Here is a 72,089-nt window from a genome sequence, read left to right on the forward strand (position 1 = left end):
AGAGTGGTTGGGGCAACCCAGTCAGATGGGTGGCTTGTTGTTGTTGTTGTTGTTGTTGTTGTTGTTGTTGTTGTTGTTGTTGTTGTTACCCACCGCTCTGGGAATTGTAGCACTATGAGGGGCATGGAGCGTCCTATCAAGTCTCTGCACCCTTAACAAACTACATTCCCCATAATTCTTTGGGGGACGCTGTGACGCGGGTGGTGCTGTGGGTTAAACCACAGAGCCTAGGGCTTGCTGATCAGAAGGTCGGCGGTTTGAATCCCCATGCCAGGGTGAGCTCCTGTTGCTCGGTCCCTGCTCCTGCCAACCTAGCAGTTCGAAAGCATGTCAAAGTGCAAGTAGATAAATAGGTACCGCTTCAGCGGGAAGGTAAACGGCATTTCCATGTGCTGCTCTGGCTCGCCAGAAGCGGCTTAGTCATGCTGGCCACATGACCCGGAAGCTGTGCTCCGGCTCCCTCAGCTAGTAAAGCGAGATGAGCGCCGCAACCCCAGAATCGGTCACGACTGGACCTAATGGTCAGGGGTCCCTTTGCCTTTACTTAATGACTGTTCAAAGTGCTATCATAGTCCTTTAAATGCATAGTGTGAATGGAGCCATGGAGGTTCGCATTAGATACTGAGGCCTGAGGTGCCCCACCCTTAAATTGAACGGAGCACTCGCAGTCAGGCTAAGCAAGACAAGAAAAGTGGATTCAGCCATAGACTCTCAGAAGAGTCCCTCGCTGTGTCTGCTCTTAAGACATTTAAAGCGAACGAATGTAAAATTGTAGCACAGCTTTTCTGCCTGGCTGGATCTCTTGTCTTAATCAGCAGTGTCACCTCTGCCATCTGTGGGGAATGTGCAGAAAGAAATCCATTCTGTCCTGATCACAGTCACTTGTGCCCAATAAAATTACTTACATTATAAAAATGCCCATAATGATGACTAACTTTACTCAATTTCACATTCCACTGGGATGCAATGGCAAGTGTGTGAGAGATGACACTGTCTCTCTCTGGAGCTGCAGAACCAGCAGGAAAACCTATCTTTATCTTGCTTCTCCTGAAGCTTGCTTGCATGGGATTCGAAACACAACAGAGGGGGTCAGGTACACTCCCTCTCCCCTTCCTAAAGGGTAGGAATAACCCGCCACCCAATGTGCCCTTCCGAAATGATGAAACAGACTTCCAGTTAGGTGGTGGTCAGTTTTGCACTGCCTACAAAGAGGAAACATATCACCAAAAAGGAGAGGAGACTGATTCTCATACAATGTATGTGCGGTTATTGACAGAACCAATGGTAACACTCTGTGACTTGTTTGCAAAGCGTTTTGAGGATAAAATTGCTTGCATCTTCCAGAACCTTGACTCCTTTCGAATAAAGGGCACTTTCTAACAGAGGACAGTCCTCTGTAACATGGCTCACCTCCTTCCCATGTCACCTTTGGCAAATTAAATCATTCTCTTCCTCACATCTAGTACCCTAATAATTCCTTTGAGACAAAGACACCAGATTTGGACAAAAAAGAAAACCCACTTTCTCTTTTACTGAGCTCTTGACTGACCAAAATCATCAAGAGGCTGGAGCAACTCTAGCTATGAGGAAACGTGACAGCATTTGAGATATTTTAGTTGTGGGGTGGGACAGTGGAGATAAGTAAGCTGTATAAAATTGTGGTTGATGTTATGTACTGAAGTTCTCACCCTGGGCCAGCAGGGGGATACTGTAGATAGTTTTCACTCAGGTCCGCATATGCAAATAAGGAATTGAAAGTGACGTTCAGTGATTGGATAGTTACAGAAAGTTGTTACTGTTGCTTTGTAGTTGAGCTCTATATAAGCAGACTGACTGAGCTCTTCAGTTCAGTTCTGTTCTGGCCTGTGAATAAACAAGAGCTGTCTGAAGAATCGCTGTGTCGTCTGATATGTTCACCCACAACTTAACAGTTGAGGTGTATAAAATTATGCATGATATTTAGAAAGTGACCAGAGAGACATTTTCCTCCCTCTCTCGTAATACTACAGCCTGGGGACATCCAATGAAGTTGGCAGATTCAGGGGAGATGAAAGGAAGCATGTTTCTTTTCAAACAGGGCAGTTATACTCTGGAAGAAGCAGCAGTGCCCACCAACTTGGACAACGTTAAATTCGAGCTCTGTGAGGGAATCAACCAACAGCTCTCAGCATACTTAAACTACGGTTCCCAGGGTTGCCAGCTTCCGGGGGCCACACAGAGAAGGGTGGGAGAGAGGGGAATGGACAGAGTACACATGTGCATTCAACTGCCTAGTGGCATCCACATCACCCAGGAAATCACAGCCACAGAGATGAGAAAAGAAGAGTCATTCTGGAGTGTCTGAAGAGGTCACTCCCTGGTTCGCATGGAGAAGGCATTTTTAACAGAGCTCAGCAACGGAAGTGTGCAGCTGTATTGAGGCAGCGCTGGGTGCTGACATTTTGTGCCCCCTAACAAAGTTGTGCCCAGGGCAACCACCCCTGTGACCCCCCAAACACTACGCCACTGGGGGAAGCTATGATGACTGTTAAAAGCAGTGTGAAGAGCACTTCAAATGTACAATGTGGCAGATGTGGCCCACTGTGGTGCAGCCCACTCAGATCCACCCTCCCATCTCCACAGCAGCTGTGGAGAATCCTGGGCTGCACATGGGAAAGGCAGTCAACACATGAGGCAGCGCATTGTAAGAATGAGCAATCCCTGCCCCCTGCGGGATTGCATCTTGACTCCCTTTCCGCAGCCGTGCCTCCTACGCTGCCAGTTATGTGTATGAATGAGGCCACAGGAATCTTCTTCTGTTCATGCACCCTTGGAGCCTGGCCAGCTACTATTCATAGGAATTTTCTTGGAAAACTCTCTGGTTAAGGTTAAGGCGCCCAACAAAGCAAAATGCAAGCCTTTATTTAGCAGCTGCGTTATCTGAGGCCATCAGAAATCGGCAGCCGGTTCAAGTTGTTGTTCAAAACTCATCAGGCTCACCAGCAACCTTCGCATGAGGACTGTTTGTCCTGTGTGGAGCAACATGAAAACGAAACTCATGCATGTCTAAGAACATAAACACATGTAAATGATTTTGACGCATGAAGCGCAGCTTTTATTCCTGCAGTGTCTTTAATTACGGATCTGTGAGAGACCTGCCCAAATGTCGCGCTGAGGCAGATGAAGAGCTACATTCCTTGGCAAATACACCCAATTAAGAAGAGGGAGATGAGTCACTGTCAAGTTTGACTCCCAAATGAGGACACAATGGTTGTATTGTTCACTGGCCGGAGGCTCGCTAATTGCTACAAGAAAGAAGCCCCACAAACTTTTATTCACTCTATGGAGTCAGAGGACCACCCTGAATTACACAGGGTAGGAAAGGAGGAATGAGCATGAGCTCCTTCTGTAAATGGCTTAATATGGCTCCTTCTGCCGTATTAACCAGTTGGTCCCTTACCTTTCTTGCCCTGATCTGGCCACAGTGATCCATGCAACGGTCACCTCCAGACTTGATTATTGTAACTCGCTCTATGTGGGGCTGCCCTTGAAGCTGACCCAGAAACTCCAGCGGGTGCAGAATGCCGCGGCGAGGCTCCTTACAGGGTCCTTGCTGTGAGATCACATTCATCCAGTGCTTTACCAACTCCACTGGCTCCCGGTGGAGTACAGGGTCAGGTTTAAGGTGCTGGTTTTGACCTTTAAAGCCCTATGCGGCCTAGGACCCACGTACCTATGGGAACGCCTCTCCTGGTATGCCCCGCGTAGGACCTTAAGGTCCACAAATGACAACATTTTGGAGGTCCCAAGTCGCAAGGTGGTTAGATTAGTCTCAACTAGGGCCAGGGCCTTTTCAGTACTGGCCCCGACTTGGTGGAACGCTCTGTCACAAGAGACTAGGGCCCTGCGGGACTTGACATCTTTCTGCAGGGCCTGCAAGACAGAGCTGTTTCGCCTGGTCTTTGGTTTGGACTCAGTCTGTTTCCCTCCCCTTATGGTTTTGATCTATGGGCTACTTTTAAAATGAGGCTGCATTTTAAATTGCATTTTAACCTGTATTTTAAATTGTTTTTTCCCCCTGTTATGTTTTTACTGTAATTTTACTGGTGTTAGCCGCCCTGAGCCCAGCTCTGGCCAGGGAGGGCGGGGTATAAATAAAATGTATTATTATTATTAAACTGTATTAGGCTATTCACCACCACCAACCTGGGGAACCTGAGGGCATGAGTGAAACATGAGATCAACCATCGCACCAACCACTGTCCCAATAGGTTATGTACTTTAAGTAAGGTCACTTCCAGATGACCTGTTTATAAAGTATTCATCCTGATTTGTTTGCACAATTTTTGCAGGGCGGTTAGATAGCATCAGTCAGGGATTGGGGTAGCGTGCAACATTACGATCATTATTACCGAGGAACAAAACAAATAATTACACATGCTTGAGATGAATCGCAACTTACAAACAGTTTTTGGAGATTGCAACCAAGCACAGATTTGGCTGGTTGAGATATTTTTTTTATTTATCTGATCTCAAAGCATCTGACAAAAGACATAAGGCACGTTCGAGACATACTCAAAACACAACAGCACCAAATTAAAACCACAATTAAAGAGAGAGAGAAAATCAATGCACCACTTTAAAAATAAAACACCAGCTGGGGTTACAAGAAGCCACATCTTTTCCATGACTGGGAATAGGTTCAACACATACAAAGCAGGAAAATGAGATTTATGCTTTCACGAAACCGATCCTTCGTTTTGGCAGGCAAATGCAGAAGGTGGGGAGGGAATCAGCATTCTCCTGCCAACTGAACGGGGGTTTTCATCCATACCCAACTTTCTAGGATCTAGCTATATAAAATTAAGATTCCTCTAATTAATCATAACAGCTGAAACACGCCAACGGGCATCCAAAGTCCATTTTCCCTGCATCAATCTCCGAGGAGGCAGCCAGTACCATAAGATGTTTCCAAGGCCCTGCCTACCACCTAGGGTTTCATAGGCCCCATTGGTTCCCATGGCAACGTATCGCTGGTCTTTGCCTAAGAAAGAAATGGAACAGGCCAGACTAGGTTAGTCATGTATCTTACTTTACAGTCTTCTGTTTGAAGGGTTGCCAGTTCTCCATTTGAAGGGCTGGTGGGTCCAAGCCCCGTTTAAAGATGAAGAATAGTGCAAAGGGAGAGGAGAGGCCTTTAAGCTTCACATCAACTATTACCACAACTGGACACCAGCTGAGCAGCCACACAGCTCACCAGGTAGCAGCTTCCTCCACTCTAACGGCATGTAATATTACAATACAAGGTTGCATGTGGACATATAACTCAGCATGCGCAACTGTTATGTAACCAATGTCCCCTTGTCTTTTTTTCAGTGATGCATTTCCACTTTATTGGCAATGTGTCAGTGGCTACCTTAGACCATACTTGTCCAGATTGTCTTCCCTTTGCCCAGCTCAAACTCTTACAAGAATAGATATACAGAGTTGTGTGGGATCTTGAGGTCATAAGAGTCATAAGGGTTGCCACCCGAAATATATATAAAAAATAAAAATTAATTGTCCAGTAGCACCTTAGAGACCAACTAAGTTTGTTCTTGGTATGAGCTTGCACACTCAAGCTCATACCAAGAACAAACTCAGTTGGTCTCTAAGGTGCTACTGCACAATTTTTTAATATTTTTAATATATTTCTACTGCGTCAGACCAACACAGCTACCTACCTGAATCTAGGGTTGCCACCCGTCCCTAGAAAAATGGGATTGCCCCGTTTTGGGACAAAAGTGTTCCCGGTCCCATTTAGACTTCAAATGGGATGCCTTTCCTCCCATATTCAAGCTCAGCCAGCCCAAAATGGCTGTAAATAAAATAATAATAATAATAATAATAATAATAATAATAATAATAATAATAGTAAAAGTAAAAATAAAAATAAAAATAAAAAAATTATAATATTATTTATACCCCACCCATCTGGTTGAGTTTCCCCAGTCACTTTGGGTGGCTCCCGATAGAATATTGAAAACACGATAAATACATCAAACATTAAAAACTTCCCTTCAGATGTTTTCTAAAAGTCAGGTGGTTGTTTATTTCCTTGACATCTGATGGGAGGGCGTTCCACAGGGCGGGTGCCACTACCAACAAGGCCCTATGCCGGGTTATTTGCTGTTGGTGCGGTTGATGAGGAGCCTGGACCAGCGTGAGTGACAATAGAGACCTCCTCTCCCTCTTTCCTTCCCTCTCACTGGTGCTCCTCCGCAGCTGCTACCTGCCAGGCTAGGATGGTGCAGGGCCAGCGCCGCTTTGCCCCCTCCGCTGCCCCAACCTGACCTCTCCTCCTCCCTCTTCTTTGTCCATGCTCAAGTCTCTTTCACCGCCAGCATGGGCAAGAGGCTGGAGCAGCAGCTCAAGTCACCCATGAGAGCTGGTTGTCTACCCCTGGCCCCTGCCCATCTATGTGAGTCAAGGGGGAAAGTGGGGCTGGGGTGGCGAGAGGCTGAATGTGGGGAACCCCCCTCCCATGGTGTCATGGGAGTGTGTGTGTCCTCCAGTCCCCACCCTGCCAACCTGTCTTTTAATTTGCCTGACCAAAGGTGGCAGCCCCAGCTAGTCACAAACCCCACCCCAACTCACAACAAGAATGTGAAAAAGAATTGTGATGATTTCACAAGGTCACTTGACATTGCAGGCCACAGTCCGGAGAAAAATAAGCCACACTTAAGTTCCAGAGGGCCAGTTGGTTGTAACCAATTTTGGAGTGACTTTAGCACAGGCATCCCCAAACTCGGCCCTCCAGATGTTTTGGGACTCCAATTCCCATTATCCCTGACCACTGGTCCTGTTAGCTAGGGATGATGGGAGCTGTAGACCCAAAACATCCGGAGGGCTGAGTTTGGGGATGTCTGCTTTAGCATAACTAACTTTCTTTCGACTTTGGGCCATAAATTTCAAGCAGCGCTGCATCTAGACTGAGATGTCGGAGAGGTAGGTCATATATTTAGCAGGACACAAATTAAATCAGGGGTTGGGGACCTGTGGACTACAATCCCCATCGCCTCCAGCCAACATGGTCAGGGATGGTGGGAGTTATAACCCAAGCATGTCTAGATGCCTGATGTCTTCATAGGGCAGTTGGGTACCATCTCAGTAACCTGCCAGCACCTGGTGAAACAAATATAGTTTCACCTTATTCCTATTACCTTTTGGGATACAAGCTAAGAAACTTACAGAGCACGCCTGTCTGGAAAGCTCAAAGGCAGGGGTCAGCAAACTTTTTCTCCAGGGAGCCGGTCCACTGTCCCTCAGACCATGTGGGGGGGGGGCAGACTATATTTTGAAAAAAAGGAACAAATTCCTATGCCCCACAAATAACCCAGAGATGCATTTTAAATAAAAGGACACATTCTACTCATGTAAAAACACGCTGATTCCCAGACCGTCTGCAGGCTGAATTTAGAAGGCGATTGGGCCGGATCCAGCCCCCGGGCCTTAGTTTGCCTACCCGTGCTCAAAGGGCTTTTGCAGTGGAGGTGGAAAATTCTGAGAGTGGAATCATCCAGCGCTTTCAGTGATGAAACAAAATACCGCGCCACCAGTGATTGGAAAGGAAATGACTCTTCCTCTTTGTTGAGTCTGCCAGTCAAGTAGAGAGGAAATTAGGTCAGACCAAGAAGGAAAAGAGGCAAGTATTTGGAGATCTCTTGACCTTTAAAGAAACACACCAGCGGCATGAAAAGCTCACTCTGTTGTAGGAACAAGAGTTATTTTAACTTCTAGCGCAGAAGGGACATTCAGAATTGCTGCTTGAATTGAAGTAACCTTCCTGGTGGCTGTTTAGAAGATGTGTTCACTGTGTCCTTTTTAGATTTAATTTCTGGGTTTCAGGGTGCTGTATGGAAAGAGCAGACCCACTTACTGTCTGAACCAAAGTTTGGTTTCAGGAAGATGTCCCTATAAGATCAATACAAGCTTCCTATAGGGTTCTTATGTTCTTATATGGACATCCAGGGTGCTTTCCAGACAACCTGTTTCTCGATCCATTTGCAGGGAGATTAGACGGTGTTGGCTATTTAATTGTAATTTATTCTGATTTGCTTTTGGGGAGGTTAGATGACACTGTGTCAAACCCCAAGTGTTATCCCACAGTTTCCACTGCATATTCCTGTCACTTTCCAGGTCACGAAATGTCTGATATTTTGGGGAAACAGGAGTAGTGCAAGACCACCCAACTGACTATAACTGCACAACCTGAATTTTCAGGTATGTGAGTAAATCCCACCTGAAAATAACTTGATTATTGGGCCTTTAGGAGCAGCTTGATCATCAGATGCTAGCAAGTCATAACACTTATCTCTGCAGCTTGGAAAGCTCCATGTCCTGGTTTCAGGTCACCAGGTTGCTATAAAATAAATAGGAGTGGGACAAGTTTTACATTTAGGTTTCATAGCCACAGGAGTATAACTGTTGCACTTCTCTCGCAGAGCAAAAGGCTCAGAACTGCTATCGAAACTCTTTCCAGCAGCATCAGTCTGCAGATGTAGCCCAACATGTCTTCTGAAATGCATCATGATTCATTCACTTTGGCGCAGGTGGACAAGTGTGTCGTGGAGCAGATGGGGTTTTGGCAATTAAAGAGACAGGAGCCCTGTTAAAATTATTCACATCATCCTGGAGATATACTTAAAAGCAGACTAGTGATCGAAACCATGATTCCATTTGTCTAAAAACATAAAACACACACACGTGGCTATTAAATGTAAATTAATTTTGTTGCAAGGCTATGGCATATAAGGTAATCATTAAAAGTTATATTAGTCAATATACAGTATGATCCTATGCATATTTACTCAGAAGCAAGTGTCGTGGAATTTAGTGAGACTTAGTGGGAATAAGTGTGCAGTCTTAAAGAAGTTTTAACTGATTAAAATAGTACACCAATTTAATTAGGGCAGCAGATTTCACATTAAAAATTGTTTTTAATGCAGCTGCTTATAAAAAACTACAGATGGTAATGACCATATTAAAAAGGAATTACCCCTTCTCTCATATAGCAGAGAATGCCTCTTCTAAGTTGGCTGTTATAACACATACATGTATTATAAATTTTTTAAAAATTATGTTTCATGCTTTGCTCATTTGCCTGTGTGCAAATTTAAAATAGATTAATCAACGAAAAACTTGTGCAGTTAATCAACTCCAATTTCTTTGTGTGGATAATGACATTATATAGTTTAGTCACTAGGTGGCACTGGACTTAGCTGCATTGGGTGGAGTCAGGAATTTCCTGTTGCTGCTTTTTTGCAGCTGGGGCAGATGAAGGCATCTGGTTGTGGCTGCGCTTGATGCACCATGGTGTTTTTGCCTCTGCGCTCCTCGCAGCCATCATTCCTCCTCTGACCAAGGCAGCGTAGATGTTGCTGAGACAGGAGTGTGAGGAATTAGGGCTTGGGAAAGCACATCTTTATTTGAGACTCTACCTTGCCATGTGATGCCCCCAACAATACATCTCTCCTTATTGAGGAAGACTGTGAGCTGTCACTGACCTGTCCACCTGCTCAGTCTGCTCCCTAGGTGCTACGTGCTGATGGGCAATTTCTAAGCCCTTCTCCTTTCTTATAGTCCTTTATCTATGGAGAGCTCTTCAAACAAGAGGACACCCTCAAAGTAAAGACAGCCCTTCAAAGTACAGTCATACCTCGGGTTACAGACGCTTCAGGTTGCATTTCTTCGTGTTGCGGACTGCCGAAACCCGGAAGTACCAGAACGGGTTACTTCCAGATTTCGGCGGTCGCGCATGCGCAGAAGCGCTAAATCGTGCTTTGCACATGAGCAGAAGTGCCGAATCACAACCTGCGCGTGCAGGTTGCAAACACTGCGGGTTGCGAACGTGCATTCCGCACGGATCACATTCGCCACCCGAGCATTCACTATAGAGGATGGTAAAGGCAAAGGCAAGATAAAAGACCCCTGGACGGTTAAGTCCAGTCAAAGGCGACTATGGGGTTGCGGTGCTCATCTCGCTTTCAGGCCGAGGGAGCCGGCGTTTGTCCACAGACAGTTTTCCGGGTCATGTGGCCAGCAGGACTAAACCGCTTCTGGCACAACAGGACACAGTGACGCAAACCAGAGCGCACAGAAACGCTGTTTACCTTCCCGCTGCAGCGGTACCTCTTTATCTACTTGCACTGGTGTGCTTTTGAACTGCTAGGTTGGCAGGAACTGGGATGGAGCAATGGGCGCTCACTCCGTCATGGGGATTCGAACCACCGACCTTCTGATTGGCAAGTCCAAGAGGCTCAGTGGTTTAGACCACAGCGCCACCCTACTGCATCTTCCACTTGTTTTACTCTGCTCATTTCTTCACCAACAGCAGGGAATGTCGGCTTCCAAGTTCCTGTATTGTGCACAGCAACAAGGACAATGATCTTCTAGCCATCAATCCTTCCATGGGGGGGGGGGGGGGAGCCAGCCGTGTGTGTAGTCCATTAAAACAGTCCTGCTTGGCGGGTTTAATTCCAAGAAAATTTGGGCTTCAGGAAGACAACTCACTGTTTTCTCATAAATAAGCCACGTCGCTTTTGTGCCAAGGCCTTCGGTCATCCACCCCCTCCAATCTGTGTCCATTTTTTCACTCCTCTGGGGCAGATTGAAATGAAAAGAGGGAGGAAAAAAGGCTTAAATTTAGATTCAGGCTTCTGCTGCCCATCACCCGAAAGGAGGCCTTGTTCAGAGACAGTTTAGATGATGTGCATTCTTATCAGATGACAATCCCTCTATTGTCTTTCTGTTCAGAAAATAGAAGGCATATCTTTTCCAAGTTTATCTGAAGGGCAGCCAGATGAGACTTTTTGGGTTTGAGCCCCATGTTGGGCCAAAGATTCCAGCATTGCAGTGTATGTGTGTGTGTGTTATTATTATATTATAACTTGTTTTTATTATTGCTTGTAAGCCGCTCTGAGCCCGGCCTTGGCTGGGGAGGGCGGGGTATAAATTATTATTATTATTATTATTATTATTATTATTATTATTATTATTATTATTATACCCTTGGGGTCCCAACTCTACAATTATATGGTTCTAGGCCAAATTCAGCCATGAAGTATACTGGGTGACCTCAGGCTGTCTCTCAGCCCAACCTACCTTACCTACAGGGCTGTTGTGAGGATAAAAAGGAGAACAGGTAGAATCATGGATGCCACTTGGAGCAACTTGGAGGAAAATGTAATAAATAAAGGGATAGTTTTAAGGGGGGGGAGAGAACTTCAAGAAGACCTGATAAGAGGTTTATAAAATTATTCACTGTAGGGAAGACACATTTTGCTTAGGGTATTAAAAAGCCTTCCGATATCTGGAAATGTTTAAATGTGTGGCATGACTTTATTACAGTGGTACCTCGAGTTACAGACACTTCAGGTTACAGATGCTTCAGGTTACAGACTCCGCTAACCCAGAAATAGTACCTCGGGTTAAGAACTTTGCTACAGGATGAGAACAGAAATCGTGCGGTGGCAGCAGGAGGCCCCATTAGCTAAAGTGGTACCTCAGGTTAAGAACAGTTTCAGGTTAAGAACGGACCTCCAGAATGAATTAAGTTCTTAACCCGAGGTACCACTGTACTTGCATCAATAAAAGAAAAAGAAAATAATAGAAACCCATTCCCATCAAATTAAGCAAGGATTTGAAATGAATAATAATTCCAGTGATTCTGATTCTGATTACATATGGTTTAATAGTGACTTTCCTTTTAGGAGGCTACTGGATTTATGTATCACTATGTGGGTGGCGCTGTGGGTTAAACCACAGAGCCTAGGACTTGCCGATCAGAAGGTCGGCGGTTCGAATCCCCGTGATGGGGTGAGCTCCCGTTGCTCGGTCCCTGCTCCTGCCAACCTAGCAGTTTGAAAGCACGTCAAAGTGCAAGTAGATAAATAGGTACCACTCTGGCAGGAAGGTAAATGGCGTTTCCGTGCGCTGCTCTGGTTCGCCAGAAGCGGCTTAGTCATGCTGGCCACATGACCCGGAAGCTGTACGCCGGCTCCCTCAGCCTATAAAGCGAGATGAGCGCCGCAACCCCAGAGTCGGTCACGACTGGACCTAATGGTCAGGGGTCCCTTTACCTTTACCTTACTAACACCAGCACTGCTTGTCTCTCTAAGCTGTATGGGATGTGGTTTCCATTTTTTATTTCACAAAGCTTTTCTTTTTTTCATAGGGAGTTGTTTGTTTTCTCTGTTTTTTAATACACATCTTCTTGGATATACAAAGCAAAGTGCAAATCAATAAAGATTTTTTTTAAAAAAAGTCTATTAGGACTGTCTTTTTCCAAGATTGTTATTTCCTATTTTAAAAAAAAACAAATCGTGAAAAAACAGATGGGTCATCAGATCTACTGCAAGAGAGCCACTGCTAGTCAAGTGTAGGCAATCCTGGAAGGACCAATGGTCTGACTCAGTGTAAGGCTGTTTCCTGTGCTTTTCTTCTTATACCTGATGAAGCAGACTGTTAAGTTGTGGGTGAACATATCAGACGACACAGCGATTCTTCAAACAGCTCTTGTTTACAGGCCAGAACAGAACTGAGCTGAAGGGTTCAGTCAGCCTGCTTATACAGTGGTGCCCCGCAAGACGAATGCCTCGCAAGACGGAAAACCTGCTAGACGAGAGGGTTTTCCGTTTTGGAGGTGCTTCGCAAAACGAATTTCCTATGGAACTCGTCTTGCGAGTTCCTGCAGGGTTTTTTTCCTTTGCCCCCCCCCTTTTCCCCAAGCCGCTAAGCCGCTTATCAGCTGATCCACTAAGCCGCTTAACAGCTGATCCACTAAGCCACTTAACAGCTGATTGCTAAGCCGCTTAACAGCTGATCCACTAAGCCACTTAACAGCTGATTGCTAAGCCGCTTATCAGCTGATCCGCTAAGCCGCTTAACAGCTGATCGCTAAGCCGCTTAACAGCTGATCGCTAAGCCGCTTATCAGCTGATCCGCTAAGCCCGCTAATAGCACTAATCCGCTAAGCCGCTAATGGGCTTGCTTCGCAAGACGAAAAAACCGCAAGACGAAGAGGCTCGCGGAACGGATTCTTTTCATCTTGCGAGGCACCACTGTAACTGTACAATTTTCTAAAACTATCCAATCACTGAACGTCACTTTCGATCCCTTATTTGCATAACTATCTACAGTATCCCCCTGCTGGCCCAGGGTGAGAACTTCAGTACATAACACGGACTTACGGAGGGAACCTGAACAGTGAGCATGAAACCAAGATGGTGGCTGGGTAGCTGTGGGAACTTTCACGGTCTTGCTGAGAACTAAGTGCATCGGGCTCACATGTTGTTTGTTGGCTTGTTGTGCAGCCTGGTCTCCACACTGCAACAGCAGAGAAGATATAGAAGACCCACCCAATCTGTAAGAAGAGGAAACGGGCACTTAACATAAGGTTACCAAACTTTTTTCAATGAATCTGGGGACACTCTTCAACTGATTTTGTATGTGGACTGATTTGTAAATCCGGGGACTGTCCCCGGGAAACGGGGACGTCTGGTAACCTTAACAGGAGGAGGGATGAGACCTGCTCATTGGGTAGAAACAAGCTGCCTCTCCAAGACTAGCTTGTTCAAACAGTAAAGAGTATGTTTAGTGAAGTGTGTCTGCAAAATATTTATACCAAAACAGAAAAAGTGAGTTTGCAAAATAAATAGGAAAGCCAAGTCACCTGTCGTCGAAAGCCCATCCTGCAGTTTATCAGAGGATGCAGACGCACTACCAAAAGTCTTTTGCAGGGAGATCTGATGTTCCAATGGAGCAGGTTGCGGGGGGGGGGGGGCACTTTGGACCTCCCCTTGTTGCTGAACTACAACTCCCATCAGCCCTAGCAAGCATCTCGTTCCCTCCCTTAGTTCTTTGTGGGCAATCTGTTTGAAACATAGGCATAAGGGGAGGTGGACCCTGGATGAGAAACCTGCCAAACTTCGGACAAATAGGCCAGCAGCTATTGTGCCAGGTGACCTTAACCCTGGTTAGTACAAAACTGGCGAAGTCACATGTGAACCCATGGGAAGAACAACTTGGGTTTGCTCATTTCAACATCCCTACCCCTAACTGCAGCAACTGGAGTGGTATCGGAAAGTAATTTGCAGCGATTAAGGAAGTTAGACCTTGCTCTAACTATGCAAGATCCCTCCCGCCTCTCTGACCTCTAAGCGTTTCCTCGGCCAGTTGTGGTTTTGCTTCTTAAAGGGTCGACAGCCATGCATTTTTGAATAAACCTAAAGCCACAGAGCCACTCCAAAGTGCAGAAGTCCCTGATCTGCCTCGAGATGCCTTGCTAATGGCAAGATCTGGATTAGAAAAACAAGAACCTTCTCTGAATCACCCCAATTAGCTCTTGTAATTTTGGGTGCGCACAGAGCTGCTAGCACAGCCTCAGCTAATCCCAGATGCTCTGAGCTGCCTGTTACCTTTTGCAGCAAAGACAGCACCTCACACTCCTCCCCACCGCAGGAGGTTGGGCTAAAATGATTCTTGGGAACCCTTCCATCTCTACAATTCTACGAATTAAGATATTTGGTGCTTTTGTTACAGCAGGTTGCTCAGGTGTTCCAAAAGGAGCAACTGCAATTCAAGAGTTCAGATCATCAGTGCCGTTGATTTAAATGCTACCGACAAATCAAGAGACACATGCTGGACAAAGATAGCAGCGACTGTCTCCAGTAAACGGCAAGATGAGATATAAACCACACAAAAATCTAGGGGAAATCAGCCAAATAAATAAAATTAAAATTAAAATACATGAGGCAATCATGTACTCCATTTTTATTTCCTCTGAGTACTTCATAATCTTTTTTTTATAGCTTTGTCAAACAACCAAGTTTCCAATGGATTTTTACCACCTCCAAAGTACTGTGGTGGCTCCAAATTGAATTCTTCTTGGAAACCCAGAGATTAAGATGAATCCAAAATACATCCATGGACAAATTTATGGTGAAACTGAACTGTTTTATTTCACATTTGAACCAGGCGAACCACAGGTGGGTTCCTACAGCATATAAAATCTTTTGGCTGCTTTGATTTCTGACACTGTGTTGTTATTTTTATTTTCTTGTGTTGGATCATCAGGATTCTCCCTTTTCTCTGATGTGCTGTATAACGGCTGCATTTCGTGGTGTGTCACAGTTACGAAGAGGGAGCGTTTCTTTGGTTCCATATTAGTTGTTCAACTTTTAAGAAGAAAAGCCATAAAAACAGTGCTTTTTCTGGGGGGATGCATACCCCGAAACCAGTGGCGTAGCGTGGGGGGTGCAGGGGGGGCGGCCGCACCGGGCGCAACATCTGGGGGTTAGGGTTAGGGGGCGCAAATCCACGGGTTAGGGGGCGCAAATTACTTGCCTTGCCCCGGGTGCTGACAACCCACGCTACACCACTGCCCGAAACATTTTGTGAATCTTTGTACTTTTGTCCATTTACTGTATTTATTTCCCCCGATTTGAACTATAAAATGGTGGTTTTCTTGAGACAAAATGAGAGTACCCACTAAACATTTTTAAAGAAAAAAAGCACTGCATAAAAATATATTTAGTTTTGAATAAAACAAAGTAATGTGCTAGGGTAAAAGGTTGTTTATTCCCATGTTCACTTCTACACTTGATGGAAATGTGGACTTCTGTGGTGTTATGTCACTCTGAGCATGGAGCCTTTATAGCTTGTAGCTGCTGAAAGCCTTATCCCCCAGCAGGCCTACTGGTTCAACCAGTTTTGTAAATCCCACCATTGCAATCAAAGAATCAGATGGTTGTAGGGACTCTGAAGGGACACGGGTGGTGCTGTGGGTTAAACCACAGAGCTTAGGGCTTGCTGATCAGATCGGCGGTTCGAATCCCCGCGACGGGGTGAGCTCACGTTGCTCAGTCCCAGCTCCTGCCAACCTAGCAGTTTGAAAGCACGTCAAAGTGCAAGTAGATAAATAGGTACCGCTCCAGCGGGAAGGTAAAGCATTTCCGTGCGCTGCTCTGGTTCACCAGAAGCGGCTTAGTCATGGTGGCCACATGACCCGGAAGCTGCATGCTGGCTCCCTCGGCCAATAAAGCGAGATGAGCGCCACAATCCCAGAGTCGGCCACGACTGGACCTAATGGTCAGGGGTCCCTTTACCTTTAGGGACTCTGAAAGCTCATCCAGCCCAATCTCCCCTGCCCACCACAGCTGAACTCACAAAAAGACATCAGTGAGCCCCTTTGTTTCTTCTACTGCAACAGACCGACATGCCTAGCCTTCTGGAAATTAATCCAAAGCAAAAACAGGAGAGTTGTCGGGTGTGGAAGAACAGCTCGACCCATTCCTCTGCCTTTCACAGCTCGTCAAGAGGTCTGCAAAACTGGCACAGGAAGTTTCCCAACAGCGCACAGATAAGCTGTAACTTTTGCAAACGACTGCAAATCCCAGCGCGGCTAAAGGCAAATAAATGGAGAAAGAGTAGGGCGAGGGGGGACAGAGATTAGCAACACACTGTGCCTGCCCAGCTTGCTTTCTTGGCCCAATATTCTACAGAAGGTCTGATGGTGCATTTCCCACCAGTTGCCACTTCTGAATAGTTTCCCAAAGCAGCTCCATATACCCCCCCCCCCATTAAAAGTAGCCGGAGCCTTATTTTAAAATGTAAATAGTCTCCAAGAAATGCTGGCACCTCCCTCGTGATCTTACCCTTTACCAAGCCCCTTGAACCTAATACAATCTGACCGGCTCTTTCAGACCCTCCAGACTTCAGTGTGGGCCTTTGTCATTCTTGCAAAAGAACCGGTTCTCCATCCCATGGGCTTACTTGCTTCATCTCTGCTGCCTGAACACAGTGACCTGGCAGAGACTTTCATAATTTGCCTCCCAGGGTTCCTGAGCAACACTTTGCTAAATGAGAGTGCAGAAGCCTTATGGTCTTCAAATAAAAACATATTGGAGGTCCCGGGCCACAGGGAGGTTAGGCTGGCCTCAACCAGAGCCAGGGCTTTTTCGGCTGTGGCTCCGATCTGGTGGAACACAAGGGACCAGGGCCCTGTGGGACTTGACATCTTTCCGCAGAGCCTACAAGACAGAGCTGTTCCACCAGGCCTTTGGCCAAGGCACAGTCTGACCCCCTCCTTTGGTAATCCTCACAGAACTCTAGCTCAATGGTTGCCATTAATTTGATTTGAACTGATTTTAAAATGAATTGATTTTAGAATGCTGCATTATTTTACTGTTGTTAGCCGCTCTGAGCCCGGCTTTGGCTGGGGAGGGCGGGATATAAATTATTATTATTATTATTGTTGTTGTTGTTGTTGTTGTTGTTGTGGGGAGTCTCAGCCATCTAGGGAAAAGCTTGCCAAGTTCCTTGGAAAATGGTGTCAAGTGGAAGGAGAGGCTAAAAGCTGACAACCTGCACATTGTCCACTCACTTATGGGACGTGTCAGGATTTGAACTCGGGTCATCCAGCTGCAAGCCTGCTGGGATGAAACTAGTCTCTTGTAATCAGCACCCTATTTGGTTCAACTCAAATGCCTGTTTCTGCACTGTGCAAATGTTATGCGGTGTCAGTGACCAGGGCAGAAACTGACCACTAAGGCACAAAAAATCACCGTGCATCCTAAAGGCCAAAGTTTACTTTCTGATGATAAACATATCTCTCAGGCCGGCTTAAAACAGCACATTATTTGCTTTCTATAAGGACAAGAATAAAGTTATTGCCAGACATTCAGTTTTAATCAACGGCGGGTTATTAGTCTCCCGAGGAAGTAGCTTGGAGTGGTTTGGCTTTCAAGGCAGACTTTGTACCCACCTCCCTAGAAAGCTCCTGGCTTGCAGCTCTGCTCAAGGAGGCTAACTGGAAATCTCAGTTTATTAGTTTGCATTTTAAGCACCAAGCACATTTTCAATGTTGACTCTCTGGAATAAGGCTTTCTTTTTTTTTTTTAACTGCAGTTAAGTGTTTCCAGATGTAGATTCATGTTCAGACTTTGAAGGAACACTGCAATCTTTGTCTAAGGCTGGGTTAGGGTGCGGGGGAGAGACCAAAGATGAAAGCTTCTTCTTTCTGAAATGAAGCATACTGAAAAACCAAACTACGTAGAGGCTACAAAAGCATGTGCAGCTTCGGCAGATGATCTTGTATGAAATGTGTAGATATTCTGGACTTCAGGGATGGGGAACCCCGAGGCTGCAGACTTCTCTGTCTGGCCCTCAGAATTATCTCCATGAAACATCTCCTTCCCAAGGCCACAACGTCACTGGTGCCTGCTTCAACCCCCGTGTTTTTGCCTTGCTGGAATGTGCTCTTTGTAGGAATGGATTTAGGCACAAGGAGAGGTTATACTGTTGTTATTTATCCCTTGTGAGTGAGATCGGCAGAATACCATACTTTGCAGCTTTAAACTTGGAAACTAAGACAAGGTTGGGTTAACCTTCTAGAAACAATAAACCAGGATGCTTTAAGGCAGACTGAATTTTCCCTGGCATTACCCCCCCTTAAAAATAACAATCACAAACACATTGTTTTGTGAAGAAGTAAAATTAATGCTTACTTACATAATCTAGGACGTGAAGCAGCCATTAGCAAAATGAGTTTATAACTACTATCTAAATGACAAAAGCCCAAAATCGAAGTTCAAATGGTTTTGCACGAGAAAGCTAAAAGATCCAAGCCCGCATCTCCTTGCTTCTGCAAAGTGCATAATTCATACCTCTCCCTAAATCGAGTCGACGCTTCAGGCCACAGAAAGCAGAAGTGACAGATTTGTGCCAGAGTGAATGTGCTGCAAAGGAGTATATTCCAAAATTAAGGCTAACCCACCCACTGATTGCTAACTAATCTTGACCTTGGGCTAAAATATGTATTCCTTTCCCAAATATGATGAACAGTGAGGAATTATTATTTTTTTAAGCAGCAGATCCTGGGGGAGAAAAATGAGGGTGGAATATACACCATTGCAAGAAAGACAGGAGGTATGTTGCAAACTATGATAGGTGTGTGTGTGTTGCTGTTGTTGTTTAGTCATTTACTTGTGTCTGACTCTTCATGACCCCATGGACCAGGCACTCCTGTCTTCTACTGCCTCCCGCAGTTTGGTCAAACTCATGCTGGTAGCTTCGAGAACACTGTCCAACCATCTCGTCCTCTGTCGTCCCCTTCTCCTTGTGCCCTCCATCTTTCCCAACATCAGGGTCTTTTCCAGGGAGTCTTCTCTTCTTATGAGGTGGCCAAAATATTGGAGCCTCAGCTTCAGGATCTGTCCTTCCAGTGAGCACTCAGGGCTGATTTCCTTCAGAATGGATAGGTTTGATCTCCTTGCAGTCCATGGGACTCTCAAGAGTCTCCTCCAGCACCATAATTCAAAAGCATCAATTATTCGGCAATCAGCCTTCTTTATGGTCCAGCTCTCACTATATACGATATTAAACTGAAGCACTTGCAGATAAACCAATCAGGAAGTGCACTAGAGAAGCTGATTGACCATCGTTATTGATGATGGCATAGGCTTTTCTCTGCCTCCAACAAATAGAAAACCAGCCAATAATCAGGGAAACACAGTGGTCTCAAGTTCCTACTATCTTGTATACCTGCCCACCTCCACTTGCAGGTGCATTTATGCTAAGGCTGAAGCATGGCATGGGGAAGAATAGATAGAAAGTTTTTCTACCTCCCTCATTAATATGAGAATTCAGGGCCATGCAGCAAAGCTGACTGTTGGGAGATTGGGGAGAAGTATTTTTTTTTTTACACAGCTCAAGGAAATGGCTTCCACAAGATGTAATGGTTGCTCCCAACTTGAGAATTAAGAGAAATTAATGGCTACACGCCACAACGCTTTGTGTTCCGTCTCAAGGGTCTGAGGCCACTTGCCCTCCTAGTACCAATTGGCAGCTGCTGCTGCTGCCATGAACACAACAGCACTCTCCTAGAAACTGGCATTCATGGCTAGCCAAGATCGATAGCCACATTTTCCTCCATAAATATGCTCAGTCCCTTTTAAAGCCATCCCAGTCGGGTTGTGGCAAAGTTCAGTTGGCTTTGAAGCGGGGATTAGAGGAATTCATGGAAGAGGAATGGTGGGAGGATGTTATGTATTTTGTGGGTTTGTTTTCTGTTTTTACTGTAAAGCGCCCTGTGATCTTGAAATGTAAATTTAATAAATAATACCAGTTGCTGGAGGGATGGGGGTGGCGCTGTGGGTTAAACCACAGAGCCTAGGACTTGCCAATCAGAAGGTCGGCGGTTCGAATCCCCGTGACGGGGTGAGCTCCCGTTGCTCGGTCCCTGCTCCTGCCAACCTAGCAGTTCGAAAGCACACCAGTGCAAGTAGATAAATAGGTACCGCTCCAGCGGGAAGGTAAACGGTGCTTCCGTGCGCTGCTCTGGTTCGCCAGAAGCGGCTTAGTTATGCTGGCCACATGACCCGGAAGCTGTACGCCGGCTCCGTTGGCCAATAAAGCGAGATGAGCGCCGCAACCCCAGAGTCGGTCACGACTGGACCCAATGGTCAGGGTTCCCTTTACCTTTACCAGTTGCTGGAAACTGCAGGGAGCACCATTGCCCTTGAGTCATGCTTGTAGGCTTTTCCAGAGGGATCTATGGTTGGCCACTGTGAGAACAGAAAAGCCTTTGGCCTGATCTTGCAGCGCTATTCTTATGTTCATTTCCCAGCATCTTTTAAATTGGCTCTACCAACTTGGCAGCCATGTACACCAGTCACCAGCTCTTCCGTCATCTCGTACTGAGCAAAGCAGTTAATGCATCTGCTGCTCCATAGTTTATTTTTATGAGTAGGGCTCATAATCGGTTGTTAATGATAAAGCAGGGTATTATTTTTTCCTAGATCACTTTGGCAATCAAAGTAGGCCAGCTACTAAAGTTAATTCTTCCAAACAGAAATAGAGGGCTCAAACAGTGCATCACCTCACACTTCTTTTGCAATGAAATCCTTTGTATGTTCATTGCAAAATAGTTTTATTGGGTTCGGTGGGGCTTTTTCATGATGAGGATTGCAGGCTCAGCTTAATTTAAAAGGAACAGCACTGCTCTACCGTTCAGAAAACCTGTTAGTAATAACTTTATTAATTTTCAGGAAATACGGCATTTTACGATCAGATCCCAAATTTTTAAGGGCTAGAGATCACTTTGTTTTAAAACTTGTTATGCACCTTAATACATCCAGGCAACAAAAGCTGATTAAACGAGCTTGTTAAAAACGACATGAAATAAACAGAAAGATGCTGAACGAAAGGACCAGTTCCTTATTGCCAAGAAGTTCCTGCGTCCAGATGGAATCACTAAGTATCATCTACCAATTGTAAACTTTAGCTGCTGCCGATGGTAGCGGTAGCAGAGCAAAATGCCCTCTCTACCCACAACCATGCGATTATCCAACTTTTAATTACGCTATTAAGTAATACCGTGAACTCTCAAGCCACTTTGCTACTGTGTTAAGGTCTTCACACCAATGTAATCTTGGACAATTACTACAACGCGGTAAGAATTCTCTCTCCAAAGTTGTGTTTTGATATTTTTATTGTTTATACCGTACACAATAAAGTGGCTCCCTCTCTACCAATGTCATTTTGGCATAAAACACTGCCAGAAAGGAACGACTGAGAATGTGAGCCAAAAAGGCCTTAGCTTGCAGCTCACCTCAGTCACCAAATCATTAGGTGGCCTTGCCCACAATTCTACTATTCATGGAATGGAAATCTCCTCCCGCAAAATACTTCCCCATCCTAGAGCCTAGTTTCCATACTGTGCTAGTACTGTATACTGTCTCAGAGAGTGATGAACTAGGAATTCAGTTTGGAATCCATCTAACATCATGAACTCGGTAGTCTTTGGAAATCCCTCCATGCCATCCTTTCCCAAATCTGCGCTATGGAAATAACACAATGCATGTGTGGTTTGAATAGACTTTTAAAAATGTGCTAGATGGAACTATGTATTCAAAAAGAAAGAGCAATGCCATCTATGATATTGCTTGGAGGCCAATGCCATGTCTGGCAAAAGTTTAGACTTAATACAAGCTGTAGCTATGAAATGGAGAAAGAGGAAAATGTCCCCACTCAAAACTTACCTTTGGCCAAAAGAAAGAAAGAAAGAAAGAAAGAAAGAAAAATAAATAAATAAATAAATAAATAAATAAATAAATAAATAAATAAATAAATACAGGAGCAATATAAAAACCACAATTACTGCATCTACCTGTACACTTGAATAAAGCATACTGATAGTAAAATTGTCGTTGTAATAGAGGTTCAAACAACTTTAATTATTTTCATTTATGTTTATTAGGAAATGAGTTTCAATGCATAAGTAGCTTATCAGAGCTGATGATTTCATAATGACGTTATTGCCAGAACTTCACAATAGAACTGCATAGTCTGAGTGGATGAGTGAGTGTATGTTCTGAAGTTTTGCTTTTATAGATAGAAAAAAATATGCACTGTCCTTTAGCAATTATGCTTTCATAAGGCTAGCATTCCAATGCAACAGTGTAAAATCTCCTTTTCTGACATCATGTACAATAAAGATCACAGTTCTTCCACAATAATGCACATCTTACACACCTCTAAACCAGCCTGAGATTGCAATTCCCATGTGGTAAAACTGTACCAATCTAGTTCAAACACCAGGCACAATGCTGTTAAAAACCCATCATGTTATAAACAGAGTTAAACTTGAATAAGCAGACTGGCAGAACTTCCTCCCTCCCTCTGATGGCAGCACCCCCCCAAGCTCCCCAAAATTATTGATGGGGGGGGGGGACTACCAACAGGAAGAAGTGGGGCAGGGAAGTCATCTTTTGCCAGCCATATTAGGCATGCTTAACTTATCTGAAGGAATAATGATTCCACACCACTAGAGCAACATAACCTTATAGGGGAAGGAATCAGATCTCTGCAGAAATGAAGGGGTTTCTATTAATCTGAGCCCAAATTCTTACCTGCAGCAAGAAGCCAAAGTAGGTCTGCATTTTTTTAAAAAAACAACAACCCCACCATTGTGCATATTGTACATATTTATCAAAAAGAATCAACAGAGTGTGACATTAGCCTCAAATTGTGTTTTTGTTTTTTTAAAATAAAGTATTTGCAGTTCAGTGAGACAGCCTACTTTATGGTATTCTTAAAGACTTCTCAGAAGTTAGGTCACACTTGTTTCTACCTCTTTCTGACATGGCACACAGAGAGGGAGCAGCAAACCTCCTTCCAAAAATCCGAGGAAAAGTTTTGCTAATGGTTTATTGTTCCAGAAGGAACACATTCACCCTGGCCCCTAATTTACTGGAGACTAAATAGTAATGTCCGATTTGTCCTGATTAACAAGGTGAGGTGTGATCTGCTTCAAGACCACAGAAGAAAACATTAACTACTTGCAGAAAAAAAAGTGCACATAGCAGACCAAAACCAATTTTGAAGCACTGCATGTACAGAAGAGGCCTCGACTTTATAGATTCCTTCTCACAAGATGGACAGCCTTCTGAGCACTGCCTTAATTGTTTTATTCCAAATTTACAGTGTAGCACCAGAAATAAAGTCAATCAAAATGCAACTGGGCTTGTATACAGCTAAGCCAGTGTTTCTCAAACTTTCTCTACACGGGGCCCCCCTTCTAAATCCCGACCTTTGAGTGCACACACACATCCCACAGCTAAGCAAATGCTGTCTTTGCATACAGCTGCAACTGCTGAGCTCTCCTCCTTTCCCCTACTAATGTCTGATTTCATGCGTCAGTCAGATTTCTCTCTCCAGAAAAATCTGTCAGGTACCCACACAACTGATGTTCAGGTGCTTGTTAAAACTCTTTTGATTCACCAGGACTTTTGGCACCATTTGAGATGTTTGGTGACATTATTTATTAATTTTATTGGCTGTTTGGACTTTTTAGCTTTATATTCACCGTTTTATGTTAATTAAAGGTAAAGGGACCCCTGACCGTTAAGTCCAGTCGCAGACGACTCTGGGGTTGCGACGCTCATCTCGCTTTATTGGCCGAGGGAGCCAGCGTTTGTCTGCAGACAGCTTCCGGGTCATGTGGCCAGCATGACTAAGCTGCTTCTAGTGAACCAGAGCAGCACACGGAAACACCGTTTACCTTTCCGCCTGAGCAGTACCTATTTATCTACTTGCACTTGATGTGCTTTCAAACTGCTAGCTTGGCAGGAGCAGGGACCGAGCAGCAGGAGCTCACCCCGTCGTGGGGATTCAAACTGCCGACCTTCTGATCAGCAAGCCCTAGGCTCTGTGGTTTAGACCACAGCACCACCCACATCCATTTTGTTTATTATGACAGCTGTTTTTAAGTGTGACTGAAAGCTACCTGGGGGGCTGGGGAGAGTTGGAGATAGCAGAGAGGTGGTGCATGAGTATTTTTAATAAAATAAAAAGGATTTTTGGTCGGGGCATTGGTCCATTATTAGAGAACTAAACAAGGCATCTCAAGACTCACACATAAAAGTTAGCCAGCCAGGAAAGGAGGCAGAGTAGTTGCTATGGTCAGAAGCATTCCTATGTTTCCAATCTCTCTGTAGCTTCCAGAGTTTGCATGACAGTTTTGGCAGCAGCTGAGATGCCAAAACCTGTTGCCTGGAAGATGACGTCTGTCTATCAATCTGCATTCTGCAAGATCCTCCCCCCTCCATGAATTCTGCCCTCCCACCACCAGGGGGCCCTCTCCCCACAGTTTGTGAGCCACTGGGCTAAGCACAAGAAGGGTACTGCAGCAAGTAAAATAGCAACAAATTCCTACAAAAATTAAGTGCAATTATTTCCACTGAATGTGAATGACACTTTTAACATGTTTCTTGTAGTACAAAAACCAAGTTCCTGATTTGAATCGTTTTGAAGGAATTCACACTAAACACACATTCACCAACAGGGGAAAAAACCCAACCATTGTAGACTTTAACATAAACTGACGGAGCGTGAAAAAGCAGGGAAAGTACACTTGGGCACAATTTCATGCTGGTTACTTTTTTCCATTTTAATGTAAGCAGCTAGTTTTAGAGCAGTTCATAAACCAAAAGTTTGCATATTCAGTAATACAGACCCACACACAAACCCAACAGTTATAACATGCTTACATTTAACATTAGTGAAAAGTACTTACATGTTCAGAGCAAAAAGAAAATCCACATTGGAAATCTGACATTTGAAAGCACATTTGATACAATTAATGCAAAGTTGGATAATCCTAAATGCCCGGAAACCTCAAATTTGATGCTGGCTCCTATATATTTTTGTGTTCTCCTCAGCCCTAGCCCAATGAGAGTTTTCCAAACTAACCCTTTTAAAGTGCTCTCTGGGAGTCTAAATAAACTCCTTTCAATAGCTTTCTGGTGTATATAGATCTTCTGGTGTTGAAGTAGACAGACTTTGGACAATTCTGTATATTGAGACTACACTGCATTAAAAAAATTATGAGTAACTGCTGCTAAATTATATACATTTTCATGATCTCTGGCATTGCATATTATACCCAAATAGCTTATGCTGAAGATACTTTGGTTCAATTGTTTTAGTTTGGATTATAAGCAGCAACATGTTCCTTCAACCTCTTTGGTAAAAAGAATCTGGGCAGGTTCAGACACTTGCAAGCAGCAATCCTTGTGAGCTACACAAGTTTCGCCATCCCAATACCTAAAATACAGTGGGCACTCGTCATACGAATCTTATTTATGCAGCGGCCTGATGCACACTTTCTTTCCTCTCTGTTCTTCTCTGAAAGAAAAATTACACAAAATAGGGTACCAGGCAAATGTTTCTATATGGATTACTTGTCTCGCAGGTGGACAATACTGAAATATTAACTCAATTTACTGTGCGATCCTATATATGATCCCTCAAAAGTAAAACTCACCAAGTTCTGTTGAACTCCCAGGAAGGACATTAGAGGATTGTAGCCTAGCCATCTACCATAAAAGATGTCTGGAACAGCATTTCAAAACCTTTTTTTAACCTCTGATTCTGTAGCATCTATTCAATCCATTCCTTGCAAACTCATTAGTGCAAAAATAAAAATGCAATTGTTTTGCCAGTAGCTGAGGAAGGGTATAAATAATGCCCTTTACCACCACCACACATGGCAAATAGCTAACCAATTATATCCAGAAACATCACCTGATCTTAGGTCCACTTCAAAAATGACAAGCTATTATGTCAAACTTCAAATATAATGCACAATAACTTATGACTCTTTTATATAATAAAAGAAAGCAAAAATAAAAAATGAATTGCATTTCATTCCAAGGTGCCAAAAAGCCTTTGAACGAATGCATCTTGTGAAGAATCTATATTTAGCTTAAGAAATGTATGGACAAACACAAGTGTACCAGGCAAACCTGTGTTTGTGTACAAGAGATGATGTACACATAGTGTTTATACTTCTTACCTAGAAGGGTTTTCCATATATAATTGCCTTTTTGAAGTGGCCAGATACTGCAGACCTACTATTCTATGGTTTTGCAATGAAAACCAACGGCCACTTCAAGCATCACATGGTTGTTTTTAAGACACACACCTTCGACAGAAGCACACATCGAAAAATGAAATGTGTGGGTGTAAAAAGCACAACCCATTCAGATCCACACTAGAGAGCTGGGATTTGCACCAGTTGTCAAGCGTATCCCATGGAAAACCCACAGTTGCCTCCATGCAATGTGTGAAATGGCCCCAAATGCTTGGAAACATCTGTATTTGGGTGTTCTAGAGAATTTCATTTATGCTTAAATTTGGTGACATGTCAAGTAATCATTCAATTGCACATTTGTGCAAGCTAAACTAAACATAAGATAAAGCTTTTTTTTTAAAAAAAGGTTAACTGCTACACGAGAAGCTCTGCAAATATAAAAGAGCAAATATACAAGTATAACACTGAAAATACTGTACTTTATTAGCACAAAAAAGCTGTAACAAGGCACAGCAAGCGGAGGAAAAACACACATTGATAAACTGGTTAGTGTTGGCATACAAGTGTAACTCTTCTTGTATACGCAGCTTTGAAGTTTTCCTACCTCACAGTCACTGTCAACTGGGAGCACTAGTCATTGGTACAAGATACACAAGCAAAAAACAAGGGACTCTGTACTCCAACACAAATTTTAGTGCAAACACAACTAGGACAAAACAGGTTATGTTCTGTCCACAAAGGGGTGGGGGAGAGAGAGAACCAGAAGCAAAAGAGCAATTGCAAAAGTTTTTTGCTCAAGGAGAACACAATCTACAACTTACCAAAAGAAGGTGCTACACCATTCACAAATACAACAGTACCTATATGAAGCCTGAAACTTTACGTATGATGCGTTGAGTAGGGTGGAGGGAAAGAAGCAGAACAGAACATTATCTTTTCTGGATCAGCTTTTAAGTCATAACTAAGCTAGATGGCCATTAGTTTTTAGCAGACAGTTAAAAATACTGTTTTGAACCCTTCAAAAATCAGTTAATGCAAAGCTCCAATCACTACTTGTCAGGTTTCTTTATAGTTGAGTCAAGTTCATCATCACGACTTACCAGCAGCGGTTGACTTAAATTGCAATCCTATGTACGCTTATCTAGGAGTTTAGTCCCACTGAATTTAATGAATCTTACTTCTGTGAAGGCTTGCAGTGTTAGACAGAAGTTACTGAAACGCTGTGTATACTAAACTTTACTTTTTTTAAACTAGGGCTGCAATGCTTAAGACAACTGACTACAATCCATCTGATTAAGGTGACCCCAATTAACTGTATAGCAGATTTTTAGAAAATGTGCAAGTTTTAAGCACTTCCACAAACTGTGCAACATCTTAGAAGAGGAACTCATCCTTCTGAGTCATGTTGTAGGATTTTGGGGAGAGGGGTGTTGCCAACTGGGTGCCTGAGACAGCCTTCACTGGTGCCTCCAGGCTGCCCCTACCCACAACTCTTTTTCTTTCTTTCTTTCACAGGACTCTAGCCATCCTAGAAAAGATGTTATGAAGCAGAAGGTGCAGGTGCTCTTCTAAGCAACCAACGTGAAATGAACCAGCCTGGCTGCTCCCACTGCCAGTGTTTTTAGTCAATGAGTGTAGTCAGAGCTGTGCCTGATAAATTGTTTGGACAGCAGGCAAAGGGTCCCAAAGAGGTGCCGTTTCCTGCTTCCTGCACTTTTCCTGTTACTGTCTTGTTTCCTAGTCCTTGGAAGGTTTGCAGCTACATTTATTTTGCTGCCTGCCAGCCACATAGAGCAGTTGACAGGCTGCTACTTGAGAGGCTTTTAAAAATACGTTTGGAGTAGGGGAAGCAGCCCAGGAATGAATAGTTTTGGTGCCTGCTGGCCACGTGAAACAGTCTGCGGATAGTTGCTTAAGAAACTTTTTGAAAATGTGGGGTGGGGGAAGCAAGATGGCAAGCCTCCCATTGTTGCAATACGTGTTTGCTGCCTGCCGGCATGTGGACCACACAGCTGCTTGAGAGAAGCCTCTGTTGAACTCAGGGAGGGGGTAAGGATATGGGAACCCTTTTTCTCCCTGCTACATGCCCTACAGCAAGGATTGTCCAAAGTTGTTTGAAGGGGGGAGCCCAGTACAGAGACATCATAATGGTGGTGGTAATAATAATGATGCTAAGAATTTTCCTGGTTGTTTCCAAGTTGTTACATTCTTGAGGGGTGGGGTAATGCAGAGGCATCATTATTATCAACATCAACATCAACATCCTCACCACATTATTCCTGATTGTTTCCAAGTTGTTGTTTTTTTTTTGGGGGGGGAGGGAGTCATTTCAGAGGAATCAGTGTTATCACTTTTCCCTCCTGCCTGGCCCACAGGGATTGCTCCCAGGTTGTCTGGAGAGATGAGGGCTTAGTGCAAAGGCAGAAAAATCATTATCCTCGTATCCTCATACATCCCTAGTTTTGAGATGCTTGTAGATGAGTCAGCCTTAAAATCACACTACTCTGCAACAGTATTGTTCAACTACTTCTCTGGTGAGTCCTTTCTGTATTTTCAGTGTTTTTCTATTATATTCTTCTCCATAAAGATAGGGAAAAATACTTGTTTGTCAGCATTATGTCTTTTTATCTCTGATTACGCACATATATATATATTTTAAAAACCTGAACGGATTTTCCCATATTTGAACTATTTTATGTTCCTGTTTCTTTTCTTTTTCTTCTCTTTTGAAGGTGGCAGCCATTATGTGTTAGGCTACACCCCTGGTGGCAGCCATTTCCTAACTGGTACCCTTGGTATCTTCTCAAAATTCAGAATGTGCCCCCAGATCCAAAAAGGTTGGTGACCACTGCCATAAGAGATGCCCCTTTCAAGGTATCACAGCAGGCACATGTAAGCATCATTATAAAATAAAGTATGTGTTTACTTTTTCTTGCATATGATTACTATTTTAGTGATATGCAAATTTATGCAAACTTAGTTGGCTGATTAATCTATTAGCACTCAAACAATCATACACTAAAGTATACTTAATTAGGATACAGCCCTTTTAAAAACCAGAGTTTGGTGCCGAGTGGATGCATGTAAGTGCTCATTAATGTACGTGATCAATTCTTAGAAGTGCTAGGTGACAGCAGTTTCCCTAGTTGCTCATGATTTTCCATTTTAGAATAGCTTTAATGTGAAAATTGTCATGGGGAAAAACTGAACTTTAAAATGTACTAAGAAAGCAACTACACTGGAATACAACTGCTGGTGTTCAAATGTTCAAAAATGAAAAAAAGTCAGCAACTCACTTTGTTCTGACTCCTGAAATTGAATGGAACTTAGAAAATACTCAATGGCTGCTTTGCATAATAACTAGAGGAATTGCGGAAAGAAAATAGTGTATTTCAGAACCAGACAATTATAATCTGCAAGCCCGCATTTAAAAATGTGTGAATTTGTGTTCAACATATTGTTTCAAGAGATATTCACAACTAAGCTTGATTAATAGCAGGCAGCATCTGAACACACTCAGAACATATTAAGCTTAAAGTACCATATTGCAAAAGAAGATGAAGAAGCAGCAGCTGAACACTGATGTGCTAACCACAGTTATACTGTATTTGCACAAAAAAAGCACATATTTCTAGTGAGCTTACTGGGGACTCTGAACTCTGTTCACTTTGCCTTTATTGGTTCCCGCTCCAACCATCGCACTCGGACCTTTTGCTTATAGTGATATTCCTTTAGAAAGTCCTGCAACATTGATGGCAAAGGGAGACAATCAATCCCATCATATGAAGTGTACCTACAGATTACTGCCCGGCAGATATATTGCAAGCTGAAAGGGAAAGTTCTGTTTAGGGAGACTGTAAGCAAAGGTTCAAAAAACATGCAAGAACTAGGATCTTTGTAGTGTTCTAGAAGCCCTGTAACAGTGGAGGAGTGAAACACACAGGGGTCATGAGCATCAAAACTAAAGTTGTGGTTCCATTGTTCAATGCGCGCATGCAGAGACCGGTTGTAACGGCGGAAGCTCACAGAGAAGAGGTAGTCTTCTTGAGCAGAATCCCTGAGCAAAAAAGTGCCTTCGGGTTTTCCTTCCAGAAGTGCTTCTGCTTCGTAACGGTCCATCACTCCCCAGTAACAAGGATTGCCAGTAATTTGCAGTAAGTCTGGGACAAGGCAGTGTATATAATCAATCTGAGTATGTACTTTCCAAGCTCCTTGTCTGCTGGTGTGGCTATGGCTCTCTCCAGATACCTGGCGCTGCTTTTGCCTACGCGACTGCAAGCAGAGAGTAGTCGTGTCTTCCTCCAGGTCGCAACTGCCCTGTGGCGTTGAACTCCCGTCTCCAGTCAGCTCAGACATGCCAGGGGCCAACTTTGGTCCCAGTTTATATAGCGGGTTAACTTGTGCAGTAGCTTCAAAGGTATGTATCTGAGCATTGGGAGGAGGGTCAACCCCTTCTTCAATACTGAGCCTTCGTCTTTCTCTGAGCCTGTCCTCTTCATCTTCTGTAGAAGCCACGGAAGGATCAAATGCATCAAAGAGAGTTGAGTGGGGGCTCACTGGGGCTGTGTGCTGCTTAATTAGATGCCATTTTTGAGCCAGATCTGACCCAGGAGGGAAAGGACATTTCTCTAGCATTAGTTCAGAGAGATGGATCTTTCTTTTGTTAGAGAAGAGAGGTTTGGATGGTTTGCAGTACGTTCGCATGGGAAAACACAAGCCAACAGTATCCTGAAGTCTTTGTCGCAGAGAGCGACTCCCAATGGTCCTGCTTGAGATACTGTCCGTGTCATGAACAGAGCTCACGCCGTATCTTCGCTCCCTCCTTTGCAAGCGAGAACGGCCAAATCTTTTATCACTGTCCAAAGAGCTCTGGGTTTTTGTCGAGCAGGAATGTTTCTTTTTCCCACCCCATGGTGCATGCCTTGAGTAGGAATCTCTTCGTGCAAGTCTAGCTCCTGTGCCAACACCCAAGTCACTCTCTCTCTCAAGGCTTATTTCCACAATTTGCGGGATCTCTGCGGCACAGTTTTGATTTTTCCTTGCAGAGCTTTTTGAAGGGTTTAGACTCAGTTGTAAAGAAACATCTCTTAAAGGGCTGCTGGGTCGTTGCGCAGCTGGATCAGGAACAAACACACTTTTATCTCTAACGGAAGAACAATTAGAGTTTACATCTACATTTTCACTTCTGTTTCCACCTTCAGAGTTGAAGAGATTCTGGCACCTGTACTTGAAGTTGTTCCACATCTTCCCAACTTTACCCATGGATTAGGTCACCTAAATTTCAAACACAGGAAGACAATACTTTAGTCAAGTCACCTGCTGAATAGAGACTCAAAATGAGTTTCTGAACACTTGTTAAGACAACTCATTAACAAAATGAGAAGCTAAGGGGGAACGTTTATATTTTTATCGCTCCCCCTTATATACCCCAATGGAGCCCTCATGGTAGCTTACAATAAAACAAATAGTTTAAATACTCTACACCCAAAATATTTAGGATTTTCTATTTATAATGAACACTTCAGTTTTTATGATATTCTATGCAATGGAGTGCAGAGGTTTCAGTTATAACTTTAGAAATAGGATAGGCTTTGGACAGGTGTATGTATAAGGTTGAAACTGAGGAAGAAACATTAGTGTCACCCTTTCCTTATTAAAATATTCATTTCATAGGCCTTCTTTTCTGCAAACAGAAATACTACAAAATGTAGGATAACATGCATGCTCATATAACCTCCATGGTGATGTTATTCAGCTACTGTTCCCAATTAAACTGAGCGTTCATATTCATTTATATTTCCCATCTTTAGTAAAGGATAAAGTTATAGAACAAGAGGAAGATTTTGGATCATCTGTGACTAGTACTTTTTAAAATTCAGCTTACTAGCTTTTTAGGTGTTCACTAACAGAAAGTTTCACACTAATGTACCACAAAAAATTATGTTTTAAAAAATGATAGTCTTTCTGCAACACTGGACTTTTGAGTAGAAAATATCAAAGCTAGGAGAATGCGATGGCAGAGCTAAAAACAACAGGATCCATAATATTCTTGAAAGTATTAGCAAACTCTGCGAAAAGATTCCTGTCAATCTGTAAGTACATTGAAGCAACAATTCTGAACGATGACCCACAAAGCAGTTGGTGATCTGAGTTGGCTGATCATTTGAGCCGGCTGCCTGCTTCTCCCCCAGCTGCTGCTCAACATCAAAATACTACTAAATATACATCCCTTTTCTAAGATTAGTTTTCCAGGTAAGCAATTTTTGTAGTTGCCATTAAAATGATATAACATTGTAATACAGTCGATTTTGTTCTCAACCCAGGTTGTCCCACGCTTAACACTGTTATTTGACAGATGCTCATCTAGTATCTGTTTATAGTCACTTTAGGCATTAGAGCAGTAGCGGGGAGCCTTCAGCCCAATTAGGCCCAGCAGGCATCCTAATTTGGGCCACAAATCCTATTTTCCCCAAGTCACATCCATCAACCCCACATGACATCATATGTAAAGATAAAGACACGGGTGGCGCAAAGGAACCACGGGGAGCCTGAAAATGTGCTCCCAATTGCTCCTTGGCAAGCAAGTCTTGTATTTGGTACTTTTTAGATCTGCCACCAAATGCAAAACCCTTTTGGGTGGCACTGGTTCCACTCGGAAGCCCCCAATTAGAGCCATGTTGAAAGCGGGACTTGAAGTCAGTACTAATCGCAGGCTGATCACCAGTCACTTCATGTCCCACTGGGATTGGCTACACTCCAGGGTTCCCAATCAGAAACTCTTGAGTGCAGCCAAGCCCCTGCCAAAAATGGAGCTTGAAGGACAGTGCTGATCAGCTGTAACTTCCAAGCACCACTTCTATTGGCTGGGACCTTCCTTTGCAAAGCTGCTTGAATGCAACCTGCACTGCAAAGGTAAAATTGATCACCTGGTGCCTTGCCAGTCCTGGGATTCCTGCTCCCTGCCTTGCTGGACTTCTCCCACCCAGCCTGAGGGGGCGGGGCCCTGACTGACTCCAGTCACAAAAGCTGAGGCTGCTGAACAAACTCTTGGTTTGGGGTATTGCTTGGGGACTTGTGTCACTGTTATGGGTATTAATTCTTTGTATCTTTATTTTCAGATCTTTTATGATTTATGTGAAAATTGCCTGGTTGTGTACTTTTTGATGTGTTTTATTTATAAATGACTTTTGTTGTGTTTGTGATAATGTAAATCTTTTCATGCTGTAAGCAGCCTTGAGCATTGTTATAGCTATGGAAAGGCAGCATGCACAAAATGATGGTGGCAGTGATGGTGATGTCAGGGAATTCACAGGTAGGCAGCCCTGCCAACATGTCAAAGTTGCTTACAGAAGGTGGAGGAGCACAGTGTGTCAGCCAGATATCTGCACCAGTGTATCATGCATGCCATTTGTGTGTGGTTGGGGCCTACGAAGCACAAATTAACTGGAGAGCCACATTGGATGGGCAGATGGCACGAACTTGCTGTTGCTTTGACAGGGTTTTCTATCTACCCCAATACTTGCTCTTAAAATGAAAACTAGAGCTGAATGTTTCTAGTTTCTGCAACTGTAAATTGTGATCAACCTTCCATTAAGGTATTGGCTGAGCAGGCAGCTTCCCCCTAGCAACAGGGCCATTTCAAAGACAAACTCTTTATTGAGTCAGTCTAATCAATACCATTGTGTGATTCACCATTCATCCTCCCTCCCCAGCACTTAGTCAGTTTTTCCTTGTTACTTGTGAGTAGTGCATACATTGTGATTTATTAGATGCCTGTTCCCTAAAAGGTCTCCAAGCAACTTAAATTTAAAACAATAATTATAAATACATTAAACTATTTAAAAAGTATATAATAGATTAATATTATCATACAAACACCTAGAATACATACACAGACGTACAAAAATGGTTCCCCACTACAACCACATTAGACAGCACACTAAGAGTAGTTATTTGATGACTGAGATAATGATGGCTGCAAAGTGAACATAGATTTCCCAATTTCACAGAATTCAGGCCCAATAGGAAAACACAGGAAGAAAATTGATACTATGGGTTCAGCTTAGAAGCAATGAATTTGAAATAAATGTGAAACTGTAAAGGCGTAATATACTTTGACAGAGCATGGCTTGAAGAGAGACATTGGTGCCCAATATGCTATGTCAACTGGCAGGGGTCCACAATTCACAGGGGCCACCGGCCACCAACCACAAACGTAAGCCCTAGTCTTCCACCTAACGTTGGAGCTAGGGGTTATTCACATAATGTACTGTGCATTGGAAGCACAGCACAGTCATTATGGGGCCAATCTGTCTTACTCCAAAGTTAAAAAGAAAGGTCCTACAGGACCCTGGAATTTCTTTTTCTGTTTCTCTAAGAGCTCTAAGAGTCTATGAAGCAAAGCACAGAAACAAGCCACTACCCATAACCAAGCTTTCTTTCCACTATGAATGAATTTACCCCATAATCTCTGCCAAACTTGTTAAAGCATTATACTTACTAAGGTGAAAGATAAAGGACCCCTGGACGGTTAAGTCCAGTCTAAGGCGACTATTGGGATGAGGCATTCATCTCGTTTTTAGGCCGAGGGAGCCGGCGTTTATCCACAAACAGCTTTCCGGGTCATGTGGCCAGCATGTCTAAACCGCTTCTGGTGTAATGGGACACCGTGACAAGTGCCAGAGCTCACAGAAACACCATTTACCTTCCCGCCGCAACGGTACCTATTTATCTACTTGCACTGGCGTGCTTTTGAACTGCTAGATTGGCAAAAGCTGGGACAGAGCAGTGGAAGCTCACCCCATTGTGCAGATCTGAGCTGCTGACCTTCCGATCAGCAAGCCCAAAAGGCTCAGTGGTTTAGACCACAGCGCCACCCACGTTCCTATTATAGTTATTTGCAGGACCTGAAATAGTGAAACGTGGGAGGATTAAAATCTTCACAGCCACAATGTCGCCCAACCAAGAAAGGTTTAGACCCTCCCAGGATTTCAGTTCCTTGCCTAACAAGGGCTCAAAATTTGCTTTACTTAAAGAGTACAAGTTTTCTGTTATGAATATTCCCAGGTATTTCAGCTTTTGAGCTCCCACAATGCTTTGTATGAAAACTTGAGACCGTGTGAGGACCCCAATATACATAATTTCATATCTGGTTTCATTATGTGTAGGCCTGCCACTGTCAAAATTATTCAATTCTTAGATAATTTCAAGTAATGCCAATTCTGGTTTTGATAACATGAGAGCTATGTCACTGGCAAAAAAAGGATAATAGTATGCATTTTACTTTTATTTTTTCTACACTTTCTACATTCACATTGTTTCTAATTACTATTACCAATGGTTCAATAGACAAGGCAAATGAAAGTGGGGACAAAGGGCATCCTTGTTTTATTCCTCTTTTTATAGGGGTTTCTGAGTCGAGAAAAATTACACTGACAGTAGCATAAGAACTTCAAAAAATGTATACTTCAAAAATTGAATAAATCACTCTCCCATGTTAAGTCTATGTATCAGTGCTTTTAAAAATGTCGAACTCAGCCTTTCCAAAGGCCTTGTAAACAGCTAATGAGGTTACTGCAAGCGTGTTACCTTTCTTTTTACTATAATGAATGACATTCAATAGGTGTCACATTGGAACCACTATCTGCCAGCAAGGCATAAAGCTCATCTGGTCTGGGGAGATATAACCTGTAATAAACGTATTTAACCAGTTTGTTAAAATGCCTGTACAGTGGTACCTCAGGTTACATACGCTTCAGGTTACAGACTCTGCTAACCCAGAAATAGTACCTCGGGTTAAGAACTTTGCTTCAGGATGAGAACAGAAATCGTGCTCCAGCGGTGCGGCGGCAGCAGGAGGCCCCATTAGCTAAAGTGGTGCTTCAGGTTAAGAACAGTTTCAGGTTAAGAACGGATCTCCGGAACGAATTAAGTACTTAACCTGAGGTACCACTGTATATAGCTTAGCATCCTGGTTTAACAGGATAATTGGACAATATGATTCCACTAGGTCAAGGTTTTTCTTCAACTTTTTTTCAGTAGTACTGTTATTTTAGACTGATGCCTGGAAGTTCCCCTGAAAGAACTTCATTCAACAACTGGCTAGATGGGGATATAATTCATTGTAAAAATGTTTAAAGAATGCTCCTGTAAAACCGTCACCTCCCAGTACTTTGTATCCTTTTAGTTTTTTTAAATAGTCATTTGCACTTCCTCCAGTTCAATTGATTTATTCAAAGACTGCATTTCTAACTGTAGTAAACAGAGTTTATTTTAATATTCATTGATAGCAAACAAAGACGTTGACAGTGAACTGTATAAGTCCAAATAAGATGTCTTAAATAATTCACATTTGTCTTTTTCTTTGTATTGAAAAATGCCAAAATATTTGTGTTGCACTCTTCTATGGGCAACCTTTTTAAAAATTCGATTGGCTTGCATTTTAAGAGTTTTTGTTTCCAAAGTCACAGTATTTTTGGTTTAGATATAAAATGTTAACCTCTATCCTAAAGGACTCTAGAGCAGACAATTTGGATTTCACCTTTTTTCCACTTAGCTCCCAAGATTGGGAGCTTTACAACAATTCTGTGAGGTAAGTCAATATCGTGAAACACCCCCTGCCCCCTGTTATGGGGGAAATAAGGCTGAGAACGTGCCTATGGCCGCCTAGTAAGTTCATGGCAGAAACAAAATTCAAGTATGAGTCTTGATTCAAGCTCAGTTTCTTTGCCACTACACTAGTAGTTCAGTGGTAGACCAATTCACTCATTATATTTCATAATTTTGAGCACTGTTAGAAACTCATATATATAAGCTAATCACCAAATGGCACCTTAAACCCATATTATGTTTGCACAATGGTATGTCTAGGCACCCTTTTTTGTAGTGGCATTTATTATTATTATTTATTTCTTTTCTGTACTGCTTTATATTTTAAAGGAAAAAATCAAAGTGGTTTTCAAAACATTAGAACATCAAATAAAACAATCCAAAAAAAAAACAAAAAACAAAAAACCGCAAACTGCAAGGAAAATATTTCAGATCCTTCTCTAAGTGGCATTTTGCTTTCCTCATCTTTATTTAGCTACGGTAATTTATACAGCTGCCCCATAGCAGAAGAACCCTAGAAGCCAGGGTGATTTAGTGGTTGGAATAACAACATTTAATATAACAAAAATAAAAGTAACATAATGTCTAGTATTGCTTATGCGAATGTAGTCAATAAATATTTGAACCACGAAAATAAAACACAACTTTCATTCCTCTCACAAAAGCATTTGTCCTGACCTCACAGCTGTGACTTTCACTAACATAACTGTGCATGTGGGACCTGCAATTAATGTTGCAGTGCAGAAGGTAGCTTTGCAGGATTTTAATCAGTCATGTCATTTTCCAGAATACTCCATTGAATCCCCACCCACACAGATTTTCCATTTTCCCTTCCTCCACAGACACTCAGTATTGTGTTGCAAATGAACAAACTCAGTCTTCACTGGATTCTCCTCCATGTCTTTCCCCCCTATAGTTTTTTGTTTTTTTTACTTCTGAAAAAACACAGGCCCCTCCCAAATCTGCTGATACCTTCATAGCACATAGCATAGCACTGTAGAGTTGGAAGGGACCCTGAGGATCATCTAGTCCAACCCCCTGCAATGCAGGGATATGCAGCTTCCTTGTATGTGGATGCTGCTACACAAGGATTCACACTCAAAGAATGAATTCGCTATTATGTATCTTCTTCTTTGGCGATCACTCGTAGTCGAGTAAGATTGTCTTCCATGAACACAAAACCGTGAACAGTTCCATGAACAGTGAGTCCGGAAGTGACTGTGGAGGCCAATTCTGGATCCACACAGCCTTCCACAGTGAAGACATTGGTTCCAGGGCGGGAGTTGATCATGGTGAGGGTTTGCCAAACGTGCCTTCCTCTTAGCACATTTTTCCTTTTCGTCCTGAGTTTGAGCGTCTTCAAAATCCATGACACCTTTGGTAAAGGCTGTTCTCCAATTGGAGCACTCGCAGGCCAGTGTTTCCCAATTGTCTGTGTTTAGATTACATTTTTATATATATACATAGGGCCCCACATTTATTTATAAAAAAAGTTTATATACCGTTGTATCATAATAATATATCACAGTAGTTTGCAACAATATAAAAACACAAAGCCAAATAATAAAAACACAAAGCCAAATAATAAAATAATTAAAAATTAAAAACAAGTGAAAAGCAAAAAGAAATTGAAAACAAACATAAATGGGCCATTGTGTGTGGGAGGAGGTGTACTCTTAACTGCCTGCACGGGCATAACAGAATATAAAAGTTTTCAGCAGACTTTTAAAAGTTGGCACAGAATGTGCCTGCTGAATTTGCAGTAGGCACAGGGGCAGAGTGGAAAAAATTATTTTCTTTTGCCACTCTCCTGCAAGTACACCCTCATATGCACACATTTATACGCACACACTCACACCCACATAAGGTAAGGGAAGAACTGCTCATCACCTCCCTCCAATAAGTGCCTTATAGCTGTCTCCTACACGGAGACAGGGATCATGGCCAGCACATATAAACCCTACAACATGCTATCCTTACCTGATAAAATTGGCTATGGTAATGTAAATACAGTGGTGCCCCGCAAGACGAATGCCTCGCAAGATGAAAAATTCGCTAGACGAAAGGGTTTTCCGTTTTTTGAGTCGTTCCGCAAGACGAATTTCCCTATGGGCTTGCTTCGCAAGACGAAACGTCTTGCGAGTTCTTGCGAGTTTGTTTCCTTTTTCTTAAAGCTGCTAAGCCGTTAATAGCCGCTAATAGCCGTGCTTCGCAAGACGAAAAAAACCGCAAGACGAAGAGACTTGCGGAACGGATTAATTTCATCTTGCGAGGCACCACTGTAAGGATATGCATCTTATCAGCCTGATGCATAGACATCAATTGTCCCCAGCAATGACAGTTCTGGGAACAGATGCAACCTGACTTCTGCTGTCCCACAAAGTACTGATGTTGCCTGTTCATCAGAAAAGAAATTTAGACAAAATTTTGGGAATTGCTGGCTTTTTTTAAAAAAAAGAGGTAAGAATTTGGCTACTGAAAGTTTAGCACTTTGTTTACTGTCAGTCAACAGGTGGCCATTTTTCTAAAATGATCAATGTTCTAGATGTGTGATCACTGAAATTACACCATTGCAGAGACATAACAACTATTATATGAAGAATATGCAGGGAAGGAAAGGGCAAGCAGCACAGGATGAGGAGAGGAACTCTCTCAGACAATAATATTCTTACTTCAATTTAGCATAACTTTTTTTGGGAAAACAGTATTTTCCACACAGTCTACTGTGATCAGAGATGTAAGTACCAATATGACAATGTTCTAATTCTTTGCGAGATACCATCTTTCATCAAAGTTCCTCACCTGTGATGTAATTTCAGAAAAATAATAAAATGATTATTTCTAGGGCCTTTTCCAAAAAGTGATGTTTTTATTTCTATAAGGAAAGTTTTCCTTGAATTCCACTACTAAATAAAAGTGATTATCAGCCACAGAAGTGAGAAATAGCTACAGCTCTTGTTTCGATCTGTAAGAATGAGAACTCAGTAAATGCTATGTGCACTCAAAGCAATGTTTCAGAATTCTATGCTAGGGGTTGAATTCTATCAACCAAGATAGAAACCTGACAACTGTGAATAGTTTTTTAGTGCCTATGTGACCTCTTCCCAAAAGCTATCAGGACAAATGTTGATAACAGAACAAGCAGAATCTATCTATCTATCTTTCTTTCTTTCTTTCTTTCTTTCTTTCTTTCTTTCTTTCTTTCTTTCTTTCTTTAAGATTTAAAGCCAGACTCTTAATCCAAGAATTCAAAAAGTAGCTGAAAGAAACACAACTATCTTCAGTCTGCCCCCTCCCCCACTTGAAGGTTTTCTGCTTCCATGGAAGTGCATACACCTCAAGTTATATTCTGCTCTGGACGAGAAAGCTGTGCATGAGTCACTGAAATAATGTTTTTTGTACTGCTATATTTAAGTTTCCTAGCTTGTAATCTGCTATGGTTAAAATAAAAAACAGGTGGGCAGAGTCAAGAGGGTCATTCAGCCTGCAAGCAAAGCATAGCGGAACTCTTGATGACCTCTTTATTGAGAGCAATAATTTGAGAGCAAGTATGCTCTAGTTCACTCATCTACTACTTGACAATAAAGTGCAATCAGGCTGCAATCCTATGCATGCTTAGCTGGGAGCAAGCCCCACTGAGAATAGTTGAACTGCTGAGAAACAAGGATAGGGATTGCACTGCAAAAATGTTCATTTGAGTACAGTGGTGCCTCGCAAGACGAAATTAATTCGTTCCGCAAGTCTCTTCGTCTTGCGGTTTTTTCGTCTTGCGATGCACGGTTTCCCATAGGAATGCATTGAAAATCAATTAATGCGTTCCTAGGGAAACCGCCTTCAGACCAGGTCCGGGGACAGTCTGTCCCCCGACCTCTTCTGAAGGCTGGGGGGGGGGGACAAGGGCTTTTCTTCCCACTGCCAGCCTTCAGAAGGCTGTTCTGAAGGCTGGCGGTGGGAAGAAAAGCCCTTCTTCCCACCTCCCGCCCCGCAAGCTCCGGGGACAGGAGGGCTTTGCTGCCGACCGCCAGCATTTTAAAAGCCCCTGCTGTCCCGGGGCGATTTTAAAATGCTGGCGGGCGGGAGCGAAGTCTCCGCTGCCCCGAGGAGATTTTAAAATGCTGGGGGTCGGCAGCGAACGCTTCGCTCCCGCCCGCCAGCATTTTAAGATCGCCCGGGGCAGCGGAGAAGTCTCCGCTGTCCCGGGAAGGCAGGCGGGGGGAGCAAAGACTTTTGCCCCCGCCTGCCTTCAGAAGAGGTCCAGGACCTCGTTCCGATGCCCGGCGGCGGGGTGAGAGGTTCCCGCCCCCCCGCCCCGCTTCGGAGCAGCGTTCCGAAGCGGGGCGGCTGGGGCAGGTGTTCCCTCCCCCCCCCGCCCGGCTTCGGAGCACCGGGAGAAGCGATCTCCCCACAAACCCTTGCTTCAAAAGAGGTCCGGGGGCAGCGCGAAGCGCTTCCCGCTGTCCGCGGACCTCTTTTGAAGCAAGGGGCGGTGGGGAGAAGCGATCTCCCCGCAGCCCCTTGCTTCAAAAGAGGTCCGGGGGCAGCGGGAAGCGCTTCCCGCTGTCCCCGGACCTGGGGCTGCGGGGAGAAGATCGCTTCTCCCCGCCGCCCCTTGCTTCAAAAGAGAAGACCCGCTGTCCCCTGGGCAAGCTTCGTTTTGCGAAGCAAGCCCATAGGGAAATTCATCTTGCGAGGCAACTCGAAAACGAAAAAACCTTTCGTTTTGCGAGTTTTTCGTCTCGCGAGGCGTTCGTCTTGCGGGGTACCACTGTACTTTGTTTAAAAAAAAAAAAGCCTCCTGAATACCTATAGTGTGTCTGCTAGCTTTAAAACATACAATACACCAACTACTGTAGTTTAATAACAAACAAACAAAATGGTCACATCCACATCAGTAGAAAATGGGAACGCTTATATTCAAGGCAAAACAACAACATGAAATTTGCTCCAATTGCCTTAGGCAGCAGACTCACATTGTCTCCTAGTGTCAGGCAGGGGAGAAATCAAGGAGCTATCAATTAACTACTGAAAAGGTCAACTACTTAAAACACAGTGGCTTCATGACAAACTATAGCTGGAAAGATACCACCTAAGATAGCTTTCCAACCAATCTGAAAAATGGCCCTGAGACTACAAGTGATGAGCAGCCCCACATCCATCTTCATGACTTATTTATTTTATAAGCAAAAAGCAGCAAGAGGAGGTTGGAATTAGAAGCAGAGTATGGATGGGGAGGAGCTGTGAAGTTCTTTTTTATTTGCTGTTTTAAGAAATCACTACCCTTCTGGTTTCTGCCTCACTTTTAAGGAGGAGGAAGAAGAAAATACAGACACCCCTAATATTTTTGCTCACAGGGAGAACAGGGGTTATGGAGCTAATTCTGAAAAGAAAAACACTTGCAAGGGAAAGTTATTAAACAGTCTTATCACCCTCAACTTTCAACATTCGGCACCTGCTTCTCTCTCTCTCTTTTTAAAAAGGGTTCCACCACCCAACGGCGTTTCCTAAAAAGGGCTGCTCAGTCATGGATACAGCTACCAAGCTGCTCAACTGCCTTGTTCCTTGAGTGAGAACGACTGAATCTGTATCCACCGCCCATGTGCTAGGGGCTTCCAGATTTCACGATCCTGCCCCCGTTACCATTTGCCGATTGCCATGGGACTTCTGGGGTTTGGGTTTGGTTTGGTTTTGGAAGACACCTGTGTGTTAATTTGTCTTATGTGTGTAGATCAGTGCACGCTGACCAACACACAGTCTTAGCAGTAAGGTTCTGTTCTGATGCCATGAGTAGTCACGACAACCTGTAGATTGCTATCTGTTGCAGACTTCATCTGCCTTCACAGCCGTTGTAACATACCACTTGTTATCATCCGCCTGTTCTGCCGTTGAGGACTTTTTGGATCATTCTTTGTCTAGCTCCTTTCCTTTGACATTACTGCCTTGGGTGACCCTGCTGGGAGTACGAGATTCCCGACGGCTTCGCTCACAAGAGTCATAATAACATGCAAGTCCACTCACCACGACAAGGTGATAATCCAGTGAGTGAGTACCCTATCAGCGGTTCCCCTGTAGATCAGAAGCACAACTCGTGTCATCAAGAAGTCATGCCTTAGGTGTAGTGGGCCCAATTCTATAAACTCCCTTCCATTAGGAATCAGGCAGAGATGGTCTGGGTTAAGTTTCAGGTATCAGGCTAAAACCATTTTATTTCAGAAGGCCTTTTTACTATGCAGGTTGTTTTAATGTTTCTATTTAAAGGTAAAGGGACCCCTGACCATTAGGTCCAGTCATGACTGACTCTGGGGTTGCAGCACTCATCTCGCTTTATTGGCCGAGGGAGCTGGTGTACAGCTTCTGGGTCATGTGGCCAGCATGACTAAGCCGCTTCTGGAGAACCAGAGCAGCGCACGGAAACGCCATTTACCTTCCCGCTGGAGCGGTACCTATTTATCTACTTGCACTTTAATGTGCTTTCGAACTGCTAGGTTGGCAGGAGCAGGAACTGAGCAACAGAGCTCACCCCGTTGCGGGGATTCGAAATTGCCGATCTTCTGATCGGCAAGTCCTAGGCTCTGTGGTTTAACCCACAGCACCACCCGTGTCCCAGTGTTTCTATTTACTGATGTTTTAATATATGTTTTACATATTGTATATTGGATGCTGTAAGTCATATAAATAACCACCAGTAAACGGAAAATTGCTACCCAATCAGAAAGGTTTTGTAAAGTTGATTTTCTCTTTCATGATGCTAGATATGCAAAAAAATGAGTATGGGTATTCAAAGACAGACTTGCTAGTAAAACGTGGTGATCCAGCAACTTTTGTGATCATATGGAAGACTTGTAAAAAATTAGCCTACAATTTTTAGTCTAGCAGCTTTTGTGGATTGAAACAAACCGTAGACATGTGGAAAAAAACATTAGCCCACTGTATTTACTAGCCTGCCTGCCCACGGTTTACCTGTATTAGTCATTTGTGGACTGAAAGCAAAAAATATTATGTTTTTCTAAAGCTTAATTCTTACTTATCGCAGCATAATGGCCAGACTACTGCCTATTTAGAAGCCTAATTTATAGTTTAAGCCTTGCACCCCCATCCTATACAAGTTTACAGAGAAATCTGATAGGATCCCACTCCCAGGATAGTGCTTATAAGTATTTTTCAAACACATAAATGTGAAAAGCTTTCAAACAGCTACTTCCAAATCAGTCAACCATTTTCATTTTTTTAAAAACCCACTACCCTATCATGAAAAAATTCATAGTTTTGGAGGAGAGGTTCCTCATCAAAAATTGTATAAGGAGATAATTTTTCTTCTTAAGAATATATTCTGGCACTGTAGTGAATCAACAGCATCTACATGGAGACAAGATTGCTGGAAGAACTCACCTGCTGGGAGAATACCCATATAGTTTATTTGATTAAACCAGCTAAGATTATATTAGAATTTGCTACTGATTCTATCATACTCAGTGTATAGAAAGAGCTGCTGCACTTCTTAATATAATCGAACTAGAGTTATTTACCTAAAGTTTCTTTTTTAAAGCTCAGACATATTTTTGCTACTGATTTATTGTTTATATGGCTCCCTATAACAAAACTTTCTGGGTAGCTTGTAACAAAAATAATCACATGAAAATAAAAATCTATGCCCAGAATGCAGATAATAAAGCTTTGCTAAGGAGCATTATGGAAATTTAAAACCAAGCAAACCAGAGCAATTTGCCCTGAGAAGTTATAGACGCCCTTTCTCTGGAGGTTTCTAAGAGCATATTGGGTTTTAATCTGTTAAAGTATGGCTTAAACCTCCATTCTTATTGCAAAGAGTTGAACAGATGACCTGGAAAGATGGAGTTTTATATGGTTTCATTCAAATACTGAAGCTGCAGTTCAATTAAGTAGAGTAGTTTTCTTATGTAGCTAGAAATGGTTTAGTTTACTTGAACACTGGGACCAGTAATCGTACACACTATTGTTAGTTAATTTCGATATATTTGAAAGTGCTGAGCAACTCAAATGGAAACCTTATATTAAAGCTGGATGTTTAAGTTTCATTTTTCCATTCCCTCAATTCCCCTTCTATGTTCTCATCCCCTCAGTCCCTTTACTTCTTTTCCCCCCACCCCTTTTCTTTCTTTTCAGCTTTTCACATTTGCTACTTGAACAGATTTCTCGGTCATGCCAGAGCCAAAAATTTCTAAATTGCCCAAAGGTTATAGAGTGGCGCAGCCTCTTTTTGGCATCAGCACATAAGATATATATTAAAAACTGCAGTGGACTTGGCACACCAGAATTCCAGGTTGACCCAAAATACAGCATTTGTCACCCTGAGTTTTAATCAAAGTAAACCTAATGGACCTAACTTAGTAATGTTCATTAATTTCAATGGTCTATTCTGAGCAAAACTTAAGTTGAATACTACCCTCCAGACTACTGCTGCAGTCACTGCATTACTAAAATTAAAATGTATTCAATTCAAAATAAATCACTTTTTAAAGAACAAACATTTTCTATAAGTGGCATAATTTAGGCCTAGTGCTCAACTGAGTTAATAACCATTACTACCAAAACAAAGCCTGTACATAAAATATTAATTGGTGTTACTTGGCAACTATGGATGACAAAACAGTTACCCATAAAGAATGAGACACTCGGGTAAATAAACTGAAGAACTATCCCATAGATGTCAACAATACTGGACCAGCTCTTCCATTTTTATAGGAAGGGTCATTCCATGCCAAATCACCTGATTTTAATAGTCGACTGTGCTCTCACGACTCAGATTTTCTCCATTTTTTAAAAAAATTGTAGATACCTATGAGATAAGCTCAAAATAATATTTCAAGATTTTTTTGGTCCAAATTTTGGACGCAGGAGAATTTTTTTGAAAATTTCAATTTTTGTGCGATTTAGGCTAATGGAATTTCTGCGTCAGTGTAGAAAAAACCTCCTGTTTCGCTTATTTTTCAACCAATTTGGCTTATTTTGGTATCAAAATAAAGCTAATTGTGGTCTCTTTCAAAATAAGGTATAAAAATGATCTTAAGTGCCACAGAAAAGGGTCACCAACCATTCAAAGTGAATGTTTGTTATTTTATTCCCGGTAGGTTACAATGTCATCTAATATATTTTAAAAATTAAGTTTTATTGATTATTTAATAAAAACAAAATACGTCTCAGAGCCCTTGTTCATTTATTGTGTAAAACACTCCTGCAATGATATGGTCAAAGCTATTTTGTTTCCCATACATGTAATATGGTCAATGATGCTGGATGGATATATATTGGATTTTATAATTTAATATTCAACCAAATAACACGATGTAACATTTGTCATATAAACAAAAAAGAAATAAAAACCACGACTTCCCTCAACTTCCCCTTCTGGTTCTTTAAATATTTATTACTTCTGCTTAATTTTTGTCCTATTTTTATGACCTTATGCCTCTCAATATACTTAAATTCTTATCATTTTTATACCAAATTTTCTTTCATAATTATATCTTGCACTGAATTACATTCCATATTATTATTTCCTGACCTTTAAACTTATTTTCTTACTTTTAAGTGTTTAATCAAACCCTGCTATTGAGTCCATTTCTTTACAATATTTCTGTAGATACATCATAAACGGTTCCCAGTCTTTTTTAAAGTCTTCATTATCATTGTCTCTGAGTCTTCCCGTGAGTTTCGCCATTTCTGCATATTCTATATATATAAATCTTTATTGCGCTCCAAAGACCCGTAGAACAATTTCAGAACAAAATACAATTGAGACAGCCAACCACACAAGAGAGAGAAACCGAGGCGGTCGTTTTGTTTTGTCTCAAACATGATGATCTTTGATTCTTATAACTTCCAAAAGAAACTTTGCCACGGCCAGTGTAATATCATTAGACCTATCATCCAAAAGATATTTAATATGGACCAAAAATTTTGGACCAAAAAATCTTAAAATATTATTTTGAGCTTATCTTATAGGTATCTACACATTTAAAATTTTGAGGAAAATCTGAGTCGTGAGAGCATATGACACCAGGTGATTTGGCGGGGAATGACCCAGAAGAAAGAACTGTAACAACCAGTCCTAATGAATCCAACTTCTTGGGTTGTCCAACAGTCACTGGAAAAGCTGTCTGCTTCATATAGTTAAATGTATTACCAAGGCAGTCTAAATGTTTATTAGTTTCAAGCATCTTTTTTAAATAAGGAAAATACAATTTAAAGATGCAGGTTTGCCATGTTGCACCTATTTAGGCATAACAATTTCAATGGCAGTAACCAAGCATGACTGAATGTTCCTGCCTTTATGCAGAATTTTTGATACAGTGGTGCCTCGCAAGACGAAATTAATTCGTTCCGCAAGTTTTTTCTTCTTGCGAGTTTTTCGTCTTGCGAAGCACGGTTTCCCATAGGAATGCATTGAAAATCAATTAATGCGTTCCTAGGGAAACCGCTTGCCAGGCTGGCGGTGCGGAGAAGGGCTTTTCTCCCCACCGCAAGCCTTCAGCACAGGTACGGGAACAGAGGGGAAGGCGCGCAGCGCTTTCCCTCTGTTCCCGGGGCTTGCGTGGGAGGAGGGTTTTTCCTCCCCACCGCCAACATTCAGAACAGCATTCTGAATGTTGGCGGTGGGAAGGAAAACCCTTCTCCCACCCCAAGTCTTCAGGACAGCCATCCGAAGGCTGGCGCGGGGAGAAGGTCTCTCCGCCCCCCCCCACGCCAGGCTTCGGTGCATCCTTCAGAGGCTGCTGCCATAGTTACGCGTCACTTCTCCAGCTGGGAGAGGGTCGCGGGGGGTTTCTTTAGCCCCGCGCACGCTCTCTCGGTTGGAGAGGTGACGCGCACCTATGGAGGCTCCTGCCATAGGCGCGCGTCACCTGGGAGAGGGTCGCGGGGGGCTGCTTTAGCCCCACGCGCGCGCTCTCCCAGCTGGAGAGGTGACGCTCGGCTATGGAGGCTCCTGCCATAGGCGCGCGTCACCTGGGAGAGGGTCGCGGGGGGCTGCTTTAGCCCCGCACGCGCTCTCCCGGCTGGAGAGGTGACGGGCGCCTATGGAGGCTCCTGCCATAGGCGCGCGTCACTTCTCCAGCCGGGAGAGGGTCGCGGGGGGCTGGTTTAGCCCCGCGCGCGCTCTCCCGGCTGGAGAGGTGACGGGCGCCTATGGAGGTTCCTGCCATAGGCGCACGTCACATCTCCAGCTGGGAGAGGGTCGCGGGGGGTTTCTTTAGCCCCGCGCGCGCTCTCCCGGTTGGAGAGGTGACGCGCACCTATGGAGGCTCCTGCCATAGGCGCGCGTAACCTGGGAGAGGGTCACGGGGGGCTGCTTTAGCCCCACGCGCGCGCTCTCCCAGCTGGAGAGGTGACGCTCGGCTATGGAGGCTCCTGCCATAGGCGCGCGTCACCTGGGAGAGGGTCGCGGGGGGCTGGTTTAGCCCCGCGCGCGCTCTCCCGGCTGGAGAGGTGACGGGTGCCTATGGAGGTTCCTGCCATAGGCGCGCGTCACTTCTCCAGCTGGGAGAGGGTCGCGGGGGGCTGGTTTAGCCCCGCGCGCGCTCTCCCGGCTGGAGAGGTGACGGGCGCCTATGGAGGCTCCTGCCATAGGCGCGCATCACTTCTCCAGCCGGGAGAGGGTCGCGGGGGGCTGGTTTAGCCCCGCGCGCGCTCTCCTGGCTGGAGAGGTGACGGGCGCCTATGGAGGTTCCTGCCATAGGCGCGCGTCACATCTCCAGCCGGGAGAGGGTCGCGGGGGGTTTCTTTAGCCCCGCGCGCGCTCTCCCGGTTGGAGAGGTGACGCGCACCTATGGAGGCTCCTGCCATAGGCGCGCGTAACCTGGGAGAGGGTCGCGGGGGGCTGCTTTAGCCCCACGCGCGCGCTCTCCCAGCTGGAGAGGTGACGCTCGGCTATGGAGGCTCCTGCCATAGGCGCGCGTCACCTGGGAGAGGGTCGCGGGGGGCTGGTTTAGCCCCGCGCGCGCTCTCCCGGCTGGAGAGGTGACGGGTGCCTATGGAGGTTCCTGCCATAGGCGCGCGTCACTTCTCCAGCTGGGAGAGGGTCGCGGGGGGCTGGTTTAGCCCCGCGCGCGCTCTCCCGGCTGGAGAGGTGACGGGCGCCTATGGAGGCTCCTGCCATAGGCGCGCATCACTTCTCCAGCCGGGAGAGGGTCGCGGGGGGCTGGTTTAGCCCCGCGCGCGCTCTCCTGGCTGGAGAGGTGACGGGCGCCTATGGAGGTTCCTGCCATAGGCGCGCGTCACATCTCCAGCCGGGAGAGGGTCGCGGGGGGTTTCTTTAGCCCCGCGCGCGCTCTCCCGGTTGGAGAGGTGACGCTCGGCTATGGAGGCTCCTGACATAGGCGCGCGTCACCTGGGAGAGGGTCGCGGGGGGCTGCTTTAGCCCTGCGCGCGCTCTCCCGGCTGGATAGGTGACGCGCGCCTATGGAGGCTCCTGCCATAGGCCCGCGTCACCTGGGAGAGGGTCGCGGGGGGCTGCTTTAGCCCCGCGCACGCTCTCCCGGCTGGAGAGGTGACGCTCGGCTATGGAGGCTCCTGCCATAGGCGCGCGTCACCTGGGAGAGGGTCGCGGGGGGCTGCTTTAGCCCCGCGCGCGCTCTCCCGGCTGGAGAGGTGACGCTCGGCTATGGAGGCTCCTATGGAGGGTCGCGGCAGGCTGCTTTAGCTTCTTTAGCTTCGGAGCATCCTTCCGAAGCCTGGCGGCGGGAAGAGGTCTCTCCGCCCCGCCGCCAGGCTTCGGAGGAGGTCCGAGGACAGTGGGGAAGACACGCTGCGCTTCCCCGCTGTCCCGGAGATTTCCCTATGGGCTTTCGTCTTGCGAAGCAAGCCCATAGGGAAATTCGTTTTGCGAAGCGCCTCCAAAACGGAAAACCCTTTCGTCTAGCGGGTTTTCCGTCTTGCGAGGCGTTCGTCTTGCGGGGTACCACTGTAATCCAAACTTCTGGTTACACAGTAGCGTAAGTCAAACCAAAAAGTATAAAACACTGTTTGAATTGCCAACTAAACAAGTAGGATAAGTAATAGTGAAAGTTTGTTTTAAAAAGGTAGGAAGAGAGAAAGTTGCAGGGCCATTTCCAAAGCCAAAAAAGGACATGGAGGAAAGAATCCAGAATAGGAATGAAAAAAGACAAGCAGTGGTTTGAGCCTTTGCTTCATGGCAAGTGACAAAAATATGAGCATATATGGTGTCATTTTATTTGGCCCTGTAAAATAGGCATTTTAGGTAAATTAACACAAAATCCACATACCTGTTTTAGAGGGAAATGCTTTACTCAATGGAATTTGTTTCAAAGTGTACACTGGATTTGTGGCTTTAAACTATCAGCAGTTTACTTTTTAGAAGGCCTTACAGCTTGATCCAAATGCAAAGTCAGAATGAGCATGAACAGAAATACTGGCCTTAGGACTTCAAAATTAACATTTTGGTTTGGAAATTTATGCTGCAGCTCAAGAAGATGTGTGGTATATGTCCCTGCTCAATGAGTACAAATGATTTAGAACCTAATATGAAATTGTTTTCTAAACATCTGTCTTTAATAGGACTTTAACAGAATAGTCCTAGTCGTAGCTATTCAGAATTAAGTCCTACTGAAATCCACAGGACTAACTCCCAGATAAATGGGGTTAGCATTGCAGCCTAACTTTCTAGGAAGAAGTATGGTTAGGAGCCACAAACTCACACAGAATTTAAAGTAACAATGCAGAGTAAATAGTTTAGAGAAGCCTTTCTCAACACAGTGCCATTCAGATATTCTGAACTACAGTTTCCATCATCCCTGGCCATTGGCCACACTGGCTGGAATTGAGCCTGGAACATTTGGAAGACACCGCATTGGAGAAGGGTGATTTAGAGTGTATTTTTTTAAAATACACAGTCTACTTCTGACAAACTAAGGATCATGAAATATGACAATTCAGCAGTGAAGGACTTAGGAATGAGCAAAGTAGAAATGTAGCAAGTATACCCAAGTCAGCTGTCGGCGCAACTTCTGTAACCCAAACGTCTGCTAATAACAAACTGCTGACCAATATTACCAGGTACAGTGGTGCCTCGCAAGACGAAATTAATCCGTTCCGTGAGGCTCTTCGTATAGCGGTTTTTTCGTCTTGCGAAGCAAGCCCATTGACAGCTTAGCGGATTAGCGGCTTTTAGCGATCAGCTGTTAAGCGGCTTATCAGCGGATCAGCTCTTAAGCGGCTTATCAGCGGATCAGCTGATAAGCAGTTTAGCGGCTTAGGAAAAGGGGGGGAGGGGAAAAAAACCACAGGAACTCGCAAGACATTTTCGTCTTGTGAAGCAAGCCCATAAAGAAATTCGTTTTGCGAAGCGCCTCCAAAACGGAAAACCCTTTCGTCTAGCGGGTTTTCCGTCTTGCGAGGCGTTCGTCTTGCGGGGCACCACTGTAAATGTAAATGTAAATCCCACACTGGCTTTAAGAACTATTATCAACGTCTGTAACTACTCTCAGGATCACATTTTGTGTCCAATCAGTGGCTAGTATGTTGGCTTTGGGTTCAAATCCATTCTCAGCCACGAAGAGACATGAACTTAGCTTGCCACATACTGATAAAATGTTGTTACAAGGCTGACTAGGCTTAAAATATTATGTGGGCTATAGAAAGGATTTAATAGCAAAGTTTCAATGTTACAGCTGAACTAAGCCTGAAACTTTCAGTCAGAATATTTTGCTGAGAACAGCCAAACACTAACAACCCATGTCCTTTAAGTTTCTATCCAGCTACCACAGTTAGGGTCTCAACCAAAAACTAAGTATTAACACAATAGTTTTAGTATTTGGAGTGAAAATCTGTTACATGACCATAAAAGGACAGCAGTGTAGACTTACTTGCCTAACCTCAATAAATTTAAATATAGTATATCAAGTGCCAAGCCACTGAACACATCTCTTCCTCAGAATTACCTGGCCTTCTAGGAAATACTGTTTTAATTCTGAAAGGAAAATAATCTGAAACACTTTGCATACAACTTGTCCAATGTTATATAAAACAACTCAGTAATCTTAGCTCATGGCTGCACTGAATTCTCTACAATATTTCTAGGACTAATTCAGTACTAGTCTCCAACTACATACATGCGGTAAACAGAGAGAACAAAGGGAAACAATGCAATTTCTACTGTGTTAAGTATTCATAAGGCTCACAGCAACCTTGTTAATTTAGAGAATGCCCTGCTCTGTTCCCCTTTGGCAGCTTTAATGAAAAACTATGTCAATACTATACTCTCACAAACTGAAATATATTCACAGGAAGGTTATCTACAACATATTTCACTATGACAGATCCACAGTGAAAGATTCCTCCTCTTCTTCAGGGGGTCTTCATTCAAGAATATTTAATGTCCTAAATTTATTGTGACACACTTGTGTATATAAAAATTTAAGGATATTAAAAGTGTTCCACAAATCTACAGATATTACTGTCTATGAACATTTTTCGTTTGCAATTTATGAAATTTTGTAAAACATTCCAGCACTCACATGAAGAATTTCCTGGCCGAAGTCTTAGTGACTAAAAAGCCGGATGTGTTTTTGCACAAATTTCCTCCGGGCACTTCCACATTGCTCTATTTCACTGTCCTACAGGTGACCCAGAATGAACAATTTATTTTGCATGGTAATCTGCAAGAAAAGCAATCATCATGCTCCTCATTAAGAGTTCAGGTTGTCTTGGGGTTAAAGCATTTCCTGGATATTTTTATCCCAGAAATATCATACATCATGTTCCCTCCTGGTTATGCCTGTGAAGCCATCTTGTGTGAAAGAGACCTAAAACCAAGTCAGTATTGTATGCATATGCACTACAAAGATAAAATTGAACTAGGAAAGCTATTTTGCTTGACTAAGCACTGTGTCTTAAGGCAAAAGTTTTATAATGGAACATATTTCCTGACACAACATTTTTACTTATTTCTTTCTAAGGCCAATGTACACTTAAACCCTAGAAAGTCACTGCTAGTCAGTAGCAGACAATAGTCAGTGAGGTGGACCAATGCTCTGATAGTTTAAGGCAGGTTCACGTGTTCATATGCAAGTGTGTCACAATGAAATCAATGAACCTGCTTCTGATTAAATATATTGGCTTATAAGGCTCTGAGCAATTGGATCTAGACATCAGGCATAATCATATGGTTTCCAAACCCAAGGCTGCAATTCTATTTTCAGTTGTGTTGTGTTTTACATCATTATTTTATGTTTGCAATATTTTGTCATTTTAATGCATTCTGCAATACCTTGGAAGAAGGCCTATAAATAAAAAAAACCTGACTGATTAAATGGGGGGAGAGAGAACACACCTACTTCAGAAGGTTTATTTTTATTAAAAAATAAGACTGCTATCCAATACACATACCTGGCAACATGACCAAGAGAATATAGCAGTACTTCAGATTAAACATTTATTTATGCTGCAAGTGCTGTGGCATTTAGAAGTCATAATCAAACAGAAGAATTAGATTCTCCTATCACATAGTTAGTAAACTGGTTATAAATTTGTACTTCATCACACTTTAAGGCTCATGTTAAAGCGACATTATGTGCTAACTCACTTTAAAAGTTCACATTATACTGGGTAGGGTTATTTATTTATGTTTTAATTTCTATACCACCCTACACACGGAGGTCCCAGACGGTTTACAGAATAAAATCAAAATATAAAACCACAAAATACATAATAAAAACAGCAACAGCCCAGTAACCCCCCTACAAAAAAACCACATTTTAAAAGGGCATAGTACAAAAAAAGTTGCATTAAGCATTAATATACAGTAGCAGTCTTTAATACAGCACCATGTACAGAGAACTTGAACACAACAACTCTGTCATTCTCATGATACTACCCTACTCTGAGATATGGTGTGATATCAGTCTTACAGATAATGGGACAGACTGAACAAAGTGACTTATCCAAGACTGCTTCTAGCAGGACAAATTTTGTACAGGCAGTACTATAATACAAACTGCATGTAGTGGTGTGCAACAATCACAGACCCGTGCCATTGAAAATGGCTGCAGCCTCCCCATTCAAGTTCATACACATCCAGTTTGTTATATCTAATCACTGTATTAAAAAATATGCATGCTATATGCACATTTCTCCCTACACCGCAGGGCTTAGGGACACAAAATCCATCACATTTGAAGTCACCTTCAGTTTATCCATGGCTGAGAAGAATACAATAGAAGACCAATCCTGTCAAGCACAGAACCATAATAGGGGGCAACTAGATCTCGGTGCCAAAGCCCATGCCTTGTGTGTACAGTACTAAAGTGCTGGCTAAATAATCTCAGCAAACCTGGGAAAGGGACAAATTCTCTAAGCTGCTGCTAGACTGAATAAGAAATCTAGGCTTGACAGGGTAATAGCTTTAACCAGCATAAAGCAGCTTCTTACATTCGGATGGATTTTTCATTCCTTTGTACTATCTACTCATTACAACCATTTCTTACATACCCTACTTGGTAACAATACTACATATTGAGTTATCAGTTGCAATGATTGTTAACTCATCAAATGCAGTATCTGAACAGGTCAATAAGGCTTGGGGTGATTTTAAGGAGAGAGCAGGCTACTATTAAGGATGGAATGGGCACCTATCCACTGCTGGACCCACCCCTGGAATAACCATAACCACCTCTGGGGAAAGCATGCTACCAGCTCTGAAGAAACTGGCTGGAGTACACCTGCCGATATTGAATTTCAAAGCAAAGAAAACCTGGACATTTATAGAAGAGCCCTAAGAAAACCCTACTAACGAGTCCTACTAAAATCTTGACATGCATCTGATTGCAACTCACTCCCACACCGACCGCGCAGATCAATAATAATAAATTATTATTTTTATTTATTTATACCCCGCCCATCTGCTGAGTCTCCCCATCAAGTGTTAAAAATAATACAGCATTAAATATTAAAAACTTCCCTAAACAGGGCTGCCTTCGGATGTCAGATCAAGGCTTCAGAGGCCACAAAAATAACGGCCACCCCCACTTACCACCAATAAATATAATACAAAAACGGACTCCCCGTCAGCAAAACGGAGGAAAGGATATTTGTGCAGTTCCGCCCACCCCGCTGACATGATTTCAGCTTACGTCTCCCTCCAGCCCCTTCGTGCTCAAGACCAGAGGCAGCATTAATTTCACATTAAGCCCCCTCCTCACCTTTCCAACTTGCAAAATGAATGAATGAAAGGCGGCGTTCTGCAGTATAAAGTTTATCTTTCATGGCCACCGTAGAGTCAGGAGCATTATGCCCCTTAAAGCTGCAAAACCTTTGCATTTTTATTTATTTTTTTGGAGGGGGGCGGTGGCGGGGGTGTGGGTGTTTCGGCCGCCTCCCTCCCGTCCCGTTAACATTTCCCTGCGGGGGCGGGAAGTGGCAGCCCAGGCAGGTCGCCCTCCCCACGACGGGGCCTTCCTGGGGGGGAAGGGTGGGTTGTTGGGCAGGCCGGCCAGGCCTCCCCGCTCCCTCTTTTCCCCTCACGGCGACCCCCCCCCCTCGGTCTAGTCCGCCCAGCCGAGCTCACCTACTAAGCGGCGGCTCAGGGCCGTTGGAGGCGGCCGCGGAGGCTGGCGGTGCTGGAAGGCCGGCGCATCTCTCTGCCTCCTCCTCAGCGCCGCGCCGGCTCCCTCCTCGGTCCCAGCATCACCCCGGCCTGTCGCAGAGGCAGCGGCAGCAGCAGCGCGGAGCCCCCTCCCCTCACGCGGCCTGCGAAACGGCTCTTGCCTCAGGCCCAGCCAGCGAGCGAGCCGAGAGACACTGTAGAGGAGGAGGAGGATGGGGCGGGGAAGACGGGGGGCGGGCGGAAGGGTGGAGTGACGGCGCCGAAGCCAATCGCGACGAAAGGGCAGCCTCGCGTCCTCCGGCCAACCGTTAAGCTCGGCTGAGGCGGGGAGCAGGCCTGGAGAGAAACGTAGCAACGCGGCCTTCTTCGACGTCCCCCGATTAGAAGCGGGGCAGCCAATCCCCGATCGTGGGAATAAGTAATATGCAAGCCACGCCCACCCCTCCCTCCCCTTCTCTCTCTCTCTTAATCACGCTCTTCTCCGCCCCCCAGCGACCATCTTGGCTGAGGGCAGATTGCCAGGGCAGTAGGACGGTGTCGCTTCAGCGCCCATTTTGGAATGGGGCACGGCTGACAGGAAGGACGGCGATTTTTTTTTTTTTAAGAAGAAACTGCTCCCTATTCATGGTTACGAAGGAGTAAGCCTCGTAAATGACTTGTTTAGTAAACCTGAATGCGAAATACTGCCCTCTTGGAGGGGCCCGGAAAGTCTTGCACAGTAATCGTTGGCATATCCCATGATGCTCTGCGACAGGGAAAGTGAAATGAAACTATTCCGGCGATAGTTTTTTGCGTTCTTGCCAGCGGGAAGACCGCGCTTGGTGGGAACGGGGTCTTGCTTTATTAAAGGCGCGGCTACGTGGTAAACGAGCAGTTACCGTGGGGAGACTGCCATAATGCAGTGTGCCCCAAACTTGGGTCGCCAGCAGTTTTCGGACTACAACTCCCATCATCCCTCGCTACCAGGACCAGTGCTCAGGGATTATGGGAATTGTAGTCCAAAAAAAATCTGGCTAGCCAAGCTCGGGAAACGCTGCACAAGCGACCCTCATTCTTAGGAGACACCTGCAAAAATATACTGGGGTAGTTGACAAATGGGATGGAGGACATTCCTTTGTAGGACTTCCCCAGTTTTTGGAAGCCAGAGAGTGGGCCATGCCTTGTTCTAACATGAAATATAAGCATAGCTGTCAACTTTTCCCTTTTCTTGCTAGGAATCCTATTCGGAATAAGGGAATTTCCTTTTAAAAAAAGGAAACGTTGACAGCTATAAGTTTATTAGCATGTAGTAAGAAAGCGGCGTTATCAATCCGTGCTCCTGGAAACACAAAAATTGTGACAAGGACACAGTGAGGAAGCTAAGCACTTTTAATGAGGGATCCCTGAAAGAACAAGCGCCCTCCCCCCCCCCCCCCGCTACGTAAGAAGTGCTTGCAATGGCCCGTCTAGCATCCCTCTCTCCTCCATGAATTAGACTAATCCTCTTTTAAAGCCATCCAAATTGGTGGCCATCGCGGGTTCTGCTGGCAAAAGAGGACCGGTCCTCGAAGGGCCTTTCTGGCATCGGACGAAGCGCAGCCTCGGTGGGTGAATTGTTGCATTATTAAAATATGCATTAGAAATAAACCGATTGGAGGGTAATAATGACCTGCAAGGATTACGAGGAAGTGATCGGCGTTTTAATTCGCACGTTTGCTTTAAAGCAAGCTCCTCTACACCTGGCGAGTCTAACATCCACCTAACTGCGGATCGGGCCCAGTGCAGGGAGGTGCCTTTACTTCCTTACCACGATCCCACCCCCGCGTCTCCTCGGACCTGCGCAGTGGGTCGCAGAGGCTAATTTACATTGCCCAGGATTCCTTGCGCGCCCCGTGTAGGGGGGGACAACACAATAGCAGTGTTTCTCTGGAGATTTCTTTCACGCTTGCGAACAGCTGGGTCGTATTCTGCTCCAGTGGCTCCTGGAGTCAGTGTGCAATAAACAATCCGAAAAATTGAGTCACCATAACATGAAGAAGAGTCGCCGGTTTTGTAGTCACGTTCGCAAACGCTGAGGTTTCGGTTTGTGAATTTGGGATGCTGAGGTTTGTGGATTGGGACCTCATGTCTAATCCAATTTTTGGAGGCCGAATAGCAGGCTAGCAATAGTTAGAATATATAGGGTAGTTTTTTGTGATTTTCGTGCTTTTAGTAAACCTAGAAGCCTTTAATCTTGGAATTGATAGTAGAAGTGATCCCTTACGTGAGAGGTTTGGAAAATTCTGAGCTGGAAAGTAGAGTATTTGAGTGGAAGGTTGCAGGTATAGGAAAAGATTGTCCGCTCCACTTAAATTTGATTTTAGCGGCTGTTGGGGAAGCAAGAAATTATATTTTATAGCACTGCAATTTATTTAGCAGGATGCTTCTTGTCAAAGTGTGAGAATCCCGATTGCCTGCTCTCCAGTTTTCTTGGCGTTCATTCTCGCGCACCCCTTTAATTCTGTAATTAGAAAGCGCTTTCTCCTCCGCCAACTGTGGCGAGAGGGCGCCTGCATAAAGGAACCGTCCCGGCCTGCAGTCTCGGTGCTCTGCAAATGACCTTCCGCGTGTGAGGTTTCCTTCCGCCTGTGTGCATTGGAAACTTTGCACGGAGGAAGAGAGTTGGGTTCCTGCTGAGTAAATTTGGGTGGTGTTGCAGCCCAAGACTGCCTTCTCCCCCCGAAGATGCACCAGTTCATTCAGAATTAATTTCTCTCTCTCTCTCTCTCTCTCTCTCTCTATATATATATATATATATATATATGAACAGAAAGAGAGAAATGTAGGGGATTCAGCTAAATGACCCTTGGGGTCTCTTCCAACTCTACAATAATGAGTGCAGCGTTTGAATTCGCACGTTTGCTCTGAAGCAAAGCTCCTCTACATCCGGTAAGTCTAAAATCCACCGATCTGCCAGTCGAGCCCAGTTCAGGGAGGAACCTTTACTTCCTTACCCAGATCCCACCCACGCTGCTCCTCGGACCTGCGCAGAGGGTCGCAGTGGCTAATTTGCATTGCCCAGGATTCCTTGCGCGCCCTGTGAAGCGGGGGAAAAAACCCCAATGGTAATGTTTCTCTGGAGATTTCTTTCACGTTAGCGAACAACTGGGCCATATTCTGCTTCCGTGGCTCCTGGATTCAGTGTGCAATGAACAATCCCGGATATGTCACCATAATATGAAGAAGAGTCGCGGATTCTGTAGCCATGTTCGCAAAAAGAGAAGTTTGCAGAAGTATGAATGGGACGATATGTCCTGTTTGGATAGGCTTTTAGCCTCAATTTTTGGAGGCCCAATGGCGGGCCGCCAATGGTTGTGAAAGGTAGAGCAGAGCATTCTAAATTTCGTCCTGTTACCAGTACTTAAAAGGAGTTCCTTTAAACTTTGGTTAAGCTGAATTAGTGTGAAATGATTCACAACTATTCTGTTTGGAAACTCTGCCCGAAGGAAGCCGTGTTGCAGCCCTGATTATTGCTGTCATAAAAGCGCACAGCTCTTGAAAGTCAACAGGAATTTCTTTCACCAAAAGTGGCAGTGGGGACCAAGTTTACTCAGAAGTGCCTCCTTTTCACTCTGGCATTGCAGCACTAAGGTCCTCCTCACTCGCCAAGCCTCTTTTCCTCCTCCACTTCTGCTGCAGGGAGAGTCTCGGTGCTTATTTGCATAGCCCCATAATGCTGTGAGCATGAGGGAAGCAGGCTTTAAAGGTGCGGAAAAATAGGAAAGATAACCATTAGGTCCAGTCGTGGCCGACTCTGGGGTTGCGCTGCTCATCTCGCTTTATTGGCCAAGGGAGCTGGCGTACAGCTTCCGGGTCATGTGTCCAGCATGACTAAGCCGCTTCTGGCGAACCAGAGCAGCGCATAGAAACGCTGTTTACCTTCCTGCTGGAGCGGTACCTATTTATCTACTTGCACTTTGACGTGCTTTAGAACTGCTAGGTTGGCCTATTTCTCTTCAAAAACATTGCAACCCCATTTATCTTGGGGGTGGTATCACACCGAAGAGGCTCTGTGATTCAGCCACAAACAAATTGTGACAGCGGTGAGACACCATAACCCACTGGGGAAAGACACCATAACCCACTGCGGTTATCTGAGGGCCAGATTTGATGAAGTGAAGTTGTTGACCTTTTTTTAGGATTAAAGTTGTTCAGTTCACTTTGGACATGCCCGCCATAACCTCTTGAAGCATTAGTATTACTAAACAGAAAACTATAGAGGGACCTGGTCTGAATAGAGATATTGCATTCTTGTCTCGTTACATTTCTTAAAGCTATTTTTGGTCATCTGCATACTATCCTTTGCTTTTTCCAGTAGGACTAATTGCAGTCGTTAACAGTCATCCACAGCTTTATCATAACTATTGACTACCCTTCTGAGAAAAGCGCCACTCCACCCTCCCACTAGATATAAGGGTCCGGTGACTTCTGTTTCAGTGTATCTGAAGAAGTGTGCATGCACACGGAAGCTTATACCACTAACTTTTGATATAACTGTAAAAACTACTCGGAAAATTTATTATTAAAAATGAAACCTTCAGTGGGTTGTAAATGTTAAGATTATACCAGCAAGAATGAGTCTTTCTGTAAAAAAAATAAATGATTTAAATCAAGTCTTACTGACTAGTGGCACATAAGTTATTGCTTTGGCCTCTGCCCTTACACATGATGAGATGCCAATAGGGTTGCCATACATCAAGAATTTCCGAGACATATACGGGAGACTGCGGTTGGCAGCAGCGTCTGGCCAAAAATTGGCTGAATGTCTGGGGAAAGCTCACTATTGCAGATGCTCACTATAGCAAAGTTTCTGGGGACTTTGCCACATTTCTCTCCCACCCTGTGAAGGAGAAGCTTTGTGTTCATTGTGACACAGACGCAAGAAGAGGCAGCCAGGCCGTTCTTCTATTGATTTTTATAGATTTATAGATTTTTATTCCTCCACTCTCATTGTTCTAACCCAACCAGTCCAAAAATTAGGATGGCTACTGTTTGCGCCATCTAGTGAAAACTAAACGGGAACTGCATTTCGTTTATGTCACTTGCAGTGAAGCTGCAGAAGATTAATCCATTAATTTGGAGTCCTGAACTGAAAACTAAGGGATGGTGAGCAAATACGCCTTCACCCTTTTCACTTCTAGTGCTTTTTTTAAATAACATGGACATAGGAATGTAGGAAGCTTCCTCATATTGAATCAGACTGTTGGTCCACCTAGTTTAGTACTAACTGCTGTGACTCAATGTGGCTCTGCAGAGTTTTGGGCAAGGAACTTATCCCAGTTCACCTGGAGATGCTAGGGATCAGCGCTGTCTTTAGCATATTGTGCCGCCGGGGTGCAAAGATCTGCCCAGTGCCCCCAAATTTAGTTTAGCCCCCAAATTCACTTTTATTATGCTTGTGTCAGACACCACGCTTACGCCTTATCTCTTGTTTATGAAAGAAGGGAGAAAAAAGAAAAACTTTTTTATTTGCTCATTTATTTACGATACACTTACACTTACACTTAAATATACAACACCACCACACTTAAACTTATAAGTGCTGTTTAAGCACCTACTTAAGAGAAACATCAGTCGTGTTAAAGTTGCCACTGACCCCGCTGCAGCATAGCAGCTCAATACAAATACGTTACCGTATTTTTCGCTCTATAACGCGCACCCGACCATAACACACACATAGTTTTTAGAGGAGGAAAACAAGAAAAAATATTCTAAACGAAACAGTGAATGTATGATTTTTGTGGTTCATGCTGTGGCCACAGACATGTGATCTGACGGTGAGTTTGAGATAGCCCAATGCAAAAATCCTGAGGATCCATGTGGATCCATGTTTTGTAACCACGTTTTTGCACCACTGCGGCCCCAGGCAACAGTGGGTGCGTGATTTTTTTTGGTGCAAGCTGTAGCCATGGACATGCTATGTGATCTGATGGTGAATTTGGGGTGACCCAGTGCAAAAATCCTGAGGATCCATGTGGATCCGTGCTTTGTAACCACGTTTTAAGTGGGGAGGGAAGGAAAAGCACTCAAGGGACAAGGAACACGCATGGAGTGGGTGGAGAAGGATGCTGTTAATAATGCAGAAGAGGGGTATAAGAGGAGAAGCAAGCAAGCTCTGCTTCTCTCCCTCCTCCCCGGCTCGCTGAAAAACTTTGCTCCTATTTAGCCAGCTGAGTGGGGAGGAGAGAGGGACAGAGAGCCTGCTTGCTTTAAAGGAGCCAACCGGACCAGAGCCGCTTACACTCGTGTAAGCGGCTCCTCTCCTCTCCCGCTTTGCTCCTTTAAAGCAAGCAGGCTCTCTGTCCCTCTCTCCTCCCCACTCAGTGGCTCTTCTCCCGCTTTGTTGTTTCAAAGCGAGCCACGGAGGAGGGAAGGAAGGGGAACCATGGATCCTCTCCTCACGACTGCAGCAGATCCCCCCCCGCCATCCGTAGGCATTCGCTCCATAACACGCACAGACATTTCCCCTTACTTTCTAGGAGGAAAAAAGTGAGTGTTATGGTGCAAAAAATACGGTAATTCCGCGTGCACGGTGCTGTTGTGAATGACAAGCGCTGCTGCTGGCGTGGCGTGTCTTTGGTAAATGAGCGGACAAAGTCAAAAGTCCTTTAGTGAAACAGTTAAACCACAGAGCCTAGGACTTGCTGATCAGAAGGTCGGTGGCTCGAATCCCCATGACGGGGTGAGCTCCCGTTGCTCGGTCCCTGCTCCTGCCCACCTAGCAGTTCAAAAGCACGTCAAAGTGCAAGTAGATAAATAGGTACCGCTCTGGCGGGAAGGTAAATGGCATTTCCATGCGCTGCTCTGGTTCGCCAGAAGCAGCTTAGTCATGCTGGCCACATGACCCAGAAGCTGTACGCCAGCTCCCTCAGCCAATAAAGCGAGATGAACGCCACAACCCCAGAGTTGGTCACGATTGGCCCTAATGGTCAGGGGTCCCTTTACCTTTAGGTATACTATTCAGTAATACCTATATATGTATATGTATTTTGTTTTTCTAGCTTGATTAAAATTATTTATTATTTCACAACAGGTAGATAGTTAAGAGCTTAGGCAGCTTCCTGGCCCCCCCCCGAATTTGGCACCCAGGTACCCCATACCCCTTGCACCCCCAGGTAAAGACGGCCCTGTTAGGGATTGAACCTGTGAGGCAGGCTATATAGTGATTTTCTCAGCAAATTGTTACAGCACACTTAGTAATACCATATACGGTGCAATCCCTATACACCTCTGAAGTAAGTCCAACTGAGTTCAGTAGGACTAAGTGCGTATAGAATTGAGCATTAGCTCTGGTGTACTGTAGTCCTTTTCAGGTTTCAAAACACTGTGTTATCTTGCTGTTATGCTTGAAATAGGTAGGTCAGTCTTATTACCCCCATATTGCAGGTAGATGGGGAAACTGAGGCTGAGACAAAGTGTTAACCCCTTAAAATGTGTTGCAGGGCGGGGGGGGGGGAGGCGTTACCTGTTTCTGCTCTTATTTTTATTATGTACATTGGTACCTCAGGTTACAGACACTTCAAGTTACAGACTCTTCAGGTTACAGACTCCACTAACCCAGAAGTAGTACCTCGGGTTAAGAACTTTGCTTCAAGATGAGAACAGAAATTGTGCTTCGGCAGTGCGGCAGCAGCACGACGCCCCATTGGCTAAAGTGGTGCTTCAGGTTAAGAACAGTTTCAAGTTAAGAACGGACCTCCAGAATGAATTAAGTTCTTAACCCAAGGTACCACTGTATTTATATATATATATTGTATTTTTATGTTGTGAACTGTACCTGAGTTCTGCAGATGAAGGGCAGTATACACATTTCATAAATAAAGTGGTTTGGTGAAGGCCGCCTCCCCCAAAAGGAATGCAGAGACAATATTCAAGTTGGGTCCTTCCTAGTTCACATAATGCAGAATTAAGTCTCACTCAGTTTTAACGGGCTGAATACTCACCTGCAAATGTGTTTGGATTGCAACCTTGCTCATTTTGAGATACTAGCTCCCCTTGCCAGATCCCTTCGGTTTTTTGGTTTTTTGTTTTTTTTGCTCTGAAATACTAAGCAGTAATAGCACAAAGTTTTAAATTACATTGCTGTTTTCAAGTCATGCTGTCTGATAAGACCTGGCATTTTAAGTTAATAAAGGCATTGGTGTTGACGTACCAGACCTTTATCAGCTATTTGGCTTCCAGCCATGTGGAATTCTTATTAAGAAACTGATACACAATGTCAACATAAAACTCTTGAGGGGGCTATCAGTAGGTTTTATTTATTTATCTGTGTCTAAAACCTAATGCCTCGCCCCCAATACTAATATGATCAGGACGGCTTGCAAGTCACAACAGAATTTAAAATCACAGGAGCAACAGCACTGGCAAGCCATAAAACAATAACATTGCAGTTAAGCAGCACAGCATAAAACACCAGCAGAAAATAGAAATCAAACCAGATTTTAAAACACACACAAAAACAAAATAAAACCTGAGAGGATCAGAGATTTGCTCCACCTTGCACTGGAAGGATGTAAAAACTTGGAGCTGGGAGAGCTGTCTGGGGAGAGAAATCCCAAATCGGGGTGCCACCACTGAGAAGGCCCTCTCTCAGGGGGCTGGTCCATTAGGGCAAATGAGGCACTGTCCCACTGACCTCTGTCTTCATCTGATCTCCACCTGCCTGCCTTCTTACTTACAACAAGTCTGTCAGGGGGTGGCTGTCAGCTTACCTCAGCTTCGCCCTTTTTAGAACTCAACATGGAAAAGGCCAGGACCAAAAATTGGAATTCATGGGCTCCCCTGTCATTGGCTCTGGCGCCACCTGCTGTTGGTCTCCCTGCCTCCTGCCCTGTCAGTTCCAATAGACACCAGCCACCACTGCCTCTCTCTGATAACCTCCAGCCAGATTTGCAGAGCCCTGGCGTCAGTTTTCCCTCTTCAGAAAAACCGCTTTCGGTTAGGGCAATGGGGAGCCACTTTCTCCACTGTTATGTACTGAATGGAATAGGATCCAAACTGCAGCAGTCTGATTGGTCCTAGAACAATAGGATCCAAAAGGCAGCAGTCTGATTGGTCCTAGAACAATAGGATTCAGAATGCAGCAGTCTGATTGGTCTTAGAACAATGCAGCAGTATGATTGGTTGGCAGGAACCACCCAATCATGCTCCAGATAGAAGTGAATCCACAACCTGATTAGCTTACAGTAGAATTCCAGAATTAGCCAATCATGTGCAGCCCATTGTGTAAATAATGTATATAAAGCAGACCCCTCAGACATTCATTCCTCCTCACCACTATGAGCTGAATAAAGAGCATGAAATCACTTTGCGACTCTGAGTATATTTCACTGGCGACGAAGGTGGGATCCCGCTGAGCTGACTGCCACACACAGCACCGCAGCACCGCCACCTGCCGCACCGCTGCCTCGCACCGTGTATCCAGGCTTCAGCTCCGGGACACAAGGAACTCAGAATGGCAACCGACAGCAGCTTCTCGCCGTTCAACCCAGCATCTGGAGACTGGGAAGCGTACGCCTCCCGTTTCACCTTCCTCCTAGAAGCCAAAGGGGTCACCGATGCAGAAGATGCCAAGAAGAGGGCAATATTCTTCAGTGTCTGCGGAGAGGAGACGTTTGAAATCGCCCGGGCTCTCCTTGCACCTGAAGACGTCGCTACTGTTCCATACAAAACAATAATGGAACAGCTGAAGGGGCACTTTTCGCCACAGCCCTCAGTGGTGGCTTGTCGAAATGCCTTCTACGCAAAGCGGCAAGCCCCTGGGGAAACCATAACTGGGTTTGTGACCTCTCTCCGCCAAGCTGCCCGGTTCTGCAACTTCTCAGAGCTGGAGAACATGCTTCGTGACCGCCTCGTCGGTGGCCTGAAGGATGAGAAGCTGCAACGACGCCTCTACGCTAAGAAGAATCTAACGTTCCAGGTCGCTCTGGAGGAGGCCCTGGCAACGGAAGCTGCCGAGAGGTCAACGCAAGAGGCACGGCCGAGCCAGCCGTCCCAACCGAGGGTCCACCACGAAGACCTCACCGACGACTCAGGATCCGACAGGGAGGAGGTGCACAGAGTACAGCAGCGCACTCAAGCAGCCCACATACCACAGCTGCCTCGACGAGAAGGAGGGAACTGCGCAAGCTGTGGAGAAAGTCACGAGAGGAGGACCTGCCGTTTCCGCAACGCAGAGTGCAGGCAGTGCAGAAAATTGGGACACATCGCCCGGGTGTGTCGGGCTCGGCCCACCCGACGCCAGGCATCCGATGACCAATCCAAGAGCCCCAGGTCCCGGGGCCCAACGCACCAAGGCAACTCAACGGAGCTCACGGACTTCCAGGTATACCAGTTGCCCCACCCCAACGTAGAGAAAATTTATGTAGAGGTACTGATAGAGGGGGCCCCATGCCGCATGGAGCTTGACACGGGTTCAACTCTATCCATAATCTCGGCAAGGACCTTAAGGAAACTGTGTCCTACTGGGGGTCCCAAACTCAGGCCAGCCCCATTCACCCTCCGGGACTTCCAGAAACGTAAGGTCCCCACAATGGGGGTGGGGACCTTCAGGGTGCAATACCGAGGGCGGACGCGGCAACTGGACTTGCTTGTGGTCAAGGGCCCCTACATTAGCTTACTGGGATTGGCATGGTTTGGACCACTGGGGCTAGCCATCACCGGGGTGAACCACATGAGCTTACAAGTGGACGTGGACGCCATATGCAAGGAATTTCCGGGGGTTTTCGATGGGAAATTGGGACAGTATACAGGGCCCCCCATTGCTCTACAGCTTGACCCCGCAGTACGACCGGTCAGGCTCAAGGCCCGCCGGGTCCCGTTCGCCCTGAAACCCCGTATAGATGAGGAATTGGACCGACTCGTGGAGCAAGGAGTGCTGGAGCCGGTGCCTAATGCCCCCTGGGAAACCCCAATCGTCACACCCGTCAAGCCTAATGGTTCGGTCCGCATCTGCGCAGACTACAAATGTACCATAAACAAGGCCCTCACGGCCCATGCATACCCAGTGCCAGTGGTCAGCCATGTCCTTGCCACCCTGGCTGGGTCGAAAATTTTTGGCAAGCTGGACTTGGCCCAAGCATATCAACAGCTGCCAGTAGATGAGGCTACAGCAGAGGCACAGACGATTGTGACGCACAGAGGAGCGTTCAGGGTAAAGCGGCTGCAATTCGGGGTCAGCGTGGCACCAGGCATATTCCAGAATCTAATGGACTCTCTCCTTAAAGGGATTCCTGGTGTCACCCCCTTCTTCGATGATGTGTTGATTGCCGGGCCCACACCAGAGGAGTTTGAGGACCGCCTCCGCACCGTTCTGCACCGTTTCCAGACGGCGGGTCTCAAGGTGAAGCGGGGAAAATGTCTACTAGGAGTGCCTCAGGTGGACTTTCTGGGATTTATGGTGGACGCAGAAGGGGTCCACCCGACTGGGGACAAGGTACGGGCCATTTGTGATGCCCCAGCGCCCAAGAACAAGACTGAACTTCAGGCCTTCTTGGGACTATTGAACTTTTACCATTCCTTCCTTCCCCACAAGGCGGCGGTAGCGGAGCCCCTACACAGACTCCTGGACAAGCGGGCCCCTTGGGTGTGGGGCCAGTGTCAGGAGGCCGCATTCCAGGCAGTCAAGGACTTGCTTGTCTCAAACTCGGTCTTGGCACACTTCGACGAGAGGCTGCCGGTGGTGCTAGCATGCGACGCCTCACCCTATGGCATTGGCGCTGTCCTGGGACACCAACTCCCGGATGGAAGAGAGGTACCGGTGGCATACTTTCCCCAGACACTCAACGAAACCGAGCGGAACTACTCGCAAATCGACAAGGAGGGTCTGGCAATCGTGAAGGGAGTAAAAAATTTCCATGATTTCTTGTATGGGCGGCCCTTCACCGTGGTGACTGACCACAAGCCGTTGCTTGGCTTGTTTGCCCCCGAAAAGCAGACCCCCCAAGTGCTGTCTCCTCGCGTCCTCAGGTGGTCAATTTTCCTTGCCAGCTACCAGTATGCACTGATTCACCACCCTGGGAAGGCGATGGGCCATGCGGACGCCCTCAGCAGGCTACCACTACCGGAAACAGGCCCCGACCCAGCACCTGCACAAGAGGTTATGAGCCTGGAGCTGCTTCCCGACCGCCCCATTCAGGCACAAGAAGTCGCACACCATTCCAAGAAAGATAGGGTCATCTCCCGGGGCCTGGACTGGGTGTGGAGGGGATGGCCCAGCAGCAGCCCCGGGCCAGAATTCGCCGGCTACACAACCCGCAAACATGAACTGTCAGCCCACAAGGGGTGCCTGTTATGGGGAAGCAGGGTCGTTGTTCCCCAGCCCCTCCGCAAAAGGGTCCTCACAGCCCTACACGAGACACACCCAGGGGTAGTAAGAATGAAAGCCCTTGCCAGGAGTTATGTGTGGTGGCCGGGGATCGACGGAGAGATAGAGGCCTGGGTCAAACACTGCCAGGCCTGCCAAGAATCCCGCCCAGATCCCCCAAGGGCCCCAGTCCAGTCCTGGGAGTCCGCCCGAGCACCATGGTCACGCCTGCATGTGGACTTCGCTGGCCCCTTTCAGGGGAAAACATTCTTCATAGTGGTGGACTCCTACACCAAATGGCTGGAAGTCGCACTGGTACCGTCCACTTCTACGTCCGCAGCCATCCGGGTACTACGCAGGCTGTTTGCAACCCACGGGCTCCCTGACACTCTCGTCTCAGACAACGGGACTGCATTTACGTCTGGAGAATTCCAAACCTTCACAGCGCAGAACGCCATCCGCCACATCCGTTCAGCGCCATTCCACCCGGCCACCAATGGCCAAGCAGAACGCATGGTGCGGACCACCAAGGACACCCTTCGCCGCATGAAGCAAGGGGATTGGGAGTACCGCCTTGCCACATTCCTTCTAGCACAGCACAGCACCCCCAGCTCAACGACTGGCCGGAGCCCCGCTGAACTACTAATGGGTCGGCGCCTTGCAATCAGATTGGACCGCCTTCACCCCGATAGAGCTCAGGATGAGGTAGGGGTGGGGGAAGGCAGGAACCCCCGGACCTTCGAGGCCCAGGACCCAGTGTACGCAAAGAATTTTGGGGCAGGCCCTGCATGGGTACCCGCCACAGTCACCAGGGTCACTGGCCCCGTGTCGTACGAGGTGCTAACAGATGGGGGGCAATGCTGGCGCCGCCACTGCGACCAGATACGGCGACGATTCCCGGGAGAAAACCAGGAGGAGGAAAGGGCAGAGGAGTCCCAAGGGAACAGAGGGGCAGTGAGGCCCATAGAGCACGAGGGGCCAGCAGGAGAGGCAGAATCAGTAAATACAGAGAAGACCTGCGAGGCCGAAAGGACACCGGAACCAGAACCACGACTGAGCGAGCCGGTTGCACCAGACCAAACAGCCCCATCACAGCCAGCATCCTTGGAACGCGAGCCAGAACCTGAACCCCAGACCAGGGAACACCCCAGGCCGCCGGCATACCTTGAGGACTATGAATGCGACCTCCCGGGCAGGACTGGAACTTAGAGGGGAGGGGTGTTATGTACTGAATGGAATAGGATCCAAACTGCAGCAGTCTGATTGGTCCTAGAACAATAGGATCCAAAAGGCAGCAGTCTGATTGGTCCTAGAATAATAGGATTCAGAATGCAGCAGTCTGATTGGTCTTAGAACAATGCAGCAGTATGATTGGTTGGCAGGAACCACCCAATCATGCTCCAGATAGAAGTGAATCCACAACCTGATTAGCTTACAGTAGAATTCCAGAATTAGCCAATCATGTGCAGCCCATTGTGTAAATAATGTATATAAAGCAGACCCCTCATTCATTCCTCCTCACCACTATGAGCTGAATAAAGAGCATGAAATCACTTTGCGACTCTGAGTATATTTCATCCACCCCTGTCCCAAAGTAGAGTGGCCTTAGGTCTTTCTTTCCAGTCCTCTGTTTGAAGCCGCCCTCTGTTTCAGTGGTAGCCAGCCAGGTGCCCTGCAGAAGTTGGGCTCCAACTCCCATCTGCCTTAGCCAATATGGCTATGGTGAGGGATGAGAGGGGTTGTAGTGATGGGACGGCAACAGGCTGCCTACCCATCGGCGTCTGATTTAAAAATAAGAAACAACTATAAGGGGGAACAGGACAGGCTTTGAAGTTGCCCGTCAACCGCCTGGCAACTTCATTATACACCTTTAGGTGCCAGGCAAACACGTTCCTTTTTGACCAGGCCTTTGGTTGATCTGATTGACAGCCTATGCCCTTTTAAAATGTGGGGTTTTTGTCGGGGGGGGGGGGAGCTATTGGTTGTTGCTTTTTCCTTATGTATTTTGTGGTTTTATATACAGTGGTACCTCAGGTTAAGAACTTAATTCGTTCCAGAGGTCCATTCTTAACCTGAAACTGTTCTTAACCTGAGGTACCACTTTAGCTAATGGGGCCTCCCGCTGCCGCTGCACTATTTCTGTTCTCATCCTGAGGTAAAGTTCTTAACCCGAGGTACTACTTCTGGCTTAGTGGAGTCTGTAACCTGAAGCGTTTGTAACCCAAAGCGTTCGTAACCCGAGGTACCGCTGTATCTTTATTTTATTCTGTGAACCGCCCTGAGACCCCTCGGGTATAGGGTGGTATATAAATTCAATAAATAATAATAATAAAGTTAGGTACATGGAGAGCAGACTGAGCAGGCACACCAGATTGTGAGATTTAGACTGAGTTTAAAATGCATGCTGTGAGGGTAAGTTAAAGATCACCTGACCCCATATGCACCCACTCAATAGCTCTGATCTGCAGAACTGCTGCTGTTACGGGTGCCGCATAATACTCGTTCCCCATTTGTAAGAAATCATTCAGCACCTTCACTTTTGGAACTCCCTGCCTATTGACAACAGGCGGGTGCCTTCACTGTACTCTTTTTGGCACCTGCTAAAAAAGGTTTCTTTTTTGTTTAGGGAAGCCTATCGAAGCCCTGGGATAGGTTGGTAGGTAGAGTATGAGACTCTTAATATCAGGGTTGTGGGTTCAAACACTACGTTGGACGAAAAGATTCCTGCCTTGCCGGGGGTTGGACTAGATGAACCATGTGGTCCCTTCTAACTCTCCAATTCTAGGATTCTGTGATCCAGATTTGTAGAATACTGATGAGTTTTAGTCTGGTTTTTAACTTACTGTTGATTTTAATTCTTTATGAAGGTTTTGAATAGTTTTTAACTTTTTCTTTTTTTCTTTTTACAACAATCGTTTCCTTGTTCCTTGTTGCAAACCTCCTTGAGCTTTTTACTTACAATCAAGCTGTATATAAATGTCAGCACTTTTTTCTGGAGGAACGCAGGGGTATAGGTAAAAAAGGTAAAGGTACCCCTGCCCGTACGGGCCAGTCTTGACAGACTCTAGGGTTGTGCGCTCATCTCACTCTATAGGCCGGGAGCCAGCGCTGTCCACAGACACTTCCGGGTCACGTGGCCAGCGTGACAAGCTGCATCTGGCAAGATAGCGCAGCATACGGAACGCCGTTTACCTTCCCGCTAGTAAGCGGTCCCTATTTATCTACTTGCACCCGGGGGTGCTTTCGAACTGCTAGGTTGACAGGCGCTGGGACCGAACGACGGGAGCGCACCCCGCCGCAGGGATTCGAACCGCCGACCATGCGATCAGCAAGTCCTAGGCGCTGAGGTTTTACCCACAGCGCCACCCGCGTCCCAACGCAGGGGTATGCATACCCCTAAAAATTTTGTGAATCTAAGTTTGGACTCATTGAGGGGCACTATTTCAATATGAGTAGAAAAATGAAAGTACCCCTAAAAATTGTTTCAGAAAGAAAAAAAAACACTGATAAATGTTATGAAATGTAGTAAAACGGTGAGAGATGCTTGCTCTCTGATCTTCAGCTCAAGGTGCTGATATGGTCATATAAGCAGTGGTAGTGTTTTTGGGTGGTTGTTTTTTGTTAATATTGTTATTATTGGGTTAATTGATAATCCTAAAATATGGCAGATGTCCTGAAGCACAACTCAGTTTGGAAACGTGGGCCTGAAGTTCTCCAACCCCCTTGTTCTCAGACAAGATCTAAAATTAGAGCTTGGTCCTGAAATGAATACAGTCGCTCTTCAATCAGCAGGCTGCAAATTGAACAATAAATTCTTGCCTCCTATATTTCATGCCAAGTTAGCCCGAGGAGAGAGGGTGATTTACATCTCGCCATGTCTAAGGTCACAGGCCGGAGCAAAAACAGAAGCTGTTTTGTTCATCCTCTGCGGCAGGGATAGCCAACGTGGGGCTCTCTGGCTGTGCAGGACTACAACTCCCATCGCCTCTAACCACTGGTCCTGCTGGCTGAGGCTAATGGGAGTTGGGAGTCCAATGACATTGGGAGGGTGCCGTCTTGGCTACATGAGCTGTGCAGGCCGCAAACTACAGAGGTAGAAATGGTAGAGAGACAAGGTTTGAAGAAAATACAAGGGAGAGTTAGAGTCTCAAATAAAAGTGGTAATTCATATGAAA

The 72,089-nt window shown here is 45.0% G+C and overlaps 1 protein-coding gene and 1 long non-coding RNA gene across 3 annotated transcripts; one reads left to right on the top strand and one right to left on the bottom strand.

The window, feature by feature from the left end:
- Window positions 1-5,093: 5,093 nt before the first annotated feature.
- Window positions 5,094-14,935, top strand: LOC114594758 (uncharacterized). The gene is made up of 3 exons (XR_013392129.1): window positions 5,094-5,239; window positions 13,332-13,414; window positions 14,829-14,935. It is a non-coding gene; the product is annotated as an uncharacterized LOC114594758 (long non-coding RNA).
- Window positions 14,936-24,936: 10,001 nt separating this feature from the next.
- SOCS5 (suppressor of cytokine signaling 5) lies at window positions 24,937-55,954 on the bottom strand. Of its 2 annotated transcripts, XM_077925520.1 has the most exons (3): window positions 55,554-55,954; window positions 52,507-52,647; window positions 24,937-31,666 (listed from the first exon to the last, which is right to left on the bottom strand). In XM_077925520.1, exon 3 carries the CDS (start codon window positions 31,652-31,654, stop codon window positions 30,056-30,058), a length of 1,599 nt encoding a protein of 532 aa, XP_077781646.1. In that variant the 5' UTR covers window positions 31,655-31,666; window positions 52,507-52,647; window positions 55,554-55,954; the 3' UTR covers window positions 24,937-30,055. The 2 variants fall into 2 exon arrangements, with proteins under 2 accessions (XP_077781646.1, XP_028580680.2); XM_028724847.2 differs by lacking the exon at window positions 52,507-52,647 and having other exon boundaries at window positions 55,554-55,952.
- Between the last annotated feature and the right edge of the window lie 16,135 nt (window positions 55,955-72,089).

Source organism: Podarcis muralis, chromosome 3 (genome assembly GCF_964188315.1).
Source record: "Podarcis muralis chromosome 3, rPodMur119.hap1.1, whole genome shotgun sequence".
NCBI lineage: Eukaryota > Metazoa > Chordata > Lepidosauria > Squamata > Lacertidae > Podarcis > Podarcis muralis.

Coding starts and splice junctions, on each gene's coding strand:
- SOCS5 (XM_077925520.1), bottom strand. CDS start 31,654: ATGGGTAAAGTTGGGAAGATGTGGAACAACTTCAAGTACAGGTGCCAG.